A 72,089-nucleotide genomic window follows, 5' to 3' on the forward strand; every position below is an offset into this window, starting at 1 on the left:
TTAAAAATTTTAAATTAATAAATAAAATATTAAATAATTAAAGTGAAACATTGATGAAATTAATTTAAAATTTTGAATTAAAAAAATCGATCAATCGGCCTTTCAAGTAAAATTGTTGAGGGTTCGTGAGATATTTCTTTAAGGACCCCTCCATTTGGGGGTCCAAAGAATTAAAGATATAATAGAGAGGGGTTTTCCAAAAAATCAAAGTCAATCAAGCAAGACTAAAGTCAAAATCTTAAAGTCAATTTAGTGAGACTAAAGTCAAAATTAAAGTAAATTAAGCAAGACTGAAGTCAAATATATTAAAAGTCAATCAATTAAGACTAAAGTCAAAATATTAAAAGTCAATCAAATAAGATCAAAAGTCAAAATCATAATAGAATTCTAATTAAATAATAACTCTATCTAATAGAGTTCTAACTAAAAAATAATTCTACCTAAAACAATTCTAATTAAAACACAATTCTACTTAAAATAAATCTAACTAAAACACAACTCTAACTAAAAGAACTTTAATCAAACACTAATTCTATCTAAATCAACTCTTAAAAAAAATCTATAAATAGAGGTCCCCACACCCTATTTTCATATCAAATCATAAACCCTAAGAGAAGTAGGTCAAAAAGCCCCCCTAGCTTCCCATAAACCCTAGTTTTGGAGCCTCAACTCCTTACCTAGCATCCTTTCTTCGATTTTAGCCTAAAAACACTTAAAAGCCCTTCAAAAATACCCCAAAATCCATAACAAACTCGAAGAATCCAGATCTAAGAAAGAGATACCTCACCTCGGAGATCAGAAATCAAATCCGAAGATAGAACAAGCAAGGAGTACGGTACAAAGAGTGATTTTATCAGATCTGAGGGAATAGAATTGTTGCGTTTCGAAGGTAAACTTTCTTTTATTATTTTTATTTTTTTATCTAAGTTATGTAGTCTTATTTGGGATAAGTAGAGACCGGCAATGGCTGGGCGGGGTTGGTGCCTAACACCTTCCAACCCCATAATGTGATCCCCGGATTCAGTTTTTCTTTAGTAGATTAGTTTCTTTATCCGTTTAGAGTCAATATCAGATTCCTAGACCGTAATAACTAGGTGGCGACTCCCAAACCTCAAGGGTCAAAAGTGGATCGACGGACCCCGCGAATCGAGGGCGCTTTCAGTGGTGACTCCACTGGGGACCATTGAGGATCAAACTTGAAAAACCCTAAGTATGGGAGCATTGCTAAAACGACCTGGACTATTTTTATTTTTAGTTATTAGTTTGCCTGTTTATTTTGTTTTGTTTTTATCCTTCTTTTTTTCATTCAATTATTGATTGTGTTTTTGGATTATGGATATTCTGCTTTTGCATATTATCATTTTTTTATGGTTCAATCGAAAGTCATTTGGAATGACCTTAAATAATGCGAGATTTCAAAGGAATAGTCTTATTGAGGATGAGATAATGGTTTTTAGACCATGATTTTTTTTACGCACATGAATGTATTTCGATTAAAAATTTAGGTGTGTGTTTGATTTGGTATTTGACCATTTTACTTAAAATATATATATTTATAAAATAATTGCTGTTAGGAACAACAAAGTTTTTTTATTTGATGGCCGATGTGCGATGTACACTTCGACAACATTTTTTATTTGTTTTTTTTAATGAAAAAAAATCAATTAATTTTTTTTAACGTGCTGTCCATTGGCAGCAAGGAGAAAATCCAATAAAAAATTGGATTTAAGTTTTTGAGAAGCATTGGTGTGCCTTTAGCAAAAAAATCAACTTTAATCATCAACCTTAAGGTGTTTAATATAATGGGTGGTGTGGTTGTAATAAAAAGGGTATTTATTCTTTAAAACCCCCTTTTGTTTCAATGTTTTCATCGTCTTCTTCCCAGCCTCATCCTTCTCAACGATCGGTTTGGTCTTTCCATTCGATCAGCGTTGATCTCTCCATTGGATTGATCTTTGACTTGAGGAAATTACCGGTTTCTTTCCATAAGGAAGTACGGAGCTTCAAATCGATGGCCCCTCTAGAGATTCACTTGATCTCATTGTCTTCAACAGGGACTGACTGGTTTAAATCAGAAATTGATTTAATCTTTTAGTCCAATCGTTCCAAATGTCAGTCCGATCGGTTTAAAACTCCTAACGATGTCGTTGATTCCTCTTAGTGTAAAGTTTCAAAGCTCGAAAATCATCGGTTCCTCTTGCAGCCACTGCAATATTGAACGTTTTTTTTTTCTCTCGACCTTTCTCTTGTTCGTCGAAGAAAGGGTTCAAGGGTGTTGGCTTTGATTGATTGTAGGCTTGTGATCCAGAGTAGAAGGGGAGGATTTCAATCGAAGGAATTTTCTTAGAATGATGATAATAGTAGGTGTCGATTTTTTTTTCTCTGCTTCCCTCTTTTTATAAAAAAAAAAAAAAAAAAAAAAAAAAACAATTTGTTTCTTTAACCGAAGGTTTGTGTTTTAAACTCAAAGATTTAAAAGAATGGTTTGATCCCAATTTCTTCTGGGTCGAGTATGGAGAGATCAGTTTAAAAATAAGGGATCGAATCCAACCTTAGAGTTCTCGTGATCAGGAGGTTCTTCTTTATTTATTCGATATCTAGCAATTGATCTGTACTGGGCTTCTGGTTTTCTATGTTTCGGTTTCATGTATCAGATAAGTGGAGCATTCAAGTATGAACCAATCACCAAGAGTAGAAGTGTTAAAAATTTTGAATTTATGTGTGGTTGTTCGAAACAGGTTAGGAACTCATGATCAAAAATTTAATAGTTTTGAAACAGATTGTTCCTGTTTGATTTGAATATTTGAATTCTTGTCCCTTGTTTAGAAGTTTGAAAAGAAATCGATCCTTTTTCTTGTGCGATTAATCTGTTTTGAGCTGATAAATTCATTAAACTCTCCTATCCTACAAAAGAAGACTTTCAAGAAATTCGGCATGTGTGCTGCCAGAAGAAAACATTCCATAAAATTTTAACGAATCGTGATTGGGCACACCTCGTTTTTTTTAAGGTTAATTAAAGTCCTTTTGGTATACTTGCTGGATTTCCATCACGCTTAAAGGGTTACTCAAGTAATCCCACATAATAATGAATAAAAAATAAAAACCCATTTTTTTTTCCTATCTTGAAAAAAAAAATCTCTAGAATGGGGTTGGCCTTACTAACTTAGTAAGTTTTCTTTTGTTATTAAATGCTGCTGAACTCATCACATACCATTTGAAATCATGATTCGAGGTCATAGGTTTATGAAGGTTGAAATTCGATTTTTTTCCATCAATCTTTCTCTCAATAATTACTTTTTTTTTTTACCATCAATCCAATATGTGTTGAAATCCCGATGTATTGAGGGCCACCCAAAATAACCTTTGATTGGACCATAAAAAAGAAATCCATTTGATTTGGATTTTTTTAAAAAATAATTTTTTGTTTGTTTCAATATCGGATCGGATCAATTATTCCATGTGTTATTCATTGATTGATTTACCATTGATATATGCTTGAGATGTGCATACTTTAATTTTGAATTGAACCATATGGATATATTTTTAATTTTTCTTGATCAATGTATACCTTTGCTTGTATGGTTCAATTTGGTCCATAGGCCTATGTGTTTGAAGAAAGGCCCCGGGCACACTCCACCCTGTTTTGCACACACCACATGCACATTTACTATTTTGCACACTTACACGTCCCATATAGTCAACGTGGCACTAGTGCGTGGCCCAATCTCTTCGGAGATGCGACGTCATTCATGAAAACCACAACTTCAGTCACGTATCTTAGGGTATATCAAACTGGGGCATCAATACCATCTGATCAGGTGATTCTGAGAGGTATATTGATGCACCTAGGCTGGAGTGACCTGAGCCTTTGACCTATTGTAAGTCACACAGTCACATGTCCCGATTGCCAAAGTAATACTAGTACGTGGTCGGTCCCCTCGTGGGATGCTAAACCATTTATGAAAGCTACAACTCTTGACTCGTACCCATAGGTATGTAAAAGATAATCTAAGTATATCAATTGCACTTCTTGGTCAAAATCGGTGCCTAAGCGAGATCTTGCCCCGATGTACCCTACTGTACGAGGGGGATAGACTATGTCTATTCTAGACGAGAGGTATTTAAGTGGGCCCTTGCTCAGCATCGTGCGCCACCTCTCAACTGGAGATCAAACTGGCTGTTTTTGACTTCAGAGAAGTGAGTTGACATTTTAGATTATCAACTATACGGTATATCAAACCAAGTCACCACGTATCGAGAGGTATATAGGTGTATTTGGGCAAGGGTGGCCAGATAAAATGCATTGCACGTAGTAAGCTTAGAGTCTAGAAACCTTCCTTATAGGTCACGACCCGAACTGACTATGGGTGTTCCCGGGTTGCTTTAGTCAATCCAACCAACAGGTAAGTGAGCGGACTGATCCAGAATAATCAAACAAAACCCGCAATATCAGTACGACCCAATCGGTGAAATGTACCGATTAATTTGAACCACTTAAACCAGTTGGCCCAATTGACAAATGGATCAAACTAATCAATACTAAATCAATTGGACTAATTGGTTTTCACTTTTAAATATCCAGACCATTTTGTATAGAAAGATTCGATCTTAGGATCAAATTAATTTATCTGATCAAAGGTTCAATCCCAATCAAGGGTAGACCCGTGTCTAACCTTTCTCACTTTTTTGGTCACCATAGACTTATAGTGCATTTGGATTCAATATTTTCCACCGGACTTAGGCTATTCTATATCGAAACGTTAATCATGTGGTTAAGAGTCAATGGTTAACCTTGGTTTATTTCCAATCAGGTAATAATTGGTCCCAAACGTTCTAAACCTCCATCTGTACCACTTTGGGTCCGTGAAAAAAGTCATCTTTCTAGAGTATCATTGTCAAGTAGTCAGTCTTTACCACGAGAAGAAACGAGTACCATGGATGAAACTGCGCTCCGTCAGATTTTAAAATCTTTTCAAGCACAGATTATTGCTTCTGTCCAAACACAAATTGAATCCCTGAAAATTGAAAAGGGAAAAGATGAAGCTATAGAACCTCAGGATGTGTTTGACCTCGTTGAAAATCAAGAAGATGATCAGTTACACGTCGACCCTGTCCTAGCTCATCGAATAACTCAGGTTGAAACTGCTTTGAAGAACATCAAAGACCCTGATGATCTTACTCTTGGATTAGGGGCAATGACCTTGTTTCCCACGGTCGGTCTACCAGAAAAGTTCACAATGCTAGATATGGAGAAGTTTGACGATATTTGATGCCCTAGGACTCACTTAAAAGTATATGTCGGCATAATGCAATCTCAGGGTCTAAGTGATAGGTCCTGCCCTATGTTGGTTAATGTCATTGGACTCATCATGGGTAAGAACATGGCATGAATTGATGAAAGAGTTTATTGGTCGATATTCATTCAACACAGATATTGAACTCACAAGAAGATACCTATAAACTACTAAACAGAAACCCGGGGAAACTTTCATTGAGTTCATTGCTTGATGGAGAGCTAAAGCTGCTCAAGTGTGGGATCGACCTCAAGAGAAGGAGTAAGTCAAGATCATCCTCAGGAATCTCACTCCAAATTATGCCAAGTACTTGATGCTTCAATACTTCCCAATTTTTCAATCTCTCCTTGAGGCTGGAAATCAAGTTGAGGATACTTACTCTTCGGGACTTTTTGGTAACTCGTCCGAGTCAAACCCAAACATTTCAAACCTAATGTCAATTCCCTGCAAGTGGCCAACACCTCCTTCCCACTATCTTCTCAAGCTACTCAGCCTTCACAAGCTAAGCCTAGAAGATAGTTTGCCAATCTTGGAATGTCCCTTAGTGTTGCTTATCAAAAATTGATGAAAAGAGGATTGCTGATGCCTTTACAACCTAAGCCTTTGCCTAATCCTCTTCCCCCAAACATAGATAATGGGCAATTCTGTGAATTCCATCAGATGCCTGGTCATGTTCTTGACAGGTGTATTACTCTTCGATATGCTATCCAAGACCTTATTGAGCAAGGAAAAGTCACCATACCCACTTCTACTACTCACAATGTCAAGACTAACCATTTGCCTACCTTTCAAAATCAACCCCCTTCTACTCTGAACCTAATATCAATATTCAAACCCGAATCAGTTGACCTAGTTTCCTTCATTCACCCAATCGGTCTAAACAGTGCATTCGCTCCATGCCAGAATGAGCTCAACTACCCTAAGGCAGTGACAGAACTGAAGAACAGAGAAATCATTGAAGCAACGGGTTGTCCCGTATATGACAGGCTTGAATCAGAATATGAAGAGATAGTAAAAGCAGGCAAGTTCAAGTCATCCATTGAAGATAACTGAAGTGGCATAGACTCTAGAATTGTGTCCTTCCATTCATAATGATGTCGTCTTAGTTTTTTTTTAGCTTCAGTTGCGTCAGTCTTTGAATTCAGTTAGTCATCTTTATTTTTGGATTTTAGTTAGGTTTGTCAATCTATGTTCTTTCCAATTCCAATAAAATAAAGAAACTTTTGATTATCATGTATGCAATAATGATGTGAATGTAAAATCTAACTTGAAAAATGACTTAAAGATCACTAACCAAATTTGATAAATATTGGAGTTAAATAGTACACTCAAGAAGTGCAAATTGGTACTATATTATCCCCAAGGGAACATGAGAGAATAATAAACTTACTTGAGAAATTCAGCAATATTTCTTGCATGATCTCATAAGATATATGGATGAATTACACAAAAATATAGATCAAGACATAAAGTCAAGAGTGATATCAAAGTCAAAGATTATTGGTCAAAAATGATATAGCTGAAAGCATCGACAAAGACACTAAGACTTACAAGTGGATCTACCATGTTTCTCACTCAAAATAGGAAAGTTTCATTCATAAGAGAATAAAAGATTTTCTTGAAGTTTTAGAAGAGTTGAATAGTCAGAAAACTCAATCATACTCGATTTCACAAAAGAAGATTGAAGAATATTCATTCTCAAAAGAAGACCTTACTCGATAGAGTAATCCAGATATCGAATTCCTGAAACTTAGACCAAGTCGAGTAGCATTCATCAAAGGAGGCCTCCTTTGGTTGAACCATTTCCCTGTCTTACCAAAAAAAAAAACTTTCTTTAGCCCCTCTAGCCTTTTAAAAAAATAAAAATAAATAGCTTCTTCTCTCTAAATCACACCGACCAACCTTGGGAGGGAATCTTAGTATGAACTATGTTTTGACCTAATCCCAAAAGAAAAAGAAATATTTTGGGTATGTAGGCAACCTGAGAAGTTACTTTAGGCCCGATCACGTAAAGAATAAGTGTATTTTCTTAAGAAAAGTGTCATGTAAAAGGAAAATCCCCTATTGAAAGATTCAAAAGAAAAGAATGCCAAACTAAGGGCATTAGAAAAAAGAATCACAAGAATTGATAAAAAAAAATGTCAAACTAGGGGCATTTAGAAAAAAATAAAATAATTGACAGAAAAGAGAGAATATCAAACTAGGGGCATTTTGGAAAGTTGAGCCTTATATCTTTTCTTTGTAAATCATATCCTAACCCCACCTATTAAGTCTTCCTGAATGCTAATTGACTCGGTTAAGGTGCAGGAAACCAAGAAGTTGTCGAGTTGGTTATTCAAGATCATCAAGAAAAAAAGAGAAGCCTGCTAAATCGAAAATCCGAAAAGGCGATTTAGGCAAAATTTAGGGCATAACCATAAAAAAGAAAGCCTGCTAGGTTGAAAACCTGAAAAGGCGACCTAGGCAAAAATCAAGGCATCATCAGAAAAAGAAAAACAAACCCCGTTAGATTGAAAACCTGAAGAGGCGATCCAGGCAAAAATTAGGGCATCATCAAATGAGAGGAAAAGTCTCATCAAGAAGAAAAATTCAGAAGGAAGCCTGTGTAGAAACTGCAGAACCATTCAAGTCACAATATTTGTTTTTTAGCCAAGAGCTCACATCTGACGAAGACAATGTTGAAGTCGAAAAAATCAGAAGTCATCTTGAACATTGTAGGATCTTCAAAAGTATGTTTACTTGTTCAAGTGTTCGCTATTGGAAGATGTAGAATCATCAACCACTTTGAAGAGAAAGATCTTCTATTCTAATATTTATCAAGATTTTTTAAGTCCAGCTCAATCATTTCTAAAAAATAATGATCAATTCTTTATTGCACATATGATAATCTTAAGAGTCTTAAATTTAAGAGAATGTAAGTTCTTCTATCTGTCATACATCAGAGTCCATATTTTTCAAGCGTAATCCATTCCATCAGTCTCGTAGTCAAATCCCAGTTAAAGCTAACCTTGAAACTAGGGGCATTTTTGAAGGTCATTTAATTTCAAAATTTTTGTTCTTAATTACATGATAAAAAGAAAATCATATAAAAGCTTAAAAGTCCGGTTAAGCCCAATGATAATTATGAATCCAGATGCATGATAAGCCAATAAAAGCATGATCTTTCAAACTTTGAGCTCAATTTTAAATTATAGAATGAATTAATATGATTATTTAAATTCCTATAAATCTAAGCCCGAGAAACGTGGCTTAGTAAGTTCGAGTCCGAGAAACGAGACTCCAACTTTTTGAATCATAGAATGAATATGCTTTTTGAAGTGCCTATAAACCTAAGTTTGAGTCCGAGAAACGAGACTCCAACTTTTTGAATCATATAATGAATAAGCTTTTTGAAGTGCTTACAAACTTAAGTTCGAGTCCGAGAAACGAGACTCCAACTTTTTGAATCATATAATGAATAGGCTTTTTGAAATGCCTATAAACCTAAGTTTGAGTCCGAGAAACGAGACTCCAACTTTTTGAATCATAGAACGAGTAGGCTTTTTGAAGTGCCTACAAACCTAGGTTCGAGTCCGAGAAGCGAGACTCCAACTTTTTGAATCATAGAATGAATAGGTTTTTTAAAGTGCCTATAAACCTTAGTTCGGGTCCGAGAAACGAGACTCCAACTTTAACAGGATTGTTTAAGTTCCTATAAACCTTAGCCAGAGTCCGAGAAACGAGACTTCAACTTTTTTGAATCATAGAATGAATTAATAGGATTGTTTAACTTCCTTAGCCCGAGAAGCATGGCTACAATAAGTTCGAGTCCCGATAAACAAGACTCAAACTTTTTTGAACTCTAAAAAAGAATTTCAAATAGATTTAACGAAGTTCCCACAATGTTATGACTCCGATTACCACATTGTTAAACCTTGCCATGATTGTTTTCGTTGCATAAGTGCATATCAATTTTGAATCATTATTGTCATTGAGAGAAGATCTCTAGGACCTGACACATTTTTACTCAATAAGCATCACACCATTGCACACACGTGCACTTTTGCGTTAGTCAGGGAGAATTTTTTTAAATTAGAGGATCTGACATCGTCAGTGAGAGTTCAAGCTCGAGGACCTGACAACCTTTTAGTTCGGGGAGAGTTTTACGCTCAAGGATCCGAACACCCTGACGAATTGCTAAATCAAACTGCAAAATGAACTGTCACTAGCTTTGGCATTCGGATATCGCACTATCTACCAAAATAGATTTGCTATCTAATTTGCTTCAACCCTCTGCCAAAGTGGGGCATCTATAGACACCCCATTTTTGCATCCGCCTGATTAATCAACTCGTCAACTCGATCGCAATGATTCTCAATGATGGATATTATTTCCATTGCTTTATTTTGTTACCAGAAATATTTCATAAATCCGGATGAGGTATCTCAAACTGACAAAACCTTAGAAACCACACTACGCTAGGAAAATACGACTCCAGAAATATAGAAATCATCATCTTGCAGACCCAAAAAGAAGCTTCACGATAAAGATCACTAAAAATTGACCAAATTATCAAAATACCCATAATATCAAAATAACCCTAGAGCCTACGTTACGATTTGGAAAACTCATTCAAACACATAAAATAATAAATCGAAACCAAATAAATCATTTAACCAATTTTAACAAAATTTAACAAAATTACGAAAATGCCCCTCATAAAGTTCATGACCATTTCACACAAAAAAATTTCATAAATGATACAAACTAATACTTCCATTGAATTCCTTACGAAAAATCGATTTTAAAACATCCTAGAACATTATAAACCGACTTAAAACGTGAAAAGTCATCTCCGGGGGCAAAACGGTAATTTCATAATTTTCATAATTAAAAATTTCAAAATTAATAAATAAAATATTAAATAATTAAAGTGAAATATGGATGAAATTAATTTAAAATTTTGAATTAAAAAAATCGATCAATCGGCCTTTCAAGTAAAATTGTTGAGGGTTCGTGAGATATTTCTTTAAGGACCCCTCCATTTGGGGGTCCAAAAAATTAAAGATATAATAGAGAGGGATTCTCCAAAAAATCAAAGTCAAACAAGCAAGACTAAAGTCAAAATCTTAAAGTCAATCTAGTGAGACTAAAGTCAAAATTAAAGTCAATTAAGCAAGACTGAAGTCAAAGATATTAAAAGTCAATCAATTAAGACTAAAGTCAAAATATTAAAAGTCAATCAAATAAGATCAAAAGTCAAAATCATAATAGAATTCTAATTAAATATTAACTCTATCTAATAGAGTTCTAACTAAAAAACAATTCTACCTAAAATAATTCTAATTAAAACACAATTCTACCTAAAACAAGTCTAACTAAAACACAACTCTAACTAAAAGAACTTTAATCAAACACTAATTCTATCTAAATCAACTCTTAAAAAAATCTATAAATAGAGGTCCCCACACCCTATTTTCGCATCAAATCATAAACCCTAAGAGAAGTAGGTTAAAAAGCCCCCCTAGCCTCCCATAAACTCTAGTTTTGGAGTCCCAACTCCTTACCTAGCATCCCTTCTTCAATTTTAGCCTAAAAAACACCTAAAAACACCTAAAAACACCTCAAAATCTATAACAAACTCGAAGAATCTAGATCTAAGAAAGAGATACCTCACCTCGGAGATTAGAAATCAAATTCGAAGATAGAACAAGCAAGGAGTACGGTACAAAGAGTGATTTTATCAGATCTGAGGGAATAGAATTGTTGTGTTTTGAAGGTAAACTTTCTTTTCTTATTTTTATTTTTTTTTATCTAGGTTATTTGTTAGCAATGTAGTCTTATTTGGGATAAGTAGAGACCGGCATTGGTCGAGCGAGGTTGGTGCCTAACACCTTCCAACCCCATAATGTGATCCCCGGATTTAGTTTTTCTTTAGTAGATTAGTTTCTTTATCCGTTTAGAGTCAGTATCCGATTTCTAGACCGTAATAACTAGGTGGCGACTCCCAAACCTCAAGGGTCAAAAGTGGATCCGCGGACCCCGCGGATCGAGGGCGCTTTCAATCTCCTAGACCATTGGGAGATATTAGGGCTTTTGTTTACTCAAAATTGCCATTTTTCATTGTTTTGTGCCTTAGAGGCCTATTTTGTTGGAAAATCGGTATTTCAAATGGACCTAGGTAGATGGGAGTGTGCCGAATCCTTTTGGTGGACCTACTAACCTATTGAGAGGTGTTAGAGGCTTGGATTTTGGCAAAAATATCAAATTTTAGCGCTTCGGGCCTTCGAGGTTCGTTGGCCCAGTTTGTTGGAACATTACTGTTTTTGGGCCCTTTCGAGTGAGGACCCGTTCAAATTTGGGTGTCTACAAGTACCATCCACGTTACATCAATGCTTCAAGTATTACCAAGATGGTGTGCAAAAGCGTATAATAGTCGAAGATCAACTGTTTGACAATGCAAAAACATATTTTGCAGATGCGAAATTCTATTTTGAAGGGGATGTCATTCAAGAAGCACTTCCAGTTTCGATACCTCCTTCTAGCAAGCAAAAATCTGACAAAGGAAAGCATACCACGAATAATGCCAAGGAGATTTCTTCTGGTCCTCCACTTCAGAAAGAACGTAGTAAGAAACAAGAACCAGAAACTAGGAGCATTGTTGGCTCAAGAAAATGACGAAAGAAAATAAAGTGTACTTTACTACTTGAGTCGAACTCTTGTTGAAGCAGAAGTAAACTATTCACCCATCGAAAAGATATGTTTAGCGCTCATATTTGTCACAAAGAAACTCCGGCATTACATGTTATCGCACACAATCCGACTCACTGCGCGAGCTGATCCATTCAAGTACATCATGACAAAGCCAGTCTTGTCAGGAAGACTAGCTAAATGGGCCCTTCTCTTATTAGAATTTGAGCTTATTTACATCCCTCAAAAGGCTATAAAAGGGCAAACGTTAGCCGACTTTCTTGCTGATCATTCTATTCCAGCTGAATGGGAATTGTCTCACGACTTGCTTGACGAAGAAGTATTCTCTATTGATGTCCTTCCAGCTTGGAGAATGTTCTTTGATGGTGTAGCTAGAAGAGATGGAACGGGGACAGGTGTAATTTTTATCACCCCACAAAATGAGGTATTGTCATTTTCATTTGCCTTGGTGAAATTATGTTCAAACAATGTTGCAGAATACCAATCTCTGATCATTGGTTTAGAACTCGGGATATAGATGAAGTTACACCAACTCTATGTGTATGGGGACTCACAGCTTGTCATCAACCAACTCTCAACAGAGTATGACGTTCAAAAACATGAGTTGGTACCTTATCATCAGTATGCTACACAACTTCTAAGTTAGTTTGAAGATGTCATCATCAAACACATACCAAGAATCGAAAACAAACAGGCTGACGTTTTAGCTAGTCTTACTGCAAGTTTGGCTATGCTAGAAGGAGAGACAATGAGTATCCTTATCTGCTATAGATGGGTACTACCTCCTTTGATAGAGGAAAATTGTGAATCGCACGAAGCAAACACCGTCGAAATAGTCGAAGTCAAATATTGGAGACAGCCACTTATCGACTATCTACAGCATGGGAAGCTGCCAGACGACCTGAAGCACAAAATCGAAATACGTCATAAGGCACCTCAATTTTTATATTTCAATGATAAGTTATATCGTCGCTCTTTCGATGATATCTTAATAAGATGTCTCGGAGATGATGAAATCCGAGATGCTTTAGAAGAAGCACACTCTGGAGTGTGCGGTTTACATTAGTCAGGATCGAACCTCCATCATAGTCTGAAGATGATAGGATTCTACTGGCCTATTATGGTGAAATATTCTTTAAACCATGCAAAAAGGTATAAAGCTTGCCAATTTCATGGAGATTACATTCGTCAACCACCAGAGCCATTGCATTCTACAATCGCATCTTGGCCCTTTGACGGGTGGGGACTTGTTGTTGTTGGACCACTCCCAAAATCTTCAAGGCAACATCTCTATATCCTTGCCGCAACAGATTTCTTTTCTAAGTGGGCTGAAGTAGTTCCCCTTCGAGAGGTCAAGAAAGAAATGGTAGTTGACTTCATCAAAAATAATATCGTCTTTCACTATGGCATTCTACGATATATCATGAAAGATAATGGGAAATCTTTTAGCAATGCGCTGATGGATCAATTTTGCATGAAGTTTACATTAAGCAGAGATGTTCTACGATATACAACGCTGCAGCAAATGGACTAGCCGAAGCCTTCAACAAAACTCTCTACAAGCTTCTTGAAAAAGTTGTCTCAAAATTGAAACAAGATTGGCATGAACGAATTGGATAAGCACTATGGGCATATAGAACCTCATACCACACCCCCACACAAGCCACACCTTACTCATTGGTTTATGGAGTTGAAGCTGTTCTCCCTTTGGAACGTCAGATACCTTTCTTAAAGATTGCGATCCAAGAAGGTCTAACCTACGATGAGAATGCTAAGTTACATCTGGCTGAACTTCAAGCATTGGACGAAAAAAGATTGGAAGCACAACAACGGCTAGAATGCTACCAAGCCCGTCTATCACGTGCATTCAATAAGAAAGTTCGACCACGTTCTTTTCAAGTTGACGATTTAGTTATCGTTGTACAACGACCAATCATCCTCTCACACAGTTCTGGAAAGAAGTTTGATCCAAAATGGGATGGGCCTCATGTAATGAAAGAAGTATACACTAATGGTGCATACCTTCTTGTAACAATAGAATGATTACGTCTTGGTCCAATTAACGGAAAATTCCTCAAAAGATATTATACTTAAAAGAATGATGCTCCCTAGTACGAGCCTAAATTGTTTGACAATGTTCCCCAACACGAGCCTAAACTGTTTGACAATGCTCATTATCGTACGAGCCTAAACTACATGATACTCCTGACCCGCATGAGTTAAAACTGTGAACAGTCCAAAAAAAATTAAAAATTGAGCTCGCTATATTGAAAATCCGAAAGGGCGATCTAGGCAAAACTTAGAGCATTATCCATCTGAACTACGTTATGGTTTGATCCCATTTTGGGTACGTAGACAACCTGTAAAGTTACTTCAGGTTCAACCACATAAAAAAATATATATATACTTGTATAAGAAAATAAGGGAATTTTATTAATTTCAAATGAAATAAACAATGTTATAATTTCCTAAGTCCTATACAGTAAAAAAAAAGAAAAAAAAACTTAATATAAAGAAGTAAGGTTCCAAAACTTCTTCAAAGACTCTCTCTCTACTTCACAAGCAGCTATTTCATCATCATCAATGATTGGAGCATTAGATAGGCGAATATACTCCGCTTCAACAATAAGTAGAGCCTCCTCCTCTTCCTGAACTTGAGTACTAAGAGACTCTTTAGAAGCAGCGACTTGTGGTAGCATTTCTTTGGTCTGAGTCAACTCGATTTCTAACTCACAAAAGGAATCTAAAAAAAAAAAAAATCTCAAAATAAGTCTAGGGGTCAAAGACCTTAACAAGATCTCAAATCTTATTGGGGTCATGGGTCCATAAAGATTATTATATCGGCAATCCAATTTTGAAATTGAGATGCAATGCTGAAGAATAATTTTTGTTTTCAAAAATCTGAAAATTTTGTGGTGTCAATGAGGAGAGAAATTCGTACCTGCAATTAAGAGGGTGGTATTTCAAAGAAAAAAAAAGGGAGATTCAAGGAGCTTAGTTCCTTGAAAATAAATCGGCTCTTAGATACGCTAATACTGTCGTCTTCATTATCTTCTCATCTGTCAAGCAACTCGCCCAAACCTTGCTGTTTCCATTGATGTGGATAGTTAGTAAAAAAAATTTAAAGAAAAAAGATGAAGCAAAGAAGAATTCTTCTAGAAAAAATCTGTTGTTATTTGAAACGAAGTGAAAAAAACATGGTTTTTTAACTCGTCCGAGACCGAGACGTATCGCCCGAGTTAACTCGGTATCGGAGCTGAACGAGACCAACTCACAAAGTCATTTTTTTTTTATCGAGTTTTACATCTTACATTTATTTTTTTGAGTTATCTCACGAGACGTCTCAAACGTATTGGAAAACTCGTCCGAGACAACTTGGTATTGGAGCTGAACGAGATGAGATGTGATACCGAGTTTAAAAACCATGTTTACAACAGCTGCGTTTTTTTTTAGGAGAAGAGTTCTTGAAAATGACTGCGGCTCTTTGAAGCGAAGTAAAAGAGAGACAATGAACAAAAGATTTGTTCGATCGGATTCTATAGGTACCAAAATTTTAGTGCTCTGTTTTCTTTTAGAAGAGAAGAAAGTAAAATTAGTAGAGGAGAAACCCGAGACTCCTTCCCCAAACGTCGTTCAAAAAAAAAGAGGAATAGAGAAAAGGAGAGAATGGTGTACGTGTGTGCATCTGTGTATGCTGGGGCAAGTTCCTATTTTCAAAAAAGAAAAAGAAAAAGAAAAAAACATATATATATATATATATATATATATATATATATATATATAGGTCCCGTTCAATGGCTAACTTTTTGGCAAAACATTTTTCAAAACATGAGTTAGAAGTTTTGGAATGGACTGATTTTTGGTGAGGATGATCTCTACGGTGAGGAGATCATTCTCACCAAAAATCAGCCCATTCCAAAACTTCTAACCCATGTTTACAAGTTGAAAAATCGTGGACCGTTCATTTTTGTAAATTATTTTTGATGGGGTTAGAAGTTTTGGAATGGGCTGATTTTTGGTGATGATGATCTCATCCTCACAAAAAATCAGCCCATTTCAAAACTTCTAACTCATGTTTTGAAAAATGTTTTGCTAAAAAGTTAGCCATTGAACGCTACCCATATATATATATATATATATCATATATATATAATATATATATATATATATATATATATATATATATAGGTCCCGTTCAATGGCTAACTTTTTGGCAAAACATTTTTCAAAACATGAGTTAGAAGTTTTGGAATGGACTGATTTTTGGTGAGGATGATCTCTACGGTGAGGAGATCATTCTCACCAAAAATCAGCCCATTCCCAAAACTTCTAACCCATGTTTACAAGTTGAAAAATCGTGGACCGTTCATTTTTTGTAAATTATTTTTGATGGGGTTAGAAGTTTTGGAATGGGCTGATTTTTGGTGATGATGATCTCATCCCACAAAAAATCAGCCCATTCAAAACTTCTAACTCATGTTTTGAAAAATGTTTTGCTAAAAAGTTAGCCATTGAACGCTACCCATATATATATATATATATATATATATAGAGAGAGAGAGAGAGAGAGAGAGAGAGAGAGAGAGAGAGAGAAGAATATCTGTAGGTGACTGCAATTAGGACGTGAGTAGATACGCCTTTTGTGAAGATCACTCCAACGAAAATAATGGCTAAAAAAAAGAAAAAAAAAAAAGGGAGAATGAAATAAATAGGCGACAAGAAGTGGAATTGGAGGAGTAGGAAAGAAGAGGTGAAAGAGGAGTGGGATTCTACGTGGCTGAACGCAGTAGAGACGTGAAGAAGAACAATTGCTGAGGCGTAAAAAAAAAATCAGTTACAAAAAAGAAGATAGTAAGCTAGGCTTACTAACTTAGTAAGATTCAAATCTTACTTAAGTCATTTTGCTCACTTTGGCCCAATACATCTAAAGCCCAAATCATTGCCCACATTGAAAGTAGTTGAGGTGGCCCAATACATCTAGCCCAAATCATTGCCCACATTGAAAGTAGTTGAGGTGAGAAGTACGTGCCTGTTCATGATAGCTGGAAAGGAAAGAAAAAAAAGGGTAATACAGAAACATTTTAATGGGTTTTGTTCTTTAAAAATAAGAACTCAAGGGTTTCGATTGCATACTTCTCAAGTACGTGGCACACCCAACCTTAGAGGATTAAATAATTGGGTACAAATAACATTTTAATGGGCTTATGCAAATTTAAGCCCAATTCTTATATGACACGTACGTACTACCAAGGCTATTTTCTAAGCCAAATTTGGGACGGGCCCTAACCTTCTAAGTGTAGGGTCCAAACTCCAAACTATTTCTTTACCCAAATTCCATCATCTTTAAAGTCATGGTTGACTTCGGCTGAAATTGCTTTAAAAAAAAAGAGAGAAGACTTGATCTCTTTATCCACAAATCCAATTTTTTTTTAAGCTCTCCAGCCATGTTAGCTTTCAACCCACTCTTCAACTTGGGATAAATATCTAAGAGAAGATCCTCTCCTATCAAGTAGTCTATCGTCTTCTTTTACCCCCCCCCAAAAGAATTTATTAAGTTTGCAAAATATTGGAAGGGGTGACTCTCAAGGTTAAAAATGACAAGTTTAAAAAAGAAAAAAAAAAAGGTAAATAAGTTGGGAACAGATGATTGGTTTTGGCGGCAACAAAAATGGTATTATTTGGTTGGGACGATGTAATGAAGTATTTAAGGATTTGATCTAATTCAGATCGCTAGACAGTCCTCGAGATTCACACTTGGGTTATAAGATTGAAAGACTATCATTATTACCTTCATTTAAAGTTTGAAGGCCATCTTCATAGCTTAAATCCATAGCTTGTTTGAGTCACCATCATAGCTTGAGTAAGTTAAACGGAGAAGTTGTCATCTTGAACTTGAAATATCTTTTTGTTCTTCTTGGATATGACCCCAAAACATGGCTTGTCTACCTAGTGTGAATACTTGGGCTTAGGCCCATTTTCATTCGGGTTGGATTATACAAGTTGAATCCAATTCCAAGTTTAAAAAAAAAAAATTAAGTGCAAAGCATGTGCTGTCCATAATCTTTGGATTCTTTGAGATGATATCACAATATATAGATATATATTTGTATCATTTGGAAAAAAAAAAAAAAAAAAGTAAAAGCTTCAAAAAATTCACAAAAATTATCTTACTTGATTCTTCATGGAAGACAAAGAAAGAAGAAACAAATTTGAATCCGTGGTTCAATTAGCTTGACATGTTGCAAATTTGAAGGCTTACCCATATAAAAAAAAATAAAAATAAAAAAATAAAAATATCTTGGGCTTTCTCACAAGATTGCAATTTGAAGCTGCACATGGCTAGTTCCTTCAAGTTCAAGACCTCGCAATATCACCTCAACGGTCAACTTTGGATGAAAGTGGAAATGATGGCATAAAGGTTTGATTTCACCAAGCATCATGTTCTTATCAGGATGGTCAAGGATACATCGTCCCCAGCTATGCCTATGACTACGCATCCTTGAGGGGGCATTTGTAGACATCAAAATTGAAATAGTTCCCCGTCGTTTTCTAAATTAACGAAAGTTCCTTAAATTAAAATTAGGCCCATAAATTTATATTGGAGCCATTGATTGGGATGGGCCACGCATGATTTAGATTTGGGCTTTCGCAGATAAAACCCGTGATCTAAATAAAACCAAGTGATTCATACATTAAATATTGGGCCCTACACCTAAATAAATGAGTTTGGCCCAATAATGATCCATTAAATCCTTAAAATTGGATTTGGACAAATTTAGCCTTTTAAATAAATTAATTAAACCTCTTTAAATTGGGGGTATAATTGGAAAGCTAAATTACCTTTAAGTCTATAAATGCAAGAGCCTCTCTCATTGAGAGAGGATTTGGATCACTTTCCCTCAGAAGACAGGAGCTCTCCCTCTAAAGAAGAAGAAGCTCTCAAGCCCTCTTCCAGAGACAAAGGAAGGTTCTTTAGAGATCCGAACTCCAACTAAAGAGAGATCAAACATAAAGTCCTTCTCCGGAAGTCAATGAAATATTTTCAACCGATAAAACGTGAAGTCCGAAGAGAAGAAAATCTACAGAAGCCTCTACAGAAGATTAAACACAAAGCAAAGTCACCGTCCAAGCAACCTTCTCAGCCGATAAAACACGAAGCCCGGAGAGAAGAAAATCTATAGAAGCCTTTACAGAAGATCAAACACAAAGTAAAGTTATCGTCCAAGCAACCTTCTCAGTCAATAAAGCACGAAGCTCGGAGAGAAGAAAAGCTATATACGTCATCATCACTATTTTTGTATTTGACTGTTAATCAGAGGAAACACTAAGATCTGTAGTCACTTTTCATCAAAAATCAATAAAATCATTTGCGATCATATTTCACGAATCTCGAGGTAGATTCGTAGAAATTTATTGTTGACAGCGTCGAATTTTTCATTGTCAAATTATTTTTTTTTATGTGTCGAAACTGTCAAACTAATGAAGGATGGGAGAAATTCGATAGCTTTAAGCTGTCAAATTTGGAAACATCAAGAATTTCGACGGTCCTAGACCATCAAAATTCAGATTTTTTAAATTTGTGGGACTTGGCCCGTCATTTTTTTTTGTCAAATTTTCCAGTTTTCACGTAGTGCATGGAAATAGTGATAATAAATAGAAAAACACAAATAAAAAATAAGGACGATGACTATGAAGGACTTTTTATTGAGAATATGTATTGAATAGTCCCCTAATAAATAATACAGACAATTTAAGTTCTACTTAATAAAATATTAACCTATTAAGGATCTTTTGAAAATTCATTTAAGAAAAATACCTAAAATACCCTTTTAACAACTTTACAAAGAGGTTCAATCTAAAAATATATTGAGTCAAATAAAAAATTTGACCAATTTATTTGGTTATTAATATTTCTATAAAAATAAATATAATTATTTATTTATTTAAAATTATTCATAAATTCAATATAATTTTATTTAACTCATTTAAGTTTGTTTGCTAAGTTGAATTAATCGATGAGCATCCAAGTTGGATTTTAAAATTATCTTTTAATTATTAAAAATTATTTATATATTTTAATAAATCTAACATACATAAATCAAATCAGTTAGATGGGGATGATGATAATATACATCTCCATCATCGTCTTTGTTATAGTCGTCATCATCATCATCTGTATGAGTTAAAAATTACTAGTTTTGGAAAGAGAAAATAAGGATTTTTTTTTTTTTTTCATTTATATAATTTTTTCTTTATTCTTTAAGAGATCACCATAGTCAAGGGGTTTGTCATTAATTTTAAAACATGGGAATACCTAAGATATTCTCAAATAAACATATTTCTTTAAACCTCAAAACTCATTGAAAGGGTAATTATAATATTTTCGCTTAAAAAAAAAAATTTAGACTAATATTTGATAAAAAGAGTACTAAAGAGTTCATATGTTTTTAGGAAGGATTTTTTGGTACATATTTTTGAAAAATAGGTTTTTGCGGTCATTGTCCCTAAAAAATAAAAAAGGACATGACACAAAATTTATGCGGTTCAACAAGATTGCCTATGTCCACAATGACGATCTAGATATCCTTTCACTATTTCCATGAAAACTGGGTTACAACCTCTCAATTTCACACATATAACATACATGGATTAAAAAGACAGACCTTTTGTTTAAGGAGGTCAGTTTCATCTTAATTATTAGAAGCTTTGCTAGACCCTTTCAATAAGCTACATTCAAAATGCACAAAGAGACTATCTGTAATCATTGCTGTACATATCTGAAGAGCATTTATAACGTTAGGGCACACCACCAAAGAAAAAGACATTCAACCCCAATATGTCTATGTCATATGCATATGAGAGGCTTTGTTTACTTGCTACTAAAACTTGTTTAAACAGACTCAGTGAGTCAATTTTTAATTTATTACATTTAACATTTTTTCCAAAAAATATAAATATAAATTTTACTTTTAAAATTTTGATAATAACTTTTAAATATTAATAAATTTATTATAAAAAGAACATGCAAGTTGAATGTTCCAAAAGGAGGAGAAGACTCAAAGAAATGTAAATGAAGTGGTGAGAGCGACATATGAACACACTTGCAATAATAATAAACTTATGTCAAAATGATAATAAGATTCAATCAATCAATCGACCCCAATTTTTTGGGTAAACGCTAGAATTTCTATAATAGCCATTCTCACACAAATGAAAATATTCTGTCGCTGAAAAAAAAAAAAAAAAAAATAGAGATAAATTCAAATTTTAATTGATCTAACCCTAATCTTATGAAGATAATAATCTGGTGTATCAATAGACACCTTCTTACAAATGCATCATAACTGAACTCTATCATGTCAGTGATTTTGCGACTTTGAGCATTCGAAAACATCTTAGAAACCTAGCTCACTTAAGAATAACAACAACAACAACAATCTATCCCAAAGATTTTAAGTTGGTTAATCAACTTTTAATCCTCTATCTCACTTTGTCTAGAGTCAAGTCTACTTTCATGCGAGGGAGTTTATGATCTTCTTTCACTGGGTCATACCACAAGTAATTAGTTTCATTGGCTTTGAAGTTTGAAAGTGAAGTATGATTTAAAGATTCCCTTGGGGGGGGGGGGGGGGGGGGGGGGGGGGGCTTTCCTAGAACTAGTCCCATCAAAGGCCAATCGTGTCTTTGTGAAGGAAGATGCTTGTGGTTCTGTCCTTCACTCTTTCCAACGTCTCGTAATGGCATTTTTTGAGACAAATATGGAGCACTTGTGGATGCTCTACGCCCTTATTGCATATTTTGTGGCATAATAATAGAGAAAGTGCACCATCACCAAAGCATATTTTGCTTCTCAAAACCATATCTTAATTTTTTTAATCAATTTTATCTAATTTTTCATTAAATTTTCTGATGATCTTAATCATTATGTGGAGAATGAGCATCCACTAAAGCTTTGCGCGCTTTCTCTAGTTCTTCGGAGTCTCTCTAGAAAATTATTTGGCGGGATCACACCAGAAGATATCCCAGAAATTAAACATTTTAATTAATATTATTATTATTATCTATTATTGTTGTTTCCACAATTGTGAATCTCAATGTTACGATATTATTCGAAATATCATCTCCATTCATGTTTTGGTATCCACTCGGCTTTCGAATTAATTTAATAATATAGAGGGTGAAGATCTTGAAGATGTCTGATTTTAGGAAGAAAAAAAGGGTTTTTAATTTCTGCTTGACAATGAGGATTTGTGAGTACTTACAAATACAAAATTTAAAATAATAATAATAATAAAGCATAAAAAATCAAGTTTTCATTACAAAAATAGATTATATGAAAATCACATACCATTAGACTTGTTACTTGTGTTACAATAAAATTAGGGTACCTTCCTATTATTTTCAGCTATCTTTGTTGTAGTTGTTGGAATTATTTCTCTATTGCATTTGTAAAGACATGGATACTCACCCATATTTCTCTAGAAATAAACATGTTAGGAACAATCCAAATTATAACACTAATGAAGAACAGAGTAAGACTCCATATGTGGAAAAGAACTGACCACAATGCAAAGAATAACATGACAGTCAGAGAACAAAGAATAGAGTTGAGAAATAAATATAAAGGTTTCAAACAAATCCAAAACACTAGGTAATCAAAATCTATAATCAACAAAAAAGCAGAAAATTAAGCTAGAATGTCTTTGGGAAGAAAGCCTATCAGTTCAGTTGTTTTCTTGCAATAGATTATATCCATTTAGGGTTAGATGTAATCCAATCTGAAGTTTACGTGAAAACGGGCTACAAAATGAAAGCTTGATAGGAACTGATGCTACACTGTAAAAACAATTTGAAAAATAAAAAATATGTGAACAAGTCAATGCACTTAAGCAAGGGAAGAAATGGTACAACTCTAGTGTTACGTGAGGTGATTCTCCTCTCTACTAAAATGTTTAACAAATTTTCATAAGAATTAATTACATAAATACACTAAAGAGAAGGTACATTAGTAGACATTCAGGAATATTAAATAAAGATCTGAAACACGCAGAACTTGCAGACAAACTTAAAGATGAACAATTTCAAGTTCACAGCAATCCCAGACTAGAAACTTTATGTAGTGAATCAGTCTTTCAGAAACATATCATAAAAGCCTAATAGAGATCTCATTACTATATCAACAACTCCTGAAGTAATAGAGTACAAATACAATACCATTGTAAAAGGGGGGTCTTGATATCACGTTAGATGCCAAGGACCTGACAGCTGATAAGTTCAGCAAACCCAAAATTCTTAGTGGCAATGACCTTCCAGCCATTTCTTTCTGCTTCCACCAATGAGTCTGACTGCTCCTCCAAGGACCCCACTAAAGATGGAGAAGACCCTAAATGCTTATGCACATCAGCCTGAATGACTACAATACCATGATTGGAATCTTTAGTGATGACATAAAGACGATTGAGAAGACCAGCAAGTAAATACGGAGACTCTGAATTAGTGAAGTCATGTATGGGAATCTTCCCTACAACAACTTTCCAAACATCTTCTTGATGATCATAGATCTTGAACCTACCACTATCAAGAGAACTCCAAGGATCCAATGCACATAACTCTCCATCTACTACGACACTCAATTTCGTACCCGCTTGCCTTGCAGGCCAACCATCTCCCATCCCACTTGGCATTTCTATCCATGAATCCTTCTCGGGATCATAAATCTCACCTCCAATGTCGACGAAAAAGGGCCATGAGTATAGACTTTGGGGCCCACACAACCTTCCCCTGTACGATGTCATTCCCATAGCAATGGGTTTTAGCATGTCAGCTAAGAAGGCTGTTGGTAACAACTGAGCTTGCAAGAATGGCATACTAGGTACTTGAGACCATATCCCCGTACAGGGATCAAATACTTCGGCGGATTAAAGAGGAGTCAATCCACCTCGACCCCTACTAACACCTCCTACAACATAAAGCTTGTTGTTTAATATGCCTGTCTTACAATAAGCCCTACCTATAGACATGGATTCTACTTCACTCCAAACATTTATAACCAGATCAAAACGCCAAACACATCTCACAGCTGAAGCTCTAGAGAATCCACCTAACACATAGAGACAACCATCAACAGCCCCCCAATAGCATAACCACAAAATGGTAACCGGTCAAATGGATCCCTCCATCCAAGCCAAGCTCGTATGACATCTGCAAGCCCAGAGAAGACTCTCTTAGATTCCTCTCCAAAAGCAACATTGGGCATTGGTGGCAACCTTTGCCATTTCCTCGACAAAGGATCAAATGCATGCCATAAAAGCTTATCATCCTCAACTTTAGTTAACATATAAAGCCATTCTTCTGTCATTCCAAGTTCTTTCTCAAATCAAAGAGTTCAGAACTCATAAGAGCATTTTTCCAACTACGTGACACTGATTTCACATTCAAGAAGCAAATTCTAGGTAGTCTAGCAAGAATTTGAATGGAAATCTCATCAGGAAGACTGGGAATTAGTCTTTGTTGTCCTCGTTAACGATTGATGACATTCTCTGCCTCTTACATGTATCACTTTGTAAGACCTCCTTGTACTCACTCGTCCCAGCCTGGGTACCAACCATGCTAAAAAATGCCCCCATGTGAATCCTTGTGACAACCACAAAGAACGGATCCAAAGAATCTTGATGTTTTTTTTAAATGAATCCCTTCTAACTATTCCCAAAGAACCACCACTTACACCATTGATTATTCACTCGTCAACAGAAACGCTGCATTTCATAACGAGAGAAGAAAAGGCAGTGAAGCCAACAAAAAAAAAAAATCAATGGCAACAATAAATGAGAAATTTGCTAACATTTCAAAACTTCTTGACCAAAAAGGCTTAAAACCAGTAAAGAGCTACGAAGAAAGTTCAAACAAAATAATTTAAAAAAATGAAAATTAAAAAATCAAGCTAATAAACAAGAAAGTGAGAAAAAAAAAAAAAAAAATACACAACACTAGGGGTGCAACTTGGTCTAGTTCAAACCGAGAACCGATAACTTTGGGGTGATTTGGTTCGGTTTGGAATAAGCTGCGGTTCGGTTCCGGGTTACAAAAATGGAGAACCGATCAATTATGTTTGGTTCTCGGATCAAGCTTGTACACAACTGAACCAAACCGAGAACCGAACCCCTATGCAATAAATAAATATATATGTATATAATAATTATTATGAATTATTTAAGAGTTAGTACATAGATTAGTGATCTTTTATGGATAAACTAATGACTTTTTATGAATAGATTTGTAATTTATTATATGAAATTTTATGTTTATTTTTTCATTAAAAAACATTACTTATAATTTATAAAATATTTGAAATCCGTGGAACCGAACCAAACCGACTTCAATTCGGTTTGGGTTAGTTAGTTCCAATTGAATTTGGTTAAGTTTTGGTTCTTATTTAGTGGAACCGATCTATGTCGGTTCGATTCCAATTTGACCTCAAACCGAATCGAACCGAACCAAGTTGCATCCCTACACAACTTGTAACTTTGAAAGTTTTCAAATTTCAAAAAACACCCAAATATAGAATACACACTTCGTCATCATGCGTCAAAAACGACTGTCCCTACAGTCGCAAAAAGAGTCGTTTTAAAAGGAGTGATTTTTAAAAAGCGACAGACCAAAACAGTCGGGAAAAACGACTGTCTACGGCAGTCGAAAAAAAATGATTGTTTACGACAGTCGGAAAAAACGACAGTATAATTGGGATATAGCGACTGTCGGCGACCGTCGCTATAGGGTATTTTGTTTAAAAAAAAATTATTTTACACCTGCCCCCCTCACATGTTGCTAAATAATGGAGATACCCCTATGTGTTGACATTGATGACCTAGACCCCAACTAACAACATAAAAAGACTCAAATGCCCCTCGTTACTCTCCAACCCAATCCAATTTATATCGATTTAAATTGTTAACACTACATAATCATGAGATACATAAAAAGGCATTCAACTTACTTGGCGGTGGGAACTCTAGTATAGTAAATTGAAAAAGATCACCAATTAAATGAAGAGAGAAATACAAAATGGTATAGTAAAATTGAAAAATTACTGAAATGGCACACTACTTATTTTAATAGAGTAGAAACCAACTTCTTTCCTTCAAATTCCTTCAACTGACCCACAACATACTCATCAATAGCATCAACCATGTAAAGTACTTCATACCCTTTCTTCTTGAGCTTCTCAAGGAATGGGGAGTTCTCAACAGCTCTTGCTTTCACCAGTGATATGGTAAATATCATTCTAACCGTCCTTCATCCTTGTGACGTAGTCCTTGAGGCTGGTCATCACGTTCATTTAACTCGAGTCGATCTATAGTTCCAACAAAAGGAACTCAGAATAGAACTAAAACAGAAAAAAGAATTGTACTTGATGAAAATTGTGCTCAAGTCATAGTAAGATTTCAGTTTAAAATAATATGTTACAGCACATTAAAAGTGAAAAGTGACCCTTTAAGACATTTAAAGCTGATCCCTGGTGCATGGGCACTCCAACTGATCAACATAATCGGCACCAAAAAAAGGAAAACACGATCCAAAATCAGATTTTGGAATTGTAACTGTGATGGGAACAGAATTCAATACCATGTGTATTTGGCACCCATGAAAACGACACATCTCTATCCTTAAGGGCATCAGCAAATCCACCAAGGTTCGAGTTCATATCCATGATATTTCTGAAAGAATTCTTCTGTATGATAGATTTCATCTGTTTCCAGTATCCAATCACTCTAAAATGCCAGATGTCCTGCATTACATTTCAAGATAAGATACTATACTGAATTTTTTAGGACAATAATATAGTTGAAAAGAGCCATGGCTGAAGCAAAAATCTAGGTACGGTTTTGATGGGTTGAAATTCAGTTAGCTCAAAACTCAAATTCTTTATGTGTTTCAGTTTCATCACCGAGATTGAGTAAACACATAACAAATCATATTGTCAAAGCCATATCCAAAAGATTTGGGGTAGACAGTAAACAAATAACAAATCAACATATGCCTTGAAAGTTGAAAGTATAGCCCTACAGAATGTGAATGTTGAAACCAATTCATGTGCCAGGTTACAGGGCTGACTATATGCCACTTTTTGAGCATTAACAATTTCACTAGCTATAGCTTTAGCTTGTGAAATGGCATTAATTGTGTCCCCCTGTTCAAACAAGTTATAGTATAAATAACTTTGAAAGTATAGCCATTCTAATTTCTATTTGTTTGCTCTACGAAATCAAAATCCCATGCTTTATTGAGTTGAATGTTGAGCTAGCAAGAAACATGTTCCAACAATGTAAACCACATCATCTTATGGATAATGGAACCAAGAAAATGAAATGGTCTCTTTAAAACATTACCTACCCATCAATTTTCATTGGACCTTCCTCTCAATGCATGTCAATGCTAAAGCTACACTCCATATGCTTTGCCTTGGTCTTATTTATTCTAAATTCCTTGAATAGTGTAAGGAGTGTTCAAATTGGCACAGAAGATTGTTTGGTGAAGAAAGGTATAGTGTACAAAAAAAAGCATTCAACTAATTATGTGTGTGTGTGTCTGTCTTAAAGATAAGGTAATATGGGCAAAGCTGAAATACTCATCTCCACTAACATCTTACCTTTGAGGCAAGGCCTTTGGCTGCAAGATCTTGCATAGTAATTGGAACAGCCCCAGGTTGCTTTGGTCCACATGACACCCACGTGTCATTAGATGTCTTAATGAAAAACATTGCATCTTGAGTTTTGTCAACAGGTTCGAAGAGAACGTCTTTTACCTGTCAAAGATCCAAGGAGTGTGATACCAATCTAATCTCAACAGCATCACTCAAGAAAATATGTACAACAATACCAAAACATTGAAGTGAATGAATGAAAATAATCTATTAAAGTCTGTTCACGTACACAAACAGAAATATCTGAACCAAAGAACCCTTCCGTCTTGTGTGCCAAAGTCTCAAAGTCACTTTCAGTCAAGTTCTCACCTCTTTAACCTCCTCAACAGCATAGGAAGCTTTTATTGGTATTCCCAGCTCTTTCGGTTGGACATCGATAATGACAAACACAAGGTTGGCAACACAGCTGCAATAACAAAATGAATTTAAAACTCTAAGTCTGCCGTTTTCTCCTTTAATTTATATGTATGAATGTGTGTATTTATGCATAAATACAGTAATGTAATGAAAAATATGAACTTAAACAAGTCAACGAATGATAAGTGGTAAGCAAGACTACCAAGAGTTGTCCTTACCTACACTCTAATTTCTCAATGTTAGCTTGTGTATGTGTAATTTTGTTCGAGTGTCAATCAAACAATAATATGAATGCACCTTAGCTTGTGTACGTGTAATTTTGTTCGAGTGTCAATCAATATGCTCATCTTCACTATCAGAATCTATGTGACAAAGTCAAGCATTTCAAGATCAAATTAACACACAATAGAATAATTGTGTCAATAAAGCTAAGTGTAATGCATATCAGACACAAATCAGTAGGAGAGGCAGCTTGGACTTCTGTCCATTTACAAATAAATGGAATTGTTCATCTTCAATTGAATTTTCCATGCAACTCTCAAGTATATTTCTGCTTATTCACTCACAGAAGAAATGTATCTAAATTCTAAAATAAGGCCAAATTCAATGAAGATCAAATGAAGAGTACTCTTGTTAAATAGCTAGATCTGTCCATCATGGTGCTTAAAAAGTTGGAAAGATACCTATATATATTTCAGAAGAAAGTTGGAAAGTGATGGAGATTAATAGAAAGGAGGATGAGTACCAATAAATATTGGTTCTTAGAGAAAAGGAATATATATTGAGCACGTACTTCGGAAGCCAAGTTTCAGTTGACTTACCCAAATCCAAGTCTTCCTTGCTGATGTCAATGAAGTTCTTCTCTTTGTATGATTTCAGGTTTTGAATAGCAACCTTGTCAATGGGATCAACTAACAGAACCTAAAGCCACCGTAGACATTAGGCTAGACAGTTCATAAACAGAAAAATAACAAAACATCAAAGATCGCATAGAGGTCCATGTAAATGATACCACTAGCATTAACTTCACCTAACGCATAAATAAGAAACACCTATTTCTATCTCTACTAATGAAGCCAAAGTTTGCCAATAAAGATAGCAAACCTTAATTGACTGATCTGAAATTAGAGTTGATAAATACCTTAATACACTCTAATTAATTCAAAATGAAGTAAGGGGTGCCTAATTACCCACAAAACAAGGTTCTGTGTCTTGTCTTTATTGTCTTTACTTAAGTCGACGACCATGCATCCTACAACCAATTCTAATAGCACTACTCTGAAACTGTATATATCAGACTTCATCATAAATTGTATATTTCTATCATGTGCTTCAAAAAGTTTTCTGATAACTCCTTGAAATCTGGTAAATTACTGACAACTAGTGTAGCGAGCTTACTGCATTTTGGAGGAGATATTGGATATTCATTAGGGGTACAGTAAAAATTGATCCTTTCTATGTCTTCTCACTGTGGTGGATTTTCACGCGTATCAAATGTATCTCTGTATATAATTAGGAATCTAGGAGAACTTCTTTGTATGTGAATGTCCAGGAACCTCCATAGAGTTTCAAATTGAACATGTTGCAGTTGTAGTTGAATTAGGCGAGGGTAGTGGAGCTGTTTCAATAGGCCCTTCCTTAACTTGAAAGATGCCTCTAGATCATCATCTGCGCCAATAAACCCTTCTGCATACCAATACCTTAGCAAATTTGTATTTCAATACTTCATGAATCAAATAATAAGAAGTATAAGATGTAGTCCATGACGACCTCTGGAGTAATAAGACCTCTCAGATTTGGGGAATAAGCAATATCACCAGACTCTTCTAAAATCAAATCCAATTTTTCTTCATATAACAAGTTATCCATGTCCTCGAAAGCAACACATGAATGGTAAGTTAGGTTAGTAGAAGAAAGTGCTACAACCTTGGAAGAATTTCCTCTCCTGTTGAAAATTGGAATTCCCATGATTTCCAAATCCTGGAGTTCCCAATGACCATCATGCACCAATTTTCTAAGCAAGCACGTATTCTATATGAGACTACACCCTCATCATAATCGTCATCATCATCATCATCATCACTAGCGATAGGAGGAGGAAACACAAGACCCAATGTCCCAGCTACTCGCAGTTGGAACTTCTTCCGACTACTTAGAGAATCATTTCTTCTATTTGGGTTTGTAACCCATATCAACATCTCAAAGAGCTTGCAATCCATTGCTCTCTTCACGGCATACTTCAAAACCCTCTGTCCACATAACCAAAACTCTCTATATGAGCCACATGTTATCATACACTACATTTGCATCTGTATGAGCCAGTTCTCTTAAGAGAACAATAAGATCGCCAACCTACAAAAGAATAAACACCCAACCCTTCAATGCAATCAATTCATCCCCCTATCCAAATTGAGACAAGTTGTGTTACATGGTTTTATAAAATCATGATATGGAGTAAGACTATAAAAATCTACATATATTTTATTCCAATATTCTCCACTAGTATCAATCAACCAAAAAGCTAAGAAAAGAAAAAGTACAGAGAGGTGTAGTGTGAAGTACCCTTCTGAATCAACCCATAACCAGTCAATCCTTGGTTACAAGAGATTGCAGCAATGTTTTGTAGTTATAATTCAGTGTCAAAGGCATCTGATTGTAAGAAACAGGAACTTGTTATGAATATACACCCAAACAGCGCAACAAGTAAACAATATAGAAGTTGAATATACCCTATCTGATTTACATCATTTAACAGTTATTAGTGAAATGTAAATTAACGACATGCTTCAACAGCACATTGCACACTATATGAACTAGTTATCACAAGTGAGGAAGAGATACAGGAAAGAAAACTAACAGCCAATATAAGAACTGCACAGTGATTTTAAAGCACAAAAAGAGAGAGAAAGAGAAAGTAAAACTCTGTGCATTATATTTTATAGTGATTCTAAAGCATAAAAAGAGAAAGAGAAAGAGAAAGCAAAACTCTGTGCATTATATTTTATCAGTAGCCAACTACCATGAAAGAAAACTATTCATTAACATCTGGAAGAAATAAAAAGAATATATACATGGTGGTCTAAAAAAACTGACTGTGCCAAAATGTCCAAACATTGTAGTGAAAAAAATATATATTGGAGGCATTCATTATTGTAGGAATTAGTGAAAGTAGCTAATATAGTGTCCCTATATAGACCAAATACATGACAAAATTTTGATTCATATGTGAGAGATGGCAGAAAAAAATGGGCTTGTTTTACCCCATTGCTCATGATCCATGTGATCATTAAAATATTACAGATTTTTAAAAGCAGCAAAGAACAGAAGTCTTTCAAATTCAGTATTTCAAATACCATACTAGAATTACAGTATTAGTAAAAAAAAAACTAATTTAAAGTATATGTTTACCTTTGAATTCCTTTTCCAACTTCCGACCTGAAAATTTTGGCAATCTTCATGGGTGATCCCACTTCCTTTGATGATCATTTAACAATGGTTGCAGGAGTAGCATGGAATCAACAATCCATAATTGATTCAAACAATAGTCCAAGTATTAAAATGTAAGGTATTCAGAGCTATGACTGAAGTTAAAACATATCCATACATATTTTCTTAGTTATGGTGTCTAACATCTTGAAGAGGACATGACCCAAATATATATTTAAAAAAAAAAATTCAATCTATGCAGCAAACATCCTTGATTGCTTTGTATAGTTTATTTGTAAATAGAATAGTTATACGGGTCAAATTGGACCTATGAGGGTCAGATTGGACTTGAAACTGATTTGATAAGCATCAGGTACATAACACTTAGGTCTAAAATGTAATAAACACATTAGGATAATGGTGACCATATTTTACATCTTTATTACCTTATGTTTTACTGGTAAAATATGTTTATATATAGAGGCTCCATTTATTTACATGCTTTGCCCTAGGTCTAAAATGTAATCATTATTTTAATAAAGCAGGTCAAGTAGAAAGTATGTAGCCAGAATAAAAGGAAATTAAACAAAAAGGAGTGTTGTGGAGACCAATTTAGATTTATTTTTTCAACCATGGCTTCACGCACCTGATACACACAGAAACCATAACCTTCTGAGTTTCCTGTATCCCTATCCTTAACAAGGTCAAATCCACGCAGAGGCCTGCAAGATCAAAAGGCATGTTACTATAAATTTCATACTAACAAGCAATTGCATAAGAAGAAAATGACCTAGTAAATCTAGAGATGCTTATGATTGACACAAAATAGCCAATAAGCCAATGCTAATTGGGCAAGGAGCTACTATAAATGCACACTTTTGCAAGCGGCTGCAACCTCTACTGCCCACTTTTGCAAGCTTGTTTTTGTCCTTCTTTGATAGAGATCATATACGAAAATTACACCTACAAATGGGTTTTGACCGGAAAAAAATGGAAATCGTTGATTGTCATCGCATCAAACAAACATAGATTCCCCAAAGAGGTCATCATACTAAATAAAAACAAATAATTGAATCAAGATGCGACAAAAAGAAGCCATCCCACCCTGCCAGTGCTGTAAAAGTGAGACATATATAGGGTTTGGGGTCCACCATTCAATGGCTCACTCCAAGGAGACATCAAGTCAAAATGTCCCTATTTAATATCCATAACAACTAGATAGTTCACCAACTTTTTCTGACCATCCAAATGAATACATCAGAATCTGATTTAATCGATTTTGACCCAAGAAATCACCAAAATTGAACCCATAAGGTGGAGCATCCCCTCATCTTTGAATCTCTCACATATGTGAAAGAAGACCCTCTAACTAAGCCTTAACTAGCAATGCGCACCTCCTTCAGTAATGATCCTTCCAAAAGGAAAACATTCTATTTTGCTTTCTATCTAACAAAAAATAAAAATATCCTTTAAAGAATCTTGTGTCAAAAGCAAGAGAATCACCATGGACATCCCTAAGGAAACATTGCTAGTAAATGGGCATTTCTTATCAATATATGTCCTTGAAAACAAGAACACAGTTATGTAATCCACATTATAGAATGCTTCTATAGGATGCTCTTTCAATTAATAATCCAATGCTTACAACACTATGTCAAAATGAAAATTCAATTGCTTATAAACAAAGAGTAAAGCACGACAATAACAAAAGACAGGGGCAGGCAGAACCTACCCAAAATAATAAGCTTTCTTAAAGACCCTTAAATCTTATTCAAATGTAAAAGAAGCCTAAAATACAGGACAATTAAATGAGTTAAATCGTTCGGTGCCTAACATGGGCCACCCTTCTGTGTAAGGGATTTTTCCTACTTCATGACTCTTACGAAACATAAAAAGAAGAGAAACTTATGCACCTCAATGGTTGGATCCATTTGTGCCTCAGATGCAAACCCATAGAACTTGTAAATATAGCACATATGATGTAAATTAGAAAGCTAACTACAACATGAATTAATGCAACAAACACAAGGACTCTTCATTGAAAAAATAAAAAATCAATCCCTCAACTTAAAATCTATCACTCTTATTTTCGAGTTGCTCTTATGGAAAATTTCTTTATCAATAAAAAGATTTATTGAAGAGGTATAAAAAATAAAAATTCTAAAAAAAAATACGAAGAAATCAAAGTAGGATTATAGATAAAGAGCCTCAAGGAGCAATGGCTTTAGTACATCCAAGATTCAATTACTAATTCAAAGATATGGGTATCAATATGTGTTTGAATTGATTGATTAACTCAAATTGTGCTGCGTTTAAAATGTACCTTTGACCAAAATACATGACTTTTAGAGCAATGTATTTCTTGGTGTGGTGATGTATGGCCTTAAAGTTACAATCTGTATCCAAAAGTAGCTAAGCTTGTAAAGTACAGAGAATTTATTACAAATATGAGACAAAGAGGAACAATTACAATTGTAAACCATTAGTTTGAGGCGATGAATAAACTCACAATGATGAATCCATGGCATACCTTCTCCCTCCTCTTTTATCCGGGCTTGGGACCGGCAATGTAAAACGTTAATTTTACATTGGCGGAGTTAAAAAGGTTTTACTTAATACATGTAAAGTTAAAAAAGGTTTTACCTAATAAGTGTTAGATATCAATCCACATATATAAGACACGATACACACATTCAAGACCAAGTTCTTGTCTAATTTTCATTTACATGGAACTGAATAATTGTAACATCTTCAACTATCACTAATGAAAGTTGCAATACAAAAAGTTGATAATTCCTACATGATAAACAAATGTTTATAGATCCAACTATCACTATTAACAGAACTTAGAAAGCAAAATATTGATTATTGATTTCTATTTAACAAAAGGTAAGGAGACTCAAATTGTTACTAGTACTGAAACTTGTAAAACAAAAAATTGATCACCGATCATTGTCAAAAAAGCTTGCAAATCAAACTATTACTGCTCAACAGAGGTTTGTGGATCGCTGCCATTGAAAGCCTACAAACAATATTATTTTAACTATTAGTACAAGAAAATGCAATTAAAATTTTTTTTATTTAAGAAGGCGGAATAACAAGTTATTACCTGTGTACCTCGAAGTACTTCAACCATATTTATAGTACGGCCAAGTTGCTGGCTCAGAAATGACATTAGTGCTTCGAATTGTATTGAAACATTTGTCTGAAATTCAATCATCTCTCGGCGTGTTGCAGCGGCTTCTCGACATGCCTCATCAGCATGACGATTTGCCTCAATGGCCTGTGAGATACACTCTTGACGAGTGGGTTGGGGTCCGAAAAATGCTGAGGGTCTCACTCCCATCCCCATCTGCCTGACACGACCATGACCATCTTCTCCCATGACTTGGGAGAAGATGTCATTCCTACCAGTGTTGCTTTGGGAATCATCTGACATTTGAGACTCGTTCTCTTTTTGTCTCATTTCATCCTAAAATAGATTAAATACAATTAATACTAACATGATTTAAAACAAAAAAAAGACAAAAAAATGATTGTAACTTACAAACATTTTTATACGATAGAAAATTTGGATACATAAGTTTTTCTAATAGAATAGGTTGGAAATATATACTTACAACAACTTTCGCTGTTTCTGCATCTATAAAGGTCTGGTCATTTCTTGTGTGGGTTACTATGAACATTTGCATCCGCGATGGCTCCACCCCATTATTCTTTTCTGTCTATTAACAAGTAAAGCATAATAAGTCAATAAATATTATTGCAATCATATACTAAATAAGCTCGATGGTTATTTGATTTTATCTCCTCCTCAAATTTTCTTGCGAAGATCTTTGTGCCAGATGTGTGGTGCATTTTTTGTTTCTTACGATTGGCTTTATTTTTCTTTTCCCGCATCTACAAAGTAAACAATAAAAAATTAGATAATATTCAAACCTTACCAACAGTTAATTAAATGAATTCATATGTAACTAGGGTTGTTACTCATACCTTACCAACTTTGCCTTCCCAAAATTGAACAAGCTAATCCCACTCCACTTGATCCATAAAAGGTGGAAGGTTCTTTTTAGCCTCATCTAGAGCACCCACAAAGTCTAAATAATATTTTTTTTTCAAGAGGCATTTACGGTCTTTCCATTTCTGATTGAAGGATTCAAGAACCCAACCCTTCAAGTCGGCATCGATATCAAAAACCCCCTACATCAAATTTAAAAAAGTATAGGCATAAAGTTTCTGGATAAATATAAATAGTTAGTGTACTTTAATTGATTTATTTTTTAGATTACCTGAACAGTTTGCCAAATTTTTTCTTTAGCTTCAATCGGCACTCGCCTCCAATCTGAATACATGAAAGATATGAACCGTGGCTTCCGTACCACGGTACCTAAAAACTGTCCAAGTAACTTGGCCCCATTGCCAATAGGCTGCTTGTAGTTGTTTTTTCGAACACATGTTTTTAAATCCTCTAGGCCAATGTTCCAAAGTGATTCAAGACGTGTATTGCCTCGCACACGTTTTTTATGCGTCTTGGTAGACCCTGTAGAAAATTATGTACAAAAAATTGATTATCATTCAATTACATATACATATATGAGTGCAAAATCTTAAAAACAATTAGTCAATCTTACTAGATGTTGAATTAGATGCCTGATCGGAAGGAGCAGTCATGTCTATCTGTGCGGACCCCAAATGTACCGTCTCATCCCCATGTTGGGAAGGTTGTGAATCATGACTATGCATCTTATAATAAAGATCAAGAAAATGATTAGTTATTTTGAAATTTATAAGAAATGTTATTAATTTAATGATAATAGAGGTTAATTCAAAGATTTACAAATGAGTTTTTTTAATTATTAATTACCAAATCTATATCAAATGATACATTGAACTTAGAATTACATCATTGTACATGAATAATTTCAAACAGCATCACTGGACTCCAACTCATCCCCATCAATACTAATGAAATCTACCTCATCAATGTCATCCTCCCTAATTTCATCTGTGGCCGTTAAAGGTGTCGTGATAATTAGAGGTTCATTGATCGTTATTCCTGGCATATCTAACCTATCCCATCTTACGTTATCATCAGAGGCGATCAAAGTATCCACCATACTTTGATCATTGCAAGGCAAGTTTTGCAAGTAATCATCGATATCCTCTATTGTACCATTTCCTCCCATTTCAAACAAATCTCTTGGTTTTGACTGTACAGTAGTATACCAGTTTGAATCCATGGAGTCCTTGACGTAGAATACTTGTGTGGCTTGAGATGCTAGTACAAATGGTTCATCGAAAACATTTGCTCCAGTATTGGATAAGTATGTGAAATTGACGAGCGTAAACCCCAAGTCATCTTTTTTTATTCCTCTTTAACGTCAACCCACTCACACTTAAACAATACAACACGCTTCCATCCATAATAATTGAGCTCTATGATATCAGTCAATACACCATAATAAGTAATGTCTCCTTGAATTGGGTTTCTATCACTAACACTTGAGAAACTTGATGTATTTGCAACTACGATAACTCCGCTCTTTTGAGTTTTTCTCTTACTTTCACTACCTTTCGTGCGAAATCTGAACCCATTAATGATATACGTGTTGAATCTTTTTTCGACACGATCAGGACCCTTTGTTAATTTCTTAACTTCATCTGAAAGTGGAAAATTCTCCGACTGGGAGGACTTGTTGAAAAATCAATCATCAAATTCTTTGGCGTGAAGCCTATTAATTTCAAAACGACTGACCCGACGATACTGCTGCTTAAGTTCATTCTTGTATTTTCTGTAAATGTTTGAGTTCAAGAAATATGATTAACTATGGATATATTACATTCAACATGCATGGTAAAAGTCAAAATAAATATGCATTCTTACTCAAAGTATGGGACAAGTATCTCAGAGTTGAAAAGCATGTATCGATTTGCTTGTCTTCATGATATTTCATCTAGAGTAAACACTTGTTCTTTTCCCAATGGTCGACCTGAGATAGTGTTACCAAAGTCATCATTTCTTATTGGCCGATTAAACCTTGTCTCCACACTATCAAAGTACCTCAAGCAAAATGTTAAGCATTCTTCTGTGAGGTACCCTTTTACGATGGAATCTTCTGATCGACTTCGATTACGTACATACGATTTAAGTGTGAGAAGGTACTTATGACCATGCATTGAGATAATTTGACTATGAGATTGAATAGTGTGGTGCATGTGAAACTAAACAAAAAAAATACAAAAATTAATGCATACCTTTCAATAGGGTACATCCATCGATAATGTACTGGTCCAGCGATTCGTGCCTCGACAGCCAAATGAACGGGTAAATGCACCATAACATCAAAGAACGCTGGGGGAAAAATCCTCTCTAAGTGGCATAATGTTAGCACAATCTGAGACTGCAACCTTTCAAAGTCATCTACCCGTGCAACCTTAGAACACAACTCTCTAAAGAATGTGCACAACTCAATTAGGTTTGCGCTCACATGATTAACCAATGTACCTCGCAAGGCTATCGGGAGTAGTTGTTGCATCAACACATGACAATCATGGCTCTTGAGTCCAGAAATCATACGTTTTTTGGGATGTACACATCGTGAAATATTCGCTGCATAACCATCTGGAACCTTAACATTCTTCAACACATTACAAAATTTCTCTTTTTCAATATTGGTCATTATAAAACACGCGGGAGGATAATGTCTTATTTCTTATACTAACTGGATATGAAGCTTATTTCGTATTTTCATTTCTTGCAAGTCTAGAAGAACCTTCAAATTATCCTTTGTCTTTCCTTCGATGTTCAACAAAGTCCCAATGACATTATCACACACATTTTTCTCAATGTGCATGACATCCAAACTATGCCGCAACAGATTGTGTTTCCAATAAGGTAAGTCAAAGAAAATGCTTTTCTTCTTCCAATTGTAAAAATCTCTTGTATCATCCTCTCGCCCTCTCTTGCGTCCTTTTGCAACCTTAGAAATCTTCCCAAACGTGATGTTTATGCCCTCTACTTGTTCCAAAACCTCATAACCAGATGGCGGGATTAGCATAATTTGATGTTCTTGTTCTCCATCGAAACATTTCTTATCAAATCTAAACCTATGGTCAATCGGCAGAAATCAACGGTGACCTAGGTAACAAAATTTTCTACCATGCTTCAAACGTTGAGAACAATTGTCCTTATTGCAACAAGGATTGGTGCTCCATCCAGACAACATAGCGTATCCTGGAAAGTCGCTAATCGTCCATAATAGTGCAGCTTTCATTTGAAAGGTTTAATTGCTATGTGCGTCTTATGTGTCTACGCCAAACTCCCACAATTGTCTCAAATCATCTATCAATGGTTGCAAATACACGTCGATATCATTGCCGGGTCCATAAGGACCTGGAATCAATAATGATAACATGAGATAAAGCTGCTTCATGCAAATCCATGGTGGTAAGTTGTATACTGTTAGAATGACAGGCCAAGTACTATGAGAAATACTCATCGTCCTAAATGGATTAAAGCCATCGGTTGCCAACCCAAGTCTAACATTGCGACTGTCTAAAGAAAATGGTCGATGTTTAATGTCAAAATCTTTTCAAGCAAGAGAGGGTGGTAAAGTGAGATTAGAAAGATGACCAGAACTCAAACTACAGCTTTGGTATGCAGATAAATAATCAGCATCAGCAACTAAAATAATAAGAATGAGAAAACTTACCTATTATAGTGCTCTTTCACTAAGAAAACGAGATTGAGCATGACAGACCCTCCTACCAGAACATAAATGATTCCATATTTGCATTTCAAACTGGATGTTAAAAAGCTGAACCTCAAGAATAGGTTTTTCACATGCCACAAGTCTGACTACTTCAATACAACATCTATTTTTTAACCAAATACATCTTGTCAATTTGGTTTCTATGCAGATGCACCAAGAATAAAAGACATTTTCAAAGTATTTCAAGAAGAGTAGAATACTATATTGTTGTATTTGTTTAGTAGCAAACCAAAGTGAGAGGAGATAAGAAATTGAAACTATGAACCTACAGTAGTTAAAACCCAATTACAAGCAAACAACTGGCTGAAATATCATAGTAGACTACTATGGTGAAACATTGAATAGTTATGACTACTTGATCAAATGTCTAACATCATGGTGAAAGTTGTAGAGCAAAAGGAATACCTCAAGGCTTCAACCAAATACAATTATTCTTTAGCAAATATTTTATAGCCACCTTCCCCACTGATTGTCCTATGAAAATCAACCCTGTTAAACCATTAGAGAAAAAATAAGATGAGGTTTTCATAGTTCAAAAATTTGGGCAAAAATTTCAATCACCAACACAAACTTGCAAGGAAAGTAGCATCTACGAGATTAAAGCTTACTGTCATCACCGTATCAGCATAAAAGGGCTATGCACTCCAAACTTATTTTGTAAGAGAACCAAATTATTGGTTCTCAATGCAAGTTATTGATGCAGTAGTTGAGAAAACGCATTACTTGTTAGAAGAATACGTAATAATGTTGCCATCTATCACAATATTGCAATTTGAAACGCACAATAAGGCCCCATTCAAAATTTAGCTCGACCCTATTGAAGAAGTAATTTCAGTGCACTTAAAATGGAAGTAGAAATCACATAAATCCAAAAACATATATAGATCAGATTGCTACATTTTATTTAAATACATGAAGAAAGGATATAAATCCAATTAAAAGAAGATCATCTTCTATTTATTTTTATTTATTTATTGAGAAAAAAAAAACTTCTGAAATCTAAAATTCTAAAATTTCAACAAGTACATTAAAAAAAAACATGAATAACAAAAAATAATTAACAAAAAAAAAAAAAAAATCAGGGTTTAACAAATCACAATTAGTAGAAAAATTCCAAATAAGAAATCGTTGGAAGTCTAGGGTTTCAATCCATGGATGAAGGATCGGATTGTAGAGTATCAATTGCAAAAAAAATTTAAATCGAAACATCAGAGAGAGAGAGAGAGAGAGCTTACCAGTTGTTTCACTCTAGCTTGTCGAAGTAATCTCACAAGCCCCAACAAACAGCAAGAAAACGAGAGAGAGTGACAGACAGAGACGAAGGAAAGAGAGGGAAATGAGATGGAAGACAGAATTGGTTTTTCGCGCGCATTTATTTAACAAATTAATTTCTTTTTTCGTCGCGCGGTGAAGAGGATTTACAGAGGGATGGTCTGCCCTTTTTGTGCCTTTTTAGCTGCGGATAAATTAAACCGCTGCTAAAAAGCAATTATTTTTCAGATAAATCGAGTGGAGTGTTTGCCTTGTAGCGGCGGATAAATTCATCCGCTGCAAAAAAAACGATTTTTTTTCCCTTCACACACCCGCTGCTATTTATACTAATAAAAAATTATTTTTAAAATAATAATTATTAAAAATATTATTTTTAAAGTAATTACTTAAAAAGAAAACATAATAAAATTGAATTTATGTAAGACTACCATCGGATAGTACTATATCTGAATTCGAATCCGATCGGATATCACTAACCAAGATTTTTTGAAAAAAAAAAGTCTTAAAATCAAATAAATTTTAATTTTTGAAAAAAAATGATGAAAAATTCGAATAAAACATCAACTAGTTTTACATCAATTTGAAGAAATTGATTTTCAAAAATTGAATTAATATTATTTTGATTGAGCTAGGTTGAAGCCACCATGTGTGTGCGTGTGTGTGTGAGAGAGAGAGAGAGAGAGAGAGAGAGAGAGAGAGAGGGGGGGGGGGAAGTACCTACCTTGATGCTCGTTGGCCGGAGAAGTGGATGGCTACGGAGCTCACACAGTCGAAATGACGAAACCCACACTGGTTTTTGCGTTTGAGACTTGAGAGAGAAGATACATTGTTAAATTTAGTTGTGTAACATGAATACACAAGCAGATATATAAGTACAAAATAAGTTTTGTTGTGTTACATGCATACATAACACACATATTTAAATCGGAGCGGATATTATCGAATTGGATTTCGTAACATTTGAATTCGTATCCGAAACTCATTCAAATGTTTAAATAACATCCGACTCCGAATGTTAAAATAACATCCGAATCCAAATTTGATATTCAAAATTTTTGGATAATATCCGATTTTCCAAATTTGAATTTGGATTTGGATTTCGGCTATCCATTGACACCCCTAGATTTATGTTATTTAATTTATTTACAAGAGACGTGTCTACTAATAAATAAATAAAAAATTTAAATAATAATTATTAAATTTTTTTAAAACTAAATAAAAAATGATATTTAAATTAATATTTTTAAAAGAAAACGTAAAAAATTATTAATAAAATTTTTTTTTATTAAAAATATTATTTTTAAACTAATTATTTGAAAAGAAAGCGTAAGAAAAATGGATTTACGTTATTTAATTTACAAGAAATAAATGTATTTGAAGTACTAATAAATTTTTTTAAAATAATAATTAATAAAAATATTATTTTTTAACTAATTATTTGAAAAGAAAACGTAAGAAGAATGGATACAAGAGACATGTCTTTTTGAAGTACTAATAAAAAATATTTTTTAAATAATAATGATTAAAAATATTATTTTTAAATTAATTTTAAAAAAAAAATATAAGAAGAAACTTATCCATTTGAATCGAAATAAAAAAAAGATTTGTTAATAATAATAATAATTATTAAAAAATATATTTTTAAATTAATTTTTTAAAGAGAAAACGTAAGAAAGGTAGACATATCCACTTGAATCGAAATTAAAAAAAAAATGTTAATAATAATTATTAAAAAATAGTTTTAAATTAAATTTTTTTTAAACGTAAGAAAAATTTGTGAAACATTATAAGAACAGATGTATCCGCTTGAATCAAAATAAAAAAGAGATTTGTTACAGATTAATTATTAAAAAAATATTTTTCAATTAATTTTTTAAAAAGAAAATCTAAGAAAATTAATTTCCATTTTACGAAGCTGCAAAAATACATTTCAATGTGCTTCCTATAGTGGCGGATAAACTATCCGCTGCAAAAACCAGTTTTTTAAAATAAGTGTGGTCCCTTGTGGCGGCGGATACAACTAGCCGCTGCAAAAATACATTTCTATGCTTCCTATAGTGGCGGATAGAATATCCGCTGCAAAAAAACCTTTTTTTTTAATAAGTGTGGTCCCCTATGGTGGCGGATACAACTATCCGCTGCAAGAAAAGCATTTCAATGTGCTACCTATAGTAGTGGATATAAATATCCGTTGCAAAAAATGTTATTTCTTCGAATGTGTATCACCTGTAGCGGCGAGTACAATCATCCGCTGCAAAAAAATGTTTCAGTATTTTCTTCCTTTTGAAATGTCTCTCATAGCAGTGGAAATATTGATCCGCTGCTATAAACCGTCGCTATACACCAAAAATGTTGTAGTGATTTTTTATTTTTATTTTTGATGAGTATAAATTTATTGATCGAGATACTTTAGGTCGAGATAACCCCCTAGAAGTACAATAGAACAAAAAGAGAACATCAAGGGACATCAAGGAAAGTAAGCACAATGCACCAACACACAACATTTCAAGAAGCAAAGCCAAACTCCTCATTACATGGAGCAATGTTCATCCCATTTGAAGACAAATTGGCATTCAAGTCATTGAGGATGTCTCATTCTTATTAGGATCATTTCATCTACTAGGAGAGGGTCCTTAAGCCAACAAGATGAGCAATAGATTCATATATTTTTATTTTTAACATAAAAAACCAAATAGAATTGAGGGCATCGGTCTGGAGTTCCACTTTAATCACTATTATGGTGTATGGTTTACAATTGGATGAAGTCAAGTCTATGCAGTTAAGGCCGACCTCTTCATGCCTTTGTCAGCAACAAGTCAAAACCAGGCCACTATGTTATAGAAATACATATGATTATAAAGAAGGGCTGAACATATACAGGAGGACCGAAACCTTTTTTTAGAAGGCAAACAACAAGACAACACACTAACAGACAAAACAAATGGCAACAAAAACAAATCTACACTACCAATGACACCCACCCATCCCCCAAATCTTAAGAAGAAATCGTCCAAGAACACCCATCTAAACTAAACAAGCTGAGATGTCCAACGGAGCCACTGTTTTAAATCACGGCTTGTCGTCTTGTCTTGTTCATGGACAAAACCGAGTTGTCTTGGATGAGTCATCTTGTCACGGATATGATAAATCATTTAACTCAGTTTACAATTATTTATTAATATATATAGATGTAGATATAGATATAGATAAGTTATTAATACATATTTATAGGTAAATAATTGTATTTTTTTAATAAATAAGATAGATTAGAAGGTGCCTAATTACAAGATCATATTTTATTTTGATAATAAATACTTAAATTATTTTAATTAAAAAAATTATAAAATCCCAGTTGACTTGTCCTAGTTTTACTGACTCAACTAAGATTTTCAAAATATTGCCCAAGTCGTCTCGGTTGTTAAACGAGACACCATGCGAGATGATTCACCGTGAAAATCCATCTCATTTATGAATGAAACCTAGATGACAGTGTTGGACGAGATTTGAAAACAAGAATGGGTCGTGAATCCTTTAATGGATTATAAGCCTCCATCTCCTCAAATATCCTACATTTACTTTCCCTCCAAATACCACAGAAGAAGGGAGGAATTTCCATAAAATAAGACCTCTAGGAAAAGATCATGACGTGTCACTTGTGGAGAAGCCCATGAGGCCATGATCAAGTTTTTCACAATCCATTGAATACCAAACTAATGAAAGAAAGAACCCCAAAAGAAGATAGTCGTTAGCTGATTCACCATTTGCTTTAGCCGGATAACGGCCTAAAATCCAATTTCGAGGACATGAGATCATTGAAGTTCTTTATTAAAAAATATGGATCACAGAAAAGAGATCCATGAAGGAATTCTAAATACCAACAAAGGAAACAGGAAAATAAAGAGATTGGGTTGTCTCAAAGAAGAACTAAAAGATAACTTGCCTTTCATGCTCCAGTCCCACAATCTCCTCACCATTCATTACTATCTTCCAATCTAGATAATAGTGGATGAATCAATTCTAAATCCCAATCATTCTGATTTCTCTAGAAACCAAATATTCCAAGATAAATTGTTCCCCTTTCCAGACCATTGAATTCCTTGACCAAGCAACCTTTACAATATAAGACTAAAAACAGCTATGGGAATTACTCCCCTCAAAGGAACCTCTCTTCACTAATTTTTTTTTTTAATTTATTGATAAGCTAGGTTGAAGGGGCCCCTCCCATGGACACTACCTTCGAGTTTTAAATACAAGTTAAATATTCCTCTACAATTCTCATAAGTTCTTGAGGAGCATTAGTCGAATCTTCCATAACATAAAAAGCATCTGAGAAGGACTCCAATTTTACAAGAAAATCAATTGTCCTGTTTGTTTCTCTCCACCGAAATTAAAAAGAGCATTCATCAAACCATTGGCTTTGATGTGTAATTTCCAGCAACACATCCTTGTACTTCCATGATGGCTCGATTTCCTTCTTAATGCACTTGATAGAGTATGAAGAATCTGAAGAAATCAGAATTCTTTTAAACTCTCTCACTCTTGCATACTTCATAGCTTTTGAAATTGCTTGAATCTCAATATAAATAATGTCCTTTACCTTTGTTCTGCTCCAGCCTACAAATAGAATATTCCCATCGATGTTTCTACCAATGAAACCAAATCCCACACCTTGCATTGATCTCGCACCGTCTGTATTCATCTTCACCATGTCCTCTGCTGGCCTTACAACTGTTTAATAATTGGGTTTACCACAGTATAGCAGCAATTCCAGTTATTAAAAATCTGAACACTTACTTGATTAGAACCATCTTCAGCATTTGCTCCATCATGCCGATTCTTAATCACCTCTTCTACTTGTTTTAACACCATTTCCTTTAGAGTGTTAATTTCAGTAAAAATTATTTGATTTCTCTCTTTTCAGCAATAATAAACTATTGCACAAAAGGATGAATATAGCATAGACATTATATTCTTTTCTTGGTATCGCACGCTATTGATCACTTGCACTTCATCTTCTATTCTCCCCATTCCTTCTCTACTTATCCCAAACTTCATCAAACATTGCTTCAAGATCTAGCCAGTATAAGGGCATTGGAAGAATAGGTGGTGATTAGTCTCTTGATGGCTCTAACACAATAAACATCATGACACTCATTTGAACCTTCTCTTGTTCAAATTTTCTACTGTAGATAAAATCTAATTAATTCCTAGCCAAGAAATAAAAGAAAATCTTGGAGTACAATTTTTACTCTATAAAATTCTTTTCCATCCCACAGAATCGTGTCCTTCATTTAACATTGCATATGCTGATTTCATAGTAAATTGACCATTCGATGTTAAGCTCCATATTATTCTATCTCTCAAGAGCATCTTAGGAATTGGTTTGGAAGATATAAGCTCAATAATAGCTTGCATGCGTTCATTATACGGCCTTGGAAACTCCTCCTTTCTATCAACAATAAAATCTCGAATCACTGCATTCACATGACTGTCAAATTGGTGTACAATTCGATTTCCAAATCTGAAAATAATACTCCTTTCATGTAACCAAGGGTCCCGCCATATATGAGTTCCTTCTACATTACCAACTAAAATGATACCTCTCCATGCCCAAGAGGCATTATTTGGAATTTGACAACCTCAGATATCTGTTTTCCCCACATATCTCTTCCTCATCCAATCTGCCTAAAAAGTTTTATTCTCCACCAACCTCCAGAATAATTTTTCCATACCAATTTTGTTTAATCCCTTAGACGTCGAATGCCAAGACCTCCTCTATCATAAGGTTTACAAACTTTAGCCCAACTAGTTGGATTAATAGAACGTTCCAAAGAAGGACCACCCCACAAGAACTTGTTAAGGATATTCTCAATTTTTTTCAAGACACTCACCAGAATGTTAAAAGATGCTGACCAATATACTTGGAAGGTAGATAACACTAATTTAATTAATTATATTCTTCTTGTATAAGATAACACATTTGCTCTCCACCCTTCAACCCTTTTAATGACTCTATCAATCAAAGATTGACAAAGAGTATGGGTTAATCTAGATGAAAGTAGAGGAAGACCTAGATATTTGATAGGAAGATTACCTTTCAAAAATCCCAAGATAGAAATAATAATATTTTGATTTTTACAAGATTCACTGAAAAATAACTGACTCTTTGATTAATTAACTTGAAGCCTAGAAATATTGTACAATAGATTCAGAATATCTCGAATAGACAAAGCTGAGGAGATATCATTGTTTGCAAAAAGTAGAACATCATTTGCAAAAATTAGATGTGACACTCCCAAACGCCCAAACTGCTAAGGATTCAGATTATTTGAGATAATATTCTGAGTTAGAATACAAGAAAAAAATTCTATAACCAAAGTAAATAAATAAGGAGATAAGGGATCTCCTTGTCTCAGGCCCTGTTCACTTCTTAAAAACCCATAAGATGTGCCATTTATAAGGATAGGAAAACTTGGAATGGACACACATTCCATAACTCTGTCTATCCAACCTGGAGGGCATTCAAGTTGAATGAGAATTGATTTCAAAAGTCCCAATTAACACAATCATAGGCTTTTCTAATATCAATTTTAACACAAAAGACTCCAAAGATTTTAAGATTATGAAAATTATGAACCATTTCATGGGCCAAGAGAATATTATCTTGGATTTTTCTCCCCTTAACAAAAGCTAACTGATTTGAAGAAATGATATTAGGAAGATAGATGGCTAACCTATTTGCTAATTATTTAGAGATGACCTTATAATTAAAATTACAAAGGACAATGGATCTAAACTTTTCGAGACACTTGGTATTCTCTTCCTTAGGGATTAAATAGATTAATGTGGCATTGATTTCTTTCAGTAACCTTTTTGAAGAAATCCAACAATGCTACACAAACGTCATATCCAACAATATCCCAGAACTTGATGAAAAATTCACACCCAAATCCATCCGGTCTTGGAGATTTATTTTTTGGGGAGTCAAAAATGACATATTTTATCTCTTCCCTTGTAAAAGGATTCAATAAAATTTGCACATTTTCCTTAGAAAATTAGAAATAAAAGGCACTTACAAACTTACAGTAGGATTCGGGTTGGAAAATATTGTTGAGAAAAACTGTATTGCCCATGCTCCCATATTTTCTTCATCATTAAGTAATTCTCCTTGATTTGTATCTGAAAGCACCCTCAATCCGCGGGGTATGCAGATCTGCTTTTGATTTTTGAGGTTTGGGAGTCGCCACCTAGTTATTATGATCTAGGAACCGAACATCGACTCGAAACAGATAAAAACAACCAATCTACTTAAAAAATACTGAGTTTGGAGATCATATTACGGGGTTAGAAGGTGTTAGGCACCAACCTCGCCCAGCAAACGCCAATCTCTACTAATTCACAAGAATATTACATTGCTAAAGACCTAAAATAAATAAAAAAGACAAAGAAATTATACCTGTGACGATTGCAACGACTTGTTCCTTCAAATATGGTAGTATAGCTTCTTGTATAAATTCTTCTCGCTCTGTTCTTTCACCGGATCTGCTTCGGATCTCCAAAATGAAATATCTCTTCCTTAGATATGAGTTTTTCCTAGTTTTGTGATGGGTTTCTAGGTGATTTTTGGAGAATTTTGAGAGTCTTTTTGATAAAAATTAGGATTTTGATGATAGGTAAGGGATTATGACTTCAAAATTAGGGTTTTGGGAAGGTTAGGGTGGCTTTTTGACCTACTTTTTCTAGGGTTTTCTTTGACCTGCGAAATTAGGTTGTGGAGACTCTATTTATAGAATTTTTTTGTGTAGAGTTAGTGTTTGATTAGGTTTCTTTTATGATTCTGACTTTAGTCTTATGAGATTGACTTGGTCTTTTTAGATTAGGATTTTAATTAGGATTTTGACTTAAGTCTTACGAGATTGACTTGATTTCTTTAGATTAGGGTTTTGACTTAAGTCTTAGGAGATTGACTTGGTCTTTTTAGATTAGAATTTTAATTAGGATTTTGACTTAAGTCTTATGAGATTGACTTAGTCTTTTTAGATTAGGATTTTAATTAATTTTATTAAAGTTTTACTTTACGTTAATTAATATTTTATTTATTAATTTCAAAATTAAAAATTTTAAAATTTGAAAAATTATTATTTTGCCCTTAAAGAGAACTTTTGCGTTTCAAGTCGATTTTCGATATTCTGAGATGTTTTAGAATTGATTTTTCGTAAGAAATTCAATGGGATTATTGGTTTATGTTACTTATGAAATTTTTTGACGTGAAATGATTGTCAACCCTTATGAGGGGTATTTTCATAATTTTGTCGAATTTGGTGAAAATTGACGAAATGATTTATTTGGTTTCACTTTATTATTTTATGTGTTCGAATGTATTTTCCTAAGCATAAGGGAGGCTCTAAGGTTGTTTGATATTAGGGGTATTTTGATAATTTGATCATTTTTTAGTGATTTTTATCGTAAAATTTCTTTTTGTTTGCAAGATGATGATTTCTATGTTTTTGGGGTTATATTTTCCTATCTTAGCGTGGTTTCTATAGTTTTGTTAGTTTGAGATACCTCATCTGAATTTCTGAAACATATTTAGTATCAAAATAGAGCATTGGAATAATCATCCATCATTGGAAATCGTTGCGAATGGGTTGACGAGTTGATTAATCAGGTGAGTACAAAAATGGGGTGTCTACAGATGCCCCTCTTTAGCAGAGGATTGACGCAAACTAGATGGCAAATCTATTTTGGTAGATAGTGCGATATTCGAATGCCAAAGCTAGTGACAGTTCATTTTGCAGCTTGATTTAGCAATTCGTCGGGACGTTCGGATCCTTCAGGGTTAAACTTTTTCTGAAGTAAAAGGTGTCAGGTCCTCTAGTCGGAACTCTCACTGACGGTGTCAGATCCTTGAATTTTGGAAAATTCTCCCTGCCTAATCAAAAAGTGCACGTGTGTGCAATGATATGATGCTTACTAAGTATTCTATCGGATCATTAAGAATAAACTCTCTTCAATTAAAAGAATGTCAGGTCCTAGAGATCTCCTCTTACTGATAATGATGATTCAAATTGAAATGCACATACGCATTGAAGACAATCACATAATATTGAATTATGGTAAGTTTGAATAACGAGATAAGTGATGTAGAAACTTCATTAAATCTGATCAAAATTCCTTTTTAGAGTCCGAAAAAATTTGAGCCTCGTTTATTGAACTCTAGTTAAGGTTTACAGGAACTTAAACAATCCTGTCAATTTATTCTATGATTCAAAAATTGGAGTTTTGTTTCTCGGACTCAAACTTAGGTTTGTAGGCACTTCAAAAAACCTACTCATTCTATGATTCAAAAGTTGGAGTATCGTTTCTTGGACTCGAACTTAGGTTTGTAGTCACTTCAAAAAGCCTACTCATTCTATGATTCAAAAAGTTAGAGTCTCGTTTCTCAGACTCGAGCTTAGGTTTGTAGGCACTTCAAAAAACCTACTCATTCTATGATTCAAAAAGTTGGAATCTTGTTTCTCGGACTCGAACTCAGGTTTGTAGGCACTTCAAAAAATCTACTTATTCTATGATTCAAAAAGTTGGAGTCTTATTTATTGGATTCGAACTTAGGTTTGCAGGCACTTCCAAAAACTACTCATTATATGATTAAAAAAGAGCTGGAGTCTCAATTTTTGGACTCGAACTTATCGGAGCTACACTTCTCGGACTTAAATTAGTTAAAGACTTTGTATTATCGAGTTCAAAGTTTGAAAGATTGGGCCTTTGCTAGCTTATCATGCATCTGAATTTATAATTATCATTAGGCTTTGTCAGACTTTTAAGCTTTTGTAAGATTTTCTTTTTATCATGTGATCAAGAATGAAAACTTTGAAATCATTGTTATTCTAAAAAAAATGCCCCTAGTTTCAAGGTTAGTTTCTAACTAGGACTTGACTATGAAACTGATGAAATGGATTGCACTTAGAAAATATGAACGAGCAACTATGGACTCTGATATATGACAAACAGAAGAATCAACATTCCTTTAAATTCAAGACTCTTAAGATTATCATATGTGCAATAAGGAATTTGATAATTTTCTTTTGAGAAATGTTTAAGTTGAACTTAAAATCTTGATAATTATTGGAATATAAGATCTTTCTCTTCAAAGTGGTTGATGGTTCTACATTTTCCTTTGGTGAATACTTGAATAAGTAAACATACTCCTAAATATTTTATAATGTTCAAAATGGCTTTTGAGTTTCTTCGACTTCAACATTATTTTCATTGAATGTTATGGTATGAATAGTTTTGCATTTCCTAGTTTTTACACAAGCTTCCTTCTAAACTTTTCTTTTTGATGAGACCTTTCCCTTAATTTGATGATGCCTTAATTTTGCCTAGATTGCCTCTTCAGGTTTTCAATCTAGCGGGCTTTGTTTTTCTTTTTTTGATGATGCCTTGATTTTTGCCTAGGTCGCCTTTTCAGGTTTTCAACCTAGCAGGCCTTTTTTTATGGTTATGCCCTAACTTTTGCCTAAGTCACCATTTTGGGTTTTTGACTTAACGGACTTTTTTCTTCTTGATGATCTTGAATAACTAACTCGACAACTTCTTCGTTCCCTGCACCTTAACCGAGTCAATTAGCATTCATGAGGACTTAATAGGTGGGCTTTGGATATGGCTTAAAAAGAAAAGATATAAGGCTCAACTTCCCAAAATGCCCCTAGTTTGATATTCTCTATTTTCTGTCAATTATTTTGATTTTTTTCTAAATGCCCCTAGTTTGGCATTCTTTTCTTTTTATCAATTCTTTTGATTATTTTTTCTAATGCCCCTAATTTGGCATTCTTTTCTTTTGAACCTTTCAATAGAGGATTTTCCGTTTAGACGACACTTTTCTTAAGAGAATACACATATTCTTTGCGTGACCGGGCCTGAAGTAACTTCTCAGGTTGCCTACGTACCTGTAGACACCCCAATTTGCACGAACCCATTAGGAAGATCCAAATTTCCTCGAATTGATTCCGATTTAGAACTCAAGATGTTCGACAGACCCACATTGCTCTTTTGCATCGTTTTCATGCATACATGCATCATGTCATATAGTTTGCATACTCAACCTTGTCCCTAACCCACTCCAAATTCGTATTCATTCTCCATTAACCGATCCATCACCCATACCCTCATCATGGTCCACTCCCTAACCAAATCTAAGCCCAAAATAAAGTTCATATTTTAACCTAAATTCAAACCCATTCTCTTAGTCCTAAACCCAATTACCCAAATCCATTACCTAGCCCAACTTAAGCCCCAATGCCATTCTAAACCCATAACCTAAATCCATTTTCTAGCCCAACCTAAGCCCAAGACAAAATCCATTCTCTAAGCCCAATACCAAATCCACTCCAAACCCATTGTCTCATACCCCTTCATAAGATGACACATGTTGATACCTCATAAGCCCCCAATACCCAATGCATCATCTAATTGGAGGGTCAACTTCCTTTTTGTGTAAACTCAAGAATGCCCTTCTCAAAAGGTTTAGTCAAACCAAAAAGGTTGTTTGGTCTTTGGTAATAATCCATAAAGGTGAGGGAACTTCCCATTATGCCCTCAAAAGGTGGAAATCTTCAAGTACATACATGGAGTTCTCCCATTGGTCCATTTCAAAAATATACTTCTACCCTTGCTTTATGAGTTATTTACAAATGAACCAAAGTCTACTTTTCACCTACCACTTCACCTTTACACATGTCATCCTCCTATTCACCCTCCCAAATGTGCTTTTGTTTTCCTATTGATCCATTTCAAAACTACACTTCCACCCGTGCTTTATGAGTTATTTACAAATAAACCAAGATCTACTTTTTACTTACCACTCCACCTTTACACATGTCACTCCCCCATTCACTTTCCCAAAAGTACTTTTGTTCTCTCACCTCTATTTACCAAAAAACCAATGATCAAAGCATGGGGGTTGAAGCCCTTTTCACCCCAATATCATGCATCATCTTGTACACAATGCACACACTCACCTATGCATGACAATGATGAAGAAATGTGTCACCCTATCGATGGGGTGAAACACTAAGTTTCTAGTCATGCATATATGCATCAAGGTTATGACTTCTAGGGAACTCCATCATGGAGTCTCTCTAAGAGCTCAAACCTACATTCACATTCATAAATTTAATGTGACTACATGGGTAATTCTCTTTTATAGAATGCCCTTAATGTCACTTTGAAATAAAAAATCCTTTGAAAAGGGGACATTTCACTCTAATGCACACACCACCCTCATCATGCATTCTCATGCATTTTAATGTTTATTTTCTTAAGTTTTACAAAATAAAATGACCAAGCAAGGTAACCACCTTTGGTGGAGAGGACGGGGTGCCTAACACCTTCCCCATCCTCTAACCGGACCTCCTTACCTAGATCTTAGGTAGACCTTGCCCTTTCCAACAAATGAGAGTCATTACAATGCCATGGAAAAAATAGTTTTCAAAATGATCAATTCGGGTGTCTATTCACACCCATTTCTAAAAAAGAATGGTGGCGACTCCAAACAATGTAGTATTGAGGTTCATTGTGAACATTTCATGTCTACAACTTGACGACTCCACTGGGGAACAAGTGAGTCCAAACCAATTTGACTTGGCCATTTTCTTTTCTTTTATATTTTCTTTTAAAAAAAAAAACAAGAAAAAAATATTCAACTTTATTTTTTAGTTTCATTTTTGTTACTAACATATTTGTTGGTTGATTCACTTTATTGTCCTTATGATGTTCTTTTCTTTGTGGGAATGCATGTAATATTTATTTATTTATTTATTTTTTTGTACTTGTTCAAGGTTGTAAGGGTTGATATACATTTGTAATGCACTTGTGCACATTCGATTCATATCTCATTGCACAAACCACCTTCTCCTATTTTAAAAATCTAACCCCGGATGCCGGTACTCTTAAGCCCCCTAGATTGTTCATTTGGGGAGGCAGGATGGAGAACATCCACCTCAATCACCAACCTAAGAAGTGTACATTTCAATGTGCATGGAGGTTTGAAGATTGAGTAACCTCAAACCACCTATGGCCACATGTATCAATACGATTAGAGGTGTAGGACACAAATGTCAAGATGTATCAACCCTTGGGAATGTTGTAAGTTTTCTCTTTTAGCCCTTGAAGGCAAGGTTGTAATGTCCAAAAGAATAAGGGTATATGAGTCCTAGGAGTCTCTATGGTTCTTCCCTTTGGTAAAAAGGAAGAAATTCTTTTAGGAACTCATGGTTATCACCATTTATGTGCGTGTCAAAAAAAAATCTAAAAATAGCAGACTCTAGGCCTATAGCAATGAGCAAAACACTAAACATTGGGCAACAAAGTAAGTTGGAGTGGAAAATTAGCTACTGGTCCGACCACACAGAACGGACTGAAGAATTGAAGTAAAGTCCGTTAATACAGAACGGACTGGATGATTCTATCTCAGTCCGTTTTATATGAACGGACTTAGAATTTTACCGTAAATCCGTTTTTCATGAGCGGACCTAAGTGTTTTGCTTCAATCCGTGCTGTAAACACGGACCAGGATTGGAAAGCCCTCCAATATTCATATTCTACGGCCACCCTCCACGACCCACATACTTCCAATTGGGTCCACGACCCATGTCCATATCCAAATGAGTCAACGACCCATATCAACTTCCAATTGGGTCCACGACCCATGTCCAAATCCAATGGGGTCTACGACCCATACCCACCTTAAAATGGGTCCACGACCCATATCCGTTTCCAAAATGGGTCAACGACCCATTCCCACATCGAAAATGGGTCCACGACTCATATCCATTTTCAAAATGGGTCAACAACCCATATCTACTTCTAATTGGGTCCACGACCCATATCCACTTCTAAATGGGCTCACGACCCATATCCACTTCCAAATGGGTTCACCACCCGTATCCACTTCCAAATGGGTCCACCACCCGTATCTACTTCTAATTGGGTCTACGACCCATATCCACTTTTAAATGGGTCCACGACCCACACTATATCCAAATGGGTCCACAACCTGTATCCACTTCTAATTGGGTCCACGACCCATATCCACTTTCAATTGGGTCAACGACCCATATCTATACCCAAATGGGTCCACAACCTATATCCGTTCCAAATGGGTTCGCGACCCATATCAACTTCAAATGATTCTACGACCCATATCCATTTCCAAATGACTCCATAACCCATATCCATTTCACGCGAGGTCCACGACCCATACCCACTTTCAGATGGGTCCATGGCCCACGTATATTTCGAGTCAGGACCACAATTCATACCCAACCCAAATCAGAGCTATCGGTTAATCTACCTTTTACAAAATGCATTTTTAGCTCTGTGCTGACAAACCTCCAGCTCCGTGCTGATGAACCTTCGACTCCGTGCCGATAAACCCCCAGCTCCGTGCTGACAACCGTCGGCTCCGCGCCAATAAACCTCCGGCTCTGTGCTGATGAACCTTCAGCTCCGTGCTAACAAACCTCCGGCTCCGTGATGATGAACCTTTGGCTCCGTGCCGATAAACCCCCAGCTCCGTGCTGACAACCGTCGGCTCCGCGCCAATAAACATTCAGCTTCGCGCCGATAAACCCCTAGCTCCGTGCTGACAACCGTCGGCTCCGTGTCGATAAACCTCCAGCTCCGTGCTAACAAACCTCCGGTTCCGTGCTGATGAACATTTGGCTCAGTGACCGATAAACCCCCAGCTCCGTGCTAACAACCTTCGGCTCCGCGCCGATAAACCTCCGACTCCTTGCCGATGAACCTCCAGCTCCGTGCTGACAAACCTTCGATCCATGTCGATGAACCCCAACTCCGTGCTGACAAAAAATCCAACCCCAACCAAATTCAGGATTTTCTTAATGCAACTTTACCAATTAAGCCGATCTGACCTAATAAATCATCATGCATCTTCATTATGTAAATTATATATTAACGCCTAACCTCTTATCCACAGGTGGCCAAACGACTTAGAAAGAAGTACTTGTCACCTGACAATCCTCCGTATTTTTTACGCTCGCAACCAACCATGAGCACCTCAGAACAACCTTAACAGACAACGACCGAAGTAGCAACGGATCTCACCTCAAAGCTTGATTTGGTAGTAAAGGCACTAGAAAAACATGATAAGATTCTTGATCTGCTGATGGCCAACCCAAGTATCATACAGGCTGTCCAACATCAAGCTTCTGGCTCAAACCAGGCCGTACCTGAACAATTGCAACAACAACTTCCGCAAGCACCGAATACCTTACCAACCACCATCCCTGCCAATCAGGGACCACCAATTCATATTCACTGCAATCCACCACGACATGAGGTCATTCAAGAAGAAGAATGTGAATTCAGGGCAGTTGAGGTAAGGAGTACCACAGAGGAGAAACTTTCAAGTAAGCTCGAGGCAGTCGAGGAAGAGATCAGAAGGATGAAAGGCAAGGACTCCACAAATGGAATGAGGTTCAGATATCTGTGCCTATACCCTAATGCATCATTGCCACCAAAGTTCAAATGTCCTGACTTTGAGAAATACAATGGCATTGGGTGCCTTATGTCCCATTTAAAGCTCTACTGCGGATCCATGTGCCAGTTTGGGGATGATGACAGGTTGTTGGTTCAACTATTTCAGAGGAGTCTAACGGGAGCGGCCCTCTCATGGTTCTCTCAATTAGATCATTCTCGAATCAAGAGCTGGCAGGATCTAGCTACACTGTTCTCGGAAGAATATAGGTTCAATACAGATATGGGGTTAGACAGGAATGACATGGCAAAAATGACATGAACAAAGTGTGAAAGAGTATGAGCAAAGGTGGCGGGAATCAGCCTCCAAAGTAAAACCACCTATGACTGAACAAAAGATGAATACTATATTCATTTCTACTCTAGGCCATTCATTCTATACGCATCTAGTGGGTCACACGACTGCAAGCTTCTTGTCATTGGTCCAAGTGGCGGATCGAGTAGAGGACGGTATCCGATCAGGTCTGATTTATGACTTGTCTAGTCTAGGAGCCCCAACAGGGGGATCTATTCAACAGAAACCAGCAATCCTGAACAAGAAAAAAGATGAGGCCCAAGTTAACAATGTGCAACCTATTCGTCCTTTCTTCATCTTTACACCAAACCAGAGGTCGCCAATACCTCAGGTCCCTTTCAAGGTGAACCCACCTCAAGCTGCACCGACTCCACCAGTATTTCAATTCAGACAAAATCTAGTATTTGGGCAAAACCCACAATTTGGTCAGAATCTTCAAACCGAGCAGCGCCGACCCAACAGGATCCCTCGAGTCTTCACCCGCTTGCCTATGCCTCTGTCAGAACTACTCCCAGCATTACTCCAGGGAGAATATCTTACTAAGAGGCAGCCAAACCCAGAGGGGGTAAAGGGACCAGGGTACAATCCCAATCAATTCTGCGAATTTCATATGGGTGCACCGGGGCATGCCACCAACCAATGTTGGCAACTCAAGCACCAAGTTCAGAATCTAATCGACAGGAAAGCGATCATCTTGGATGGTCCGGCGAACCAAGCACCTCAGCAGAATATCAATCAAAACCCATTATCAACGCACAACGGGGGAAGCAATGGGCCAACAGTCAATGCCATAGAGAGGGATGAACCAAGCTTCGACCCTTCAGTCCTAATAACACCTATTGGCTCCAAGATCAGAGTCGACTTGAGGAAGGAATCAGTGACATCTAGTATCAATGCCGTACCCCAAGACACAACAAACCAGTTATCATCCCAACTCCCAGTCAGAATGGCTAATCTCACCATTCACTCAAACTCACAAACCTCAAATCCTTCACGACCACCTCTCATTATACCCTACACATCACCAATTTCAAGCTCTACCGCTCGTCCACCTCTCATTATACCTTGCACCATACCGACTTCAGACCCTTCTTCCCGACCACCTCTTGTCATACCCTACACTGCATCGACCCCTCAAACTTCAAGTTTTTTCTCCCGACCACCCCTCATCCTATCTTATACTAACCCACAAACCCCAAACACCATTACATCAACCATCAAGCCCAACCCGTCACCTCTTATCCTCCATGTAAAGCCAGATCCTCAACCCATGACCATCATGTCCCCTAAATCCTTTCCATACCACTCCAGCCAAACCGTCCCATGGAGTTATGAGACGTTGATCGTAACATTTGCAGGGATTGAGAAACCGAAAGAGGCCATGGTAACGGACATTGGACATATGACTAAATCAGGGAGGTGCTACAAAGTACCAGAAAAAGAACAAAAAAGACAGAACGAGGAAGAGGATAAAAGAAAAGAAAAAGGGAAAGGAAAGCTGGTAGAAGAGGAACAAACACTTCAAGGGGAACCAGAGAAGAAGAAGAGCATGGTAACTGACAATGAGGCAACTGACCTCCTCAAGCTCATTCGAAAGAGTGAGTACAACATAGTAGAGCAGTTGAACAGAATGCTAGTACAAATCAGTATCTTTGACCTACTTTTAAACTCAGAACATCATCGGGAAACACTACTCAAAGTCCTTAGTAATGTACATGTACCCGAGACCACCTAGCCAGAAGAGTTGGAAAAAATAGTAAGTCAGATCATGGCCCCCAATCCGATCACCTTCACAGAGGATGAACTTATTAGCGGAGGATGTGGACACATTGAACCATTGCACATTATGGTAATGTGCAAAGGTATGATGGTAGCAAGGGTACTGATAGACAATGGTTCGGCTCTTAATGTCTGTCCTCTACAAATTGTGCACAAGTTAAACGTGGATTTATCTTACCTCATGCCAACTAGAAGGACTGTAAGGGCTTTCGATAGTAGAAAAACTGAGTCGTTAGGAGAACTGGATCTCCCAGTCACTATTGGATCATGCACGTTTGAAGTGACATTTGAGATTCTGGATATACCCTCAGCATTCAATCTCCTTCTAGGAAGACCCTGGATCCACACCGCAGGAGCAGTCCTCTCTTCCTTGCACCAGCGAGTCAAATTCATCATGGGACAGAGGATGATATCAGTCATCGCAGAAAATCTCATACCAGTCGATCGATCGTCGGATGTGCCTTATATCGATGTAGAGATGACTAAAGACAAAGAGGGATTTCACGCATTCCAGTTCACATCTATCAATCATATCCAAAGGAGAAAGAGAAGACAAGGGCAAGGTGGTACAAAACAAATCTGATGGTCGGACGAGTGATGAAGAAGGTGGGATATCGTCCGAAACAAGGGTTAGGGCCTAAAGGAAAAGGCAGGGCCACTCTGATCAGTGTCCGAAAACATATTCCCTACTTTGGTCTTGGATTCAAGCCTACGAGGAAGGACATCTCTGATATGAAGGATAAAAAGAGGGAGCTTCGACTTGCACGAAGACAGAATCAAGAGCCTAATGTGTGGAACTTGGGCAAAGTACCACACATCAACATCAGCTTCCCACCATCCTTGAAGAAGTTAGATGACTCGGCAGAATTGCCACCGACAAACCACACAAGAGAACCAAGAATTGTAAGTATCAAGCCCGTTCATTCACAAGAAGACTCGTTCGTTGAGTCCCCACATTTCTTTATAGATGGCATGGACATCTTGTTTGGAGGGGATTCCGAATGGAGTCAAAATGAGGAAGAAGGAGAGTCCGCCAAGGCGGAAGTCACAATATGCGAAGAAGAGAAATCACTGTTCCCCTTTCAAATCGATTGGGGATCTGTCATAATTCCACCCACTCTACAAATTCCTGTGCCCGGATTTGACGACAGCCACCTGGAAGTGATGGTTATATCTGAACCATCAAGGGAGTCACCTTCCCAACTTATCCGCCCTACAGAAGAAGGGTGAGTTTTCAAGAATTGGGAGGAATACCCAATCACTTATGAGGCCGCCATGGGGTCCAGAATCCCTACGGCCTAAAAAAAAATGTCATTAACAAAATCTCATCTGCCCGAGGACCATAATGAGCCCTCGTCCTCGGGACAAGACTGTTTTGGGGGTTCACCTTCGTTACTAATGAATTTGCATGATTTTTCTTTATCTTGTTTCAGGAATACAGATAGTCCACAAAATCCAAAAAAATCAAAAAGTTTTCAAAATCCAAAAAAATCAAATATTCTCAAAAATTCAAAAAAATCAGAAATCTTCAAAATACCCAAGGTTTTCAAAGAATTTCCTCAGTTGAATGAGCCTTGTGACAGAACATAGTATGAAAGAGAAGAATACGACTTTGACCTCGAGCTCGACTTTGATCTCATGGGGATTGAAGAAGAGTTAGAGGAAGAGGTTGAATATCCTCCAAAAGAAATCGAAGAACTCATAGAACATCACGAGAAGGGTGTTCAGCCAAATATAGAGGATACAAACTCAATGAACCTAGGCACCGAAGATGACCCACGGATCGTTAAAATCGGAGCCCTATTAACGATTGAACAGAAAGAAGAGATGACAAAGTTCTTACAGCAGTACCAAGATTTCTTCGCATGGTCCTACCAAGACGTCTTCGCATGGTCCTACCAAGACATGCCTGGTTTAGACACAGATCTAGTCGTCCACAAGTTACCTATCAAATTGGGAAGTAAGCCAGTCAAGCAGAAATTACGAAGATTGAAACCAGAATGGACGCTTAAGGTCAAGGATGAAGTAATGAAACAGTTCCAAGCATGGTTTCTCGCAGTATCCACCTACCCTGAGTGGCTCGCTAATGTTGTTCCTGTACCAAAGAAAGATGGAAAGGTACGCATGTGTGTGGACTACCGTGATCTGAATAAAGCCAGTCCTAAAGATGACTTTCCATTACCGCACATCGACACTCTGGTCGATAATACAGCTGGGCACGACATGTTCTCGTTCATGGATGGATTCTTGGGTTACAATCAAATAAAAATGGCAGAAGAAGATCAAGAGAAGACTGCATTCATTACACCTTGGGGTACTTTTCACTATAAGGTCATGCCATTCGGTCTCAAGAACGTCGGGGCAACTTACCAACGAGCCATGACTGCCTTATTTCATGACATGATCCACAAAGAGATAGAGGTATATGTGGACGACATGATAGCTAAGTCTAACCTCGACGAGGATCATCTAGTAAACTTGAAGAAATTGTTTGATCGATTGAGGAAGTACAGCTTAAGGCTTAATCCGACAAAGTGTGTATTTGGGGCAACATCAGGAAAGCTATTGGGGTTCATTGTTAGTAGAAGAGGCATCGAAATCGATCCAGCTAAAATGAAATACATCATAAATATGGGGCCACCCAAATCAGAAAAAGAGATCAGGGGATTCCTAGGGAGAATTCAAAACATTAGTAGGTTCATCGCGCAACTAACTCCGATCTGTGAGCCAGTATTCAAACTACTGAAAAAGAATGAGTCGAAAGAATGGAATGAAGACTGTCAAGAAGCTTTCGACAAGATTAAGAGATACTTGCTTAATCCGCCTGTTCTAGTTCCTCCTACATCGGGTCGACCTCTACTGATGTATCTTTCCGTGCAAGAAAACTCCATGGGCTGCGTACTGGGGCAACATGATGAAACAGGTCGAAAAGAGCAAGCCATCTATTACCTTAGCAAGAAGTTCACAAGTTATGAAGTGAACTATTCGACTATCGAGAAGACATGTTGTGCTCTCGTCTGGGCATCACAACGACTACGCCACTACTTGCTCAGTTACTCGACTATGCTCATTGCTCGGATGGATCCTTTGAAGTATCTCTTCGAGAAGTCGGCACTAACAGGACACACCGCAAAATGGCAGCTACTATTATCTGAATTCGACATCACCTATGTCACTCAAAAAGCCATCAAAAGACAAGCCATTGCTAACCACTTAGCGGAACACCCTCTGCCCGACTATGAACCGCTAAAGACAAATTTTCCTGATGAAGCCATTTTGTTTACTGAAGCCGAGAGCGATAATGAAGAGCCTAGCTGGAAAATGTACTTCGACGGAGCAGTAAATCAAAAGGGAAATGGAATTGGGGCAGTCCTGGTCAAGCCAGACGGAACTCACATCCCCATTGCAGTCAGATTAAGGTTTCAATGTTCCAACAACGAAGCTGAGTATGAACCATGCATTGTGGGGTTGAAAGCAGCGATCGACCTTGAGGTGGATGAAATAGATGTATTCGGAGACTCAAGTCTGGTAGTCTACCAGACAACGGGAGAATGGAAGACCCGAGAGCAGAGACTGGTTCCGTATCATGAGTACCTCGAAGATCTAAGCTCAAACTTCACCCGAATCTCTTTTACTTATATGCCGAGGGCTAAGAACCAGTTTGCAGACGCACTGGCTACTCTGGCCTCGATGATCAGCATTTCCGAAGACACCATAGTCGACCCTCTGGAGATTGGTATTCAAGATGAGCCTGCCTATTGCTTACCTGTGGAGATCGAAGAACCAGAGGAAAAACCATGGTACGCAGACATCAAAGCATTCTTAGAGGATCGAGTTTTTCCACGCAATGCTACGACGACGTACCGAAAGACTATTCAGAGATTGACAGGACAGTTCTTCTTGAGTAGCGGAGTCTTATACAAAAAGTCGCATCACGAGGTCCTCCTCAGCTGTGTAACACAGACAGAAGCTCAACGTTTAATCGAGACCGTGCATGGAGGAGTATGTGGACCTCACATGAATGGACAAATGCTCGCAAAGAAGATTATGAGAATGGGTTACTACTGGATGACCATGGAAAGCGATGGGTACCAACATGTTCGGAAGTGTCATTTGTGTCAAATCTACCCCAACAAAATCAATACACCACCTTCAGAATTGCACAATATGACTTCTCCTTGGCCCTTCTCACTCTGGGGCATGGATGTCATCGGGCAGATCAATCCTCAAGCTTCCAATGGGCATTGCTTTATCCTAGTCGCCATCGACTATTTTACGAAATGGGTAGAAGTAGCATCTTATGCCAATGTTACGAAAGGCAATGTCTTGAAGTTTGTGAAGAACAATATCATATGTCGGTATGGCCTCCCAAGCAGGATACTAACCGATAACGCCAAAAATCTCAAGAACAAAGATATGTCTAAGATGTGCAAGGATTTTCAGATCACCCATCACAACTCAGTCATTTACAGATCAAAGATGAATGGAGCAGTTGAAGCCGCCAACAAAAACATCAAGAAGATCATTGAGAAAATGGCCGTTACTTACAAAGATTGGCACGAAATGTTACCATTCGCTCTACATGCTTATCGAACATCAATCCGAACTTCGACTGGGGCAACGCGTTATTCACTAGTCTATGGAATGGAAGCAGTCTTGCCCATTGAAGTCGAGATTCCCTCCCTTTGAATATTAAAAGAAGTCGAATTGGATGAAGCAGAATGGGTCCAAGCCCGATTCGATCAGTTGAACTTAATAGAGGAGAAACGACTTTCAACAATCTGTCATGGGCAAACTTATCAACGAAGAATAGCACGAGCTTATAACAAGAAGGTTCGACCTAGAGAGTTCTCACCAGGAGATCTTGTTTTAAAGAAGATTTTGCCAATACAAGAAGATGCGAGAGGAAAGTTTCATCCGAATTACGAGGGGCCATTCGTCGTCGTAAAGGTACTGTCTGGAGGAGCGCTGATTCTCACAGAGATGGACGGGGAAGTCTTTCCACAACCGATCAACGCTGATACCGTAAAAAAATATTACGCCTATAGTTCCTTGAAATGAAGAAAGGCCATCTTTCTACTACCTGATCAATTATCTACCTTTAGTTAACCCTTTTTGAGCCATCACATTCATTTCTTAACCTAAGACCGGGGCAAGTCACCACAAAAAAAAAAAAAAAAATCACCAAAAGTCAAAACAAAATACCAAAGTATACTCATGGCCCGCATGAGGATAAACTGTGAACGGCTTAAAGTACAAAAAAATCAAAAAGTCAAAAATCTCGAATGTTTGATCAAAGCTCGACCCAAATCTCCAAGTCCTTCTGACGATGGGAGGAGACATAGATCATAATTTCGAAACAAAAATAGACAAACCTCGTGTCCAATCTACCCTTCAATAAATCCAGACTCAACCTTCCTTATATCCTTTCACAACCTAGCCTAAGCCTACGTTTCATACTATTTAAAGTCCTCTCAGATCAGGGAATGGTTCAAGGCAACTCAATCACGGTGGAAGCACGTCATGGAAAACATCGTCAGTACGGTCTATCTTACCACTTAAATCGGGTTTCAAGCCGCCAAAGTCGTTGGAAGATCCGAGAGGGGAGACCAGGTCAAATATTTGAAAAAAAAAGAGTGACTTGAAGTGTAGAGTCATTGATCTCGAAGCTCAACTTGAGTCGTCGCACCATGAAAATCGTCGGAGGAACTCGAGAGGGGAGTCTAGATCTATAACTCAAGAAAGAGCGCCACTAGAAGAGTAGAGTGTTTGATCTCGCAGCTCAACTTGAGTCACCAAGCCACAAGGGGCACATAGAAACCGAGAAGGTATTCAAAACAAAAAATCTATAAAGTAAGCATAGACTGAAAGGGCATAGTGAAATCCTGCAAGGGCATTATGAGTAAAAAAATCAATCCATGACAAGATCAAAACCACCGGCACGATGAAAACCGTAATTGGCGCCAGGGGCAAAAATGATAAAAAAAAAAAAAAAAAAAAAACAACTCCTGGCCCGTAAGAGTATAAACTGTGAACGACAAAAATCTTGAAATTCTCAAGTTCCAACGGATACAGCGAAGAGAACTCAATCAAAATTCTCAGTCTTGGGGATGATTCTAAGAGGCTAAGGATTAGCTGAGACTTGTATCCTCGACATTTGGCAAAGGCACCATGATTGTTGACATTTAGAGTCATCAAACACTGTCTGTCACAGATTATTCGACAAAGGCGATATTTTAAAACCTAAAATAAATAAATAAAAAAAAACAAAAAAAAAATAAAAAAAAAACAAAAACACAAAAAAAAATAAAAAAAATGCATCATCAAAATTACTATTTTTGGCCTATGACGAAGAATCTAGGACTTTTCTTCAAACCCAGAGTTTTCAAAAGTAATAGATATATCTGAGGCCACTATATAAAAAAATCTAATTTGTTCATTAAGGCTTCGATCTAAGCAGCTTGGTCAATGATGATTCTCTCCACATCCGAGGCATAACAACACACCAAATACTCAAATATCATATCATCATGCAAGTTTCTCTCAAGGACAATCACGCTATGTTAAGCTCTCTCAAGATGATCCCGTAACTTCCATGAAAAGGGAAGATGGAAGTTCGAAATTTGGAATTAACAAAGGAAAAGAAAAATATCTCAAAATTGCATTGCATGGTTTAAAACGTCGATCACTTTCAAAAATCTTCTAAAAAAAATTATATCCAAGATTTCAAACGAGCTCCGTGCCACTAAATCAAGGGTTTCAAAAAGGTTAACCCTGTCAGACCCCGTGCTTGGGTAGCCACAATCCACAAAAAAAAAAATCTTCAATCAATCTGACGTTTTTAATCATCATGCAATAAATTATTTCGGATTCGTGCAAATAAAGGGTCTAATTTATTCTTTGCAGTTCTTTGCAAGCAACTCCTGCAAAGAGGGGCAGCTGTAGACACCCCAATTTGCACGAACCCGTTAAAAAGATCCAAATTTCCTCGAATTGATTCCGATTTAGAACTCAAGATTTTTGACAGACCCACATTGCTATTTTGCATCATTTTCATGCATACATGCCTCATGTCATATAGTTTGCATACTCAACCTTGTCCCTAACCCACTCCAAATTCTTATTCATTCTCCATTAATCGATCCATCACCCATACCCTCATCATGGTCCACTCCCTAACCAAATCTAAGCCCAAAACAAAGTTCATATTTTAACCTAAATTCAAACCCATTCTCTTAGTCCTAAACCCAATTACCCAAATCCATTACCTAGCCCAACCTAAGCCCCAATGCCATTCTAAACCCATAACCTAAATCCATTTTCCAGCCCAACCTAAGCCCAAGAAAAAATCCATTCTCTAAGCCCAATACCAAACCCACTCCAAACCCATTGTCTCATACCCCTTCATAAGATGACACATGTTGATACCTCATAAGCCCTCAATACCCAATGCATCATCTAATTGGATGGTCAACTTCCTTTTTGTGTAAACTCAAGAATGCCCTTCTCAAAAGGTTTAGTTAAACCAAAAATGTTGTTTGGTCTTTGGTAATAATCCATAAAGGTGAGGGAACTTCCCATTATGCCCTCAAAAGGTGGGAATCTTCAAGTACATACATGGAGTTCTCCCATTGGTCCATTTCAAAAATATACTTCTACCATTGCTTTATGAGTTATTTACAAATGAACCAAAGTCTACTTTTCACCTACCACTTCACCTTTACACATGTCATCCTCCTATTCACCCTCTCAAATGTGCTTTTATTTTCCCATTGGTCCATTTCAAAACTACACTTCCACCCTTGCTTTATGAGTTATTTATAAATAAACCAATATCTACTTTTTACTTACCACTCCACCTTTACACATGTCACTCCCCCATTCACCCTCCCAAAAGTACTTTTATTCTCTCACCTCTATTTACCAAAAAACCAAGGATCAAAGTATGCTTTTGAAGGTTTCTTCACAAATGTCATCTTTACCCATATACAAATGAAAAATCTAAAAAGAAATAACCTAAATCTCATGTTCATTTTCTTCATTTTTAGGGTTGGACCACTTTATCCTCAAAAGTCCTCGAAAAACTCTATAAATATCCTCATTTTCTATGAATAACTCATGCTCTCAAGTCCCCATCTCTCAACCTAAAACTCTACCAAAATTCCTACTTATTCTCTCATCTTCTAAACTTCAACTCATCCCTCAACCATCTCATTCAACTCTCAAGTCTACTCTTCAAGGTTCAAGTTCACCAAGGGACAAGGTGGGGTTAAGAAGTAGTTCATTTATTTTAAAAGCTTGCATCTTCTTCTTCTAACCCTCTACTTTAATTTCTTTTAGAAATCCTTTAGGATGTAATGAATACCCTCTCCCATCCCCGGTAGATTGGACTAAGGTTCGATCGAAAGGATGGGGGTTGAAGCCCTTTTCACCCCAATATCATGCATCATCTTGTACACAATGCACACACTCACCTATGCATGACAATGATGAAGAAATGTGTCACCCTCTCGATGGGGTGAAACACTAAGTTTCTAGTCATGCATACATGCATCAAGGTTATGACTTCTAGGGAACTCCGTCATGGAGTCTTTCTAAGAGCTCAAACCTACATTCACATTCATAAATTTAATGTGACTACATGGGTTATTCTCTTTTATAGAATGCCCTTAATGTCACTTTGAAATAAAAAACCTTTTGAAAAGGGGACATTTCACTCTAATGCACACACCACCCTCATCATGCATTCTCATGCATTTTAATATTTATTTTCTTAAGTTTTACAAAATAAAATGGCCAAGCAAGGTAACCACCTTTGGTGGAGAGGACGGGGTGCCTAACACCTTCCCCATCCTCTAACCGGACCTCCTTACCTAGATCTTAGGTAGACCTTGCCCTTTCCAATAAATGAGAGTCACTACAATGCCATGGAAAAAATGATTTTCAAAATGATCAATTCGGGTGTCTATTCACACCCATTTCTAAAAAATAATGGTGGCGACTCCAAACAATGTAGTATTGAGGTTCATTGTGAACATTTCATGTCTACAGTACCTCAAATATTTCTTTTTTTTTCTTTTGGGATCAGGTTAAAACGTATTTCATACTAAGATTCCCTTCTAATGTTGGTCGGTGTGATTTAGAAAAAAGAGGCTATTGATTTTTTTTAAAGGCTTCAAGAGGCTAAAGAAGTTTATCTTCTTCTTGGTAAGACAAGAAAATGGTTTGACCAAAAGAGGCCTCCTTTGGTGAAATGCTAATTGATTTGGTCAAGATTCTAGGAACTAGATGTCTTGATTGCTCTGTTAAGTACGATCTTCTTTTGAGAATGAATATTCTTCAGTCTTCTTTTGTGAAATCGAGTATGATTGAGTTTTTTATATTCGACTATTCAACTCTTCTAGAATTTGAGAAAATCTTTTATTCTTTTATGAATGAGAATTCTCCTCCCTTGAGTGAAAAACATGGTATATCCACTTCTAGGTCTTAGTACTTTTGTCGAAAGTTTCAATTGCATGATTCTTAACCAATAATCTTTGATTTTGAAAATACTCTTGACTTTATGTCTTGATCTATTTGGGTGCAATCTATTAATAAATCCTCATGAGATCAAGAAGAAACATTGTTGAATTTCTCAAGTAAGTTTATTATTCTCTCATATTCCCTTGAGGATAATGTAGTATCGATTTGTACTTCTTGAGTTTACTCTTTAACTCCCATATTTATCAAGTTTAATTAGTGAGCTTTAAGTCATTCCTCATGTTAGATTTTATGTTCACATCATTATTGCATGCATGATAATCAAAAGCTTTTTTATATATTAAAAATTAAAAAAACATAGACTGACACATTTGATTAAAGTCCAAAATTAAGAAAAAACTAACGTAACTGAAGTAACCAATTGAATTTAAAGACTGAAGAAAACTAAAGCTAAAAAAGAAGACTTAAAGCGATGACATCATTATAAACGAAAGGACACAATTCTAAAGTCTCTACCACTTTGGATATCTTCGATGTGTGACTTGAACTTGTCTGCTTTTGCTACCTCTTCATATTCTGATTTGAACCTGTCATATGCTGAACAACTCATTGCTTCAATAATTTTTCTGTTCTTTAGTTCTGCCACTGCCTTAGGGTAGTTCAGCTCATTCTAGCATGAAGCGAATGCACTGTTAAGAGTAATTGGGTGAATGAAGGAAACTGGGTCAACTGATTCAGATTTAGATATGAATATTAGATTCAAAGTAGGAGGGGGCTTATTTTGAAAGGTAAGCAAAGGGTTAGTCTTAACATTGGGAGTAGTAGGAGTGGGTATGGTGACTTTTCCTTGCTCAATAAGATTTTGGATAGCATGACGGAGGGTAATGCACTTATCAAGAACATAACCAAATATTTGATGGAATTCACAAAATTGCCCATTATCCAAGTTTAGAAGGAGGGGATTACGTAAAGTCTTAGGTCACAGTGGTGTCAACAATCCCCTTTTCATTATTTTTGATAGGCAACACTAATGGACATTCCAAGATTGGAAAATTGTCTCCTCGGCTTAGTTTGTGAGGACTGAGCGGCTTGAGGAGATAGTGTGAAAGAGGTGTTGGCCACTTGTAAGGAATTGACACTGGGTTTGAAATGTTTGGGTTTTGACTCAGGCGAATTACCAAAAAGTCTAGAAGAGTAGGCATCCTCAACTTGATTTCCAGCCTTAAGGAGGGACTAAAAAGTAGGAAAGTATTGAGACATCAAGTACTTGGCATAATTTGGATTGAGATTCCTGAGGATGATCTTCACTTGTTTATTCTCTTGAGGTAGGTCCCACAATTGAGTGGCTTTAGCTCTCCATCGAGCAATGAATTCAGTGAAGATTTCCCTAGGCTTCTATTTGGTAGTTTTTAAATTTCTTTTGTGAGTTCAATATCCGTGTTGAATGAATACTGACTAATAAACTTTTTCATCAATTCATGCCATGTTTTTACCTGAGATGAGTCTAATGACATTAACCAACGTAAGGCAGGACTTATAAAGGATCTTTGAAAAAGTTGAGCCATTTGTTTTTCACTCAGACCCTGGGATTGCATTATGCCGACATATACTTTCAAGTAAGTCCTAGGGTATCCAATCCCATCAAACTTCTCTATGTCTAGCATTGTAAACTTCTCTAGTAAATGGATCGTGGGAAACAAGGACATTGCCCCTAAACCAAGAGCAAGATCATCGGGGTCTTTGATATTCTTCAAAGTAGTTTCAACCTAAGTTATTCGATGAGCTAAGATAGGGTCGACAGGTAATTCATTATCTTTTTGGTCTTCGACGAGGTCAAATACAGCCTGAAGTTCTATAGCTTTATCTTTTTTTCTTTTCAATTTTTAGGGATTCAATTTGTATTTGGACAGAAGTAATAATCTGTGCTTGAAAAGATTCTAAAATCTGACGGAATGCAGCTTTATCCATGGTACTCGTTTCTTCTTGTGGCAAAGACTGACTACTTGACAATGATACTCTGGAAAGACGACTTTTTTCATGGACCCAAAGTAGTACAAATGGAAGTTTAGAATGTTTGGGACCAATTATCACCTGAGTAGAAATACACCAAGATTAACCATTGATTCTTAACCACATGATGAAAATTTTGAGATTAACTTAAGTCTGGTAGGAAACATTAAATCCAATTACACTATAAGTCTATAGTGACCAAGAAGGTGAAAAAGGTTAGTCACGGGTCTGCCCCTGATTGGGATAGAACCTTTGATTAGACGAAATAATTTTGACCCTAGGATCGCATCTATTTGGTATAAAAATGATCTGAATATTTGAAAGTAAAACCAATTAGTCCAACCGGTTTGATATTGATCAGTTTGATCCATTTGTCATTAGGGCCAATTGACTTACATTTCACACATTGGGTCGGATCGATATTGCGGGTCTAGTTTGAACGGTCTGGATCGGTCTGCCCATTTACCTATTGGTTGGATTGATTAGAGCAACCCGGGAACACCCATAGTCGGTTCAGGTCGTGACCTATAGGAAAGTTACTAAACTCTAGGTTTACTACGTGTAATGCAATTTATCTGGCCATCCTTGCCTAAGTGCACCTATATACCTCTCGAGCGTACTCAATCAGATGGTACGTGGTGACTTGCTTTGATATACCATATAGGTGATAATCTAAAACTCCAACCTACTTCTCTAAAGTCAAAAGTAGTCAGTTTAATCTCATGTTGAGAAGTGGCGCACAATGCTGAGCAATGACCTTTTTAAATACCTCTCGTCTAGAATAGACGTAATTTATCCCTCTCGTACAGTAAGGTACAACGGGGCAGGATCTTGCTTAGGCACTGATTTTGACTAAGAAGTACAATTGGTGAACTTAGATTATCTTTGATATACCGTATAGGTACGAGTTTAGGGTTGTAGCTTTCATAAATGGTTTAGCATCCCACGAGGGGACCGACCACGTACTAGTAATACGTTGGCAATCGGGACATGTGACTGTGCGGTTTACAATAGGACAAAAGGTTCAGGTCGCCCCAGCGTGGATGCATGTATATACCTTTCAGAGTCACCTGATCAAACAATACTAATGCCCCAGTTTTATATACCCTAAGGTACGTGACTGGAGTTGTGATTTTCATAAATGACATTGCATCTCTTAAAAGACCGGGCCACGTTGGCTAGAAGGGACATGCAAGTGTGCAATGCAACAAAATACACGTGCTAGTGGTGTGTACAAAGTAGGGTGGGGTGTGCCCGAGGCATTTTCAGATGAATAGGCCAGATCAGATTATCACAATATGGATTTCAAATATTAAACAAAATACGAACAACATCCATAATATTCAATTCAAGATCAAAGCATGCACATCATAAAGATATATCAGATCATGGCATATCAAATGAGCAATCGCAGAATATTCAATCAGATTTAACATTGAGACCAGCATAGAATGAATCAAAACAATTTTTTTTTGTTTTATATTTATGGTCCAATCAAGGATCATTTTGGGCGACCTTAAACAAGTTGAGATTTCAAAGAATATAGTAAGTTAAGAATCAAATGATAATTGTCGAGATAATAAATTATGATTATTCTTTAAAAAAATTATTTTTTATTAGTTCTTTGAAGAAAATAAATTGATTTTTATTTTGCTAAGTAACACCAAAAAACTTCTCTCTTATTTGAAGAAATTGATTTTTTTTTTTGTATATGTTACTACTAGCAATGCACAACAGCAACAACACAACATCACAACAGTAACAACAACACACAACTAACAACAACACACAATAGCAACATTCAAAAAAATTGAATTCTGCTTTATATAAAAAAATGTTTTTTTTAAGAAATAAACAAAAACTGAATTCAGTTTAAAATTTTTTTTCATTTTTTTCTTAAGAGAAAAACCGAATATTGTTTAAAATAAAAAATTTTGTAACAAAGAGAAATTTTTATTTTTAATTTTATTTTTTTAACCTTTTTTTTATTTTTTATTTTTTTAAAAAAACTTTTTTTTAAATTTTTTTTTTTTAAATTTGCTATCAAAGAGTATGTATCCTAAAAAAAATTAAAAAATAACAATAAAAATAAATAAATAAAAAGTATTTTTTATTTAAAAAAAAATCTTTATGATCCAACAACCTTCATTCCATTTTACCTCATTATTTTCCTTTAAACCATTAGATTACTTGGGAGTCTCCCAAATCAACCTTTAATTGGGATCACAAAAAAAAAAAAAAAACGTCCAAGAATATATTCTCCAAACTTTTATAACCAATTTTAGCATCATCCCATCCTCAATTCATATGTCAATTTGAATATTTCATTGTTTAGGGTCATCCCAAATAACCCTAGATTAAACCATAAAAAAAATTATATGCTAAATCAAAGTATCCAAAATCGAACCAAAGGATACCAATAAAGGATGATACAAACCCAAAAAAGAATTCAAATA

General features: G+C 36.0%; 3 protein-coding genes and 1 pseudogene across 4 annotated transcripts; 1 reads left to right on the forward strand and 3 right to left on the reverse strand.

Moving 5' to 3' along the window:
* Window positions 1–12,129: 12,129 nt before the first annotated feature.
* LOC147382642 (uncharacterized) lies at window positions 12,130–13,604 on the forward strand. The gene is made up of 3 exons (XM_086427205.1): window positions 12,130–12,303; window positions 13,051–13,350; window positions 13,434–13,604. Exons 1-3 carry the CDS (start codon window positions 12,130–12,132, stop codon window positions 13,602–13,604), a joined length of 645 nt encoding a protein of 214 aa, XP_086283331.1.
* Window positions 13,605–22,888: 9,284 nt separating this feature from the next.
* Window positions 22,889–24,736, reverse strand: LOC147382643 (F-box/kelch-repeat protein At1g22040 pseudogene; annotated as a pseudogene).
* An 861-nt stretch (window positions 24,737–25,597) lies between these two features.
* Window positions 25,598–33,807, reverse strand: LOC147382644 (uncharacterized). Its single transcript, XM_086427206.1, has 7 exons — window positions 33,791–33,807; window positions 32,114–32,189; window positions 31,450–31,514; window positions 27,994–28,090; window positions 27,631–27,786; window positions 26,607–26,769; window positions 25,598–26,334 (listed from the first exon to the last, which is right to left on the reverse strand). Exons 1-7 carry the CDS (start codon window positions 33,805–33,807, stop codon window positions 26,261–26,263), a joined length of 648 nt encoding a protein of 215 aa, XP_086283332.1. The 3' UTR covers window positions 25,598–26,260.
* Window positions 33,808–34,247: 440 nt separating this feature from the next.
* LOC147382645 (uncharacterized) lies at window positions 34,248–36,237 on the reverse strand. 2 transcript variants are annotated; one of them, XM_086428855.1, is made up of 6 exons: window positions 36,099–36,237; window positions 35,757–36,007; window positions 35,461–35,667; window positions 35,088–35,367; window positions 34,577–34,939; window positions 34,248–34,489 (listed from the first exon to the last, which is right to left on the reverse strand). In XM_086428855.1, exons 4-6 carry the CDS (start codon window positions 35,157–35,159, stop codon window positions 34,448–34,450), a joined length of 477 nt encoding a protein of 158 aa, XP_086284981.1. In that variant the 5' UTR covers window positions 35,160–35,367; window positions 35,461–35,667; window positions 35,757–36,007; window positions 36,099–36,237; the 3' UTR covers window positions 34,248–34,447. The 2 variants fall into 2 exon arrangements, 1 of the variants encoding a protein (XP_086284981.1); XR_015173805.1 differs by having other exon boundaries at window positions 34,250–34,489; window positions 36,099–36,231.
* Window positions 36,238–72,089: the final 35,852 nt, after the last annotated feature.

The sequence above is a fragment of the Akebia trifoliata genome, chromosome 16 (genome assembly GCF_017979445.1).
Source record: "Akebia trifoliata isolate Shusen 1 chromosome 16, ASM1797944v1, whole genome shotgun sequence".
NCBI classification, from domain to species: Eukaryota; Viridiplantae; Streptophyta; class Magnoliopsida; order Ranunculales; family Lardizabalaceae; genus Akebia; species Akebia trifoliata.

Bases quoted from the DNA above. Each gene is read 5' to 3' on its own strand.
- LOC147382642 (XM_086427205.1), top strand. From the start codon at position 12,130: ATGACAAAGCCAGTCTTGTCAGGAAGACTAGCTAAATGGGCCCTTCTC. The intron at 12,304-13,050 runs GTATTCTCTATT...GGTTTACATTAG, and splicing joins ACGACTTGCTTGACGAAGAA to TCAGGATCGAACCTCCATCA. The intron at 13,351-13,433 runs GTAGTTGACTTC...GAAATCTTTTAG, and splicing joins GAGAGGTCAAGAAAGAAATG to CAATGCGCTGATGGATCAAT.
- LOC147382644 (XM_086427206.1), bottom strand. The intron at 28,091-31,449 runs GTAAACATATAC...TTGTTATTGCAG, and splicing joins GTTGGAAAAGGAATTCAAAG to CTGTGTTGCCAACCTTGTGT. The intron at 26,335-26,606 runs GTATTGAATTCT...TTGGAACTATAG, and splicing joins ATGGGTGCCAAATACACATG to ATCGACTCGAGTTAAATGAA.
- LOC147382645 (XM_086428855.1), bottom strand. From the start codon at position 35,159: ATGCAAATGTTCATAGTAACCCACACAAGAAATGACCAGACCTTTATA. The intron at 34,940-35,087 runs GTAAGTATATAT...AATCTATTTTAG, and splicing joins CAGAAACAGCGAAAGTTGTT to GATGAAATGAGACAAAAAGA. The intron at 34,490-34,576 runs GTAATAACTTGT...TATTGTTTGTAG, and splicing joins AAGTACTTCGAGGTACACAG to GCTTTCAATGGCAGCGATCC.